We start from the raw sequence: 62,899 nt of genomic DNA, 5'->3' as shown, positions 1-62,899 counted from the left end.
GAATGTCACAAAGTTCTTTACGGATCTTCGGGCATTGTCGCTTGACTTTCCGAAAGACTGCTGAATGTTTGGGCTGCGTGCGTGCTCGGGCATGTCAGTCCAGGGGCTGGGGCAATACCAAGTGGGTAAATATTATCAGGCATTGTCTGGGTAGCTTCGTCTCTTTAATCTGTGATTAAAATGTAGAGTTACCAACATCACTAATGAAAAGTAATAAAACGTCAGCAGCTATCTGTTAAAATTTTTTTATTTATCATGCCAGTTTATAAAAACAAAAAACAAGACACTTTACTGAAACGTTCTCAAAATAATTAAGTTTGAAGACATACTGTGTTTTTTTTTTAATCCATTAGCTTTTATTGTAAATTTGTTTATTTCTAAATTTCCTTCTTTAGAACAGTTGTAAGTTTTAGAAACACGCTGTCCACCCAGCCTCACCCACATATACATATGGTCCGCTAGTGGCCACAACAAGGTGGCGATAAAAGTAACTGTCTCTTCGACTCTTGTTAATCTCTATTTCTTATTAAGGTATAATCAGAAATATTGTACAGCGGTATGTGTATCATCGCATAGACTAACCAGCCTCTAACACCCTTCACTTCAGACCCCGTGTGGTGAGAGTCACCGGTGAGTCACCGGCTTAATACCAACCCATGATGGCACAGTCCTACCAATGAGAGGAGGGGCTGATGGAAAGGGGGGGCATAAAGGCAGGGCTGGGGATTCTGGCATGGCACCGCACCCTCGCCAGGTCCAGAGCACCACCCTGGCTGGAAGGCAGGGCTGGGGATTCTGGCATGGCACCGCACCCTCGCCAGGTCCAGAGCACCACCCTGGCTGGAAGGCAGGGCTGGGGATTCTGGCATGGCACCGCACCCTCGCCAGGTCCAGAGCACCACCCTGGCTGGAAGGCAGGGCTGGGGATTCTGGCATGGCACCGCACCCTCGCCAGTCCAGAGCACCACCCTGGCTGGAAGGCAGGCTGGATGGGCACCCTCGCCAGGTCAGAGCACCACCTGGCTGGCAGGGCTGGGGATTTCTGCATGGCACCCTGTTTGGCTGGAAGCAGGGCTGGGGATTCTGGCATGCACCTCGCCAGGTCCAGAGCACCACCCTGGCGCAGGGCTGGGGATTCTGGCATGGCACCGCACCCTCGCCAGGTCCAGAGCACCACCCTGGCTGGAAGCAGGGCTGGGGATTCTGGCATGGCACCGCACCCTCGCCAGGTCCAGAGCACCACCTGGCAGGGCTGGGGATTCTGGCATGGCACCGCACCCTCGCCAGGTCCAGAGCACCACCCTGGCTGGAAGGCAGGGCTGGGATTCTGGCATGGCACCGCACCTCGCCAGGTCCAGAGCACCACCCTGCTGGAAGGCAGGGCTGGGGATTCTGGCATGGCACCGCACCCTCGCCAGGTCCAGAGCACCACCTGGCTGGAAGGCAGGGCTGGGATTCTGGCATGGCACCGCACCCTCGCCAGGTCCAGAGCACCACCCTGGCTGGAAGGCAGGGCTGGGGATTCTGGCATGGCACCGCAACCCTCGCCAGGTCCAGAGCACCACCCTGGCTGGAAGGCAGGGCTGGGGATTCTGGCATGGCACCGCACCCTCGCCAGGTCCAGAGCACCACCCTGGCTGGAAGGCAGGCTGGGGATTCTGGCATGGCACCGCACCCTCGCCAGGTCCAGAGCACCACCCTGGCTGGAAGCAGGGCTGGGGATTCTGGCATGGCACCGCACCCTCGCCAGGTCCAGAGCACCACCCTGGCTGGAAGGCAGGGCTGGGGATTCTGGCATGGCACCGCACCCTCGCCAGGTCCAGAGCACCACCCTGGCTGGAAGGCAGGGCTGGGGATTCTGGCATGGCACCGCACCCTCGCCAGGTCCAGAGCACCCTGGCTGGAAGGCAGGGCTGGGGGCATCCCCCCCTCGCCAGGTCAGAGCACCACCCTGGCTGGAAGGCAGGGCTGGGGATTCTGGCATGGCACCGCACCCTCGCCAGGTCCAGAGCACCACCCTGGCTGGAAGGCAGGGCTGGGGATTCTGGCATGCACCGCACCCTCGCCAGGTCCAGAGCACCACCCTGGCTGGAAGCAGGGCTGGGGATTCTGGCATGGCACCGCACCCTCGCCAGGTCCAGAGCACCACCCTGGCTGGAAGGCAGGGCTGGGGATTCTGGCATGGCACCGCACCCCGCAGGTCCAGAGCACCACCCTGGCTGGAAGGCAGGGCTGGGGATTCTGGCATGGCACCGCACCCTCGCCAGGTCCAGAGCACCACCCTGGCTGGAAGGCAGGGCTGGGGATTCTGGCATGGCACCGCACCCTCGCAGGTCCAGAGCACCACCCTGGCTGGAAGGCAGGGCTGGGGATTCTGCATGGCACCGCACCCTCGCCAGGTCCAGAGCACCACCCTGGCTGGAAGGCAGGGCTGGGATTCTGGCATGGCACCGACCTCGCCAGGTCCAGAGCACCACCCTGGCTGGAAGGCAGGGCTGGGGATTCTGGCATGGCACCGCACCCTCGCCAGGTCCAGAGCACCACCCTGGCTGGAAGGCAGGCTGGGATTCTGCATACCAGGTCCAGAGCACCACCCTGGCTGGAAGGCAGGGCTGGGATTCTGGCATGGCACCGCACCTCGCCAGGTCCAGAGCACCACCCTGGCTGGAAGGCAGGGCTGGGGATTCTGGCATGGCACCGCACCCTCGCCAGGTCCAGAGCACCACCTGGCTGGAAGGCAGGGCTGGGGATTCTGGCATGGCACCGCACCCTCGCCAGGTCCAGAGCACCACCCTGGCTGGAAGGCAGGGCTGGGGATTCTGGCATGGCACCGCACTCGCCAGGTCCAGAGCACCACCCTGGCTGGAAGGCAGGGCTGGGGATTCTGGCATGGCACCGCACCCTCGCCAGGTCCAGAGCACCACCCTGGCTGGAAGGCAGGGCTGGGGATTCTGGCATGGCACCCACCCTCGCCAGGTCCAGAGCACCACCTGGCTGGAAGGCAGGGCTGGGGATTCTGGCATGGCACCGCACCCTCGCCAGGTCCAGAGCACCACCCTGGCTGGAAGGCAGGGCTGGGATTCTGGCATGGCACCGCACCCCGCCAGGTCAGAGCACCACCTGGCTGGAAGGCAGGGCTGGGGATTCTGGCATGGCACCGCACCCTCGCCAGGTCCAGAGCACCACCCTGGCTGGAAGGCAGGGCTGGGGATTCTGGCATGGCACCGCACCCTCGCCAGGTCCAGAGCACCACCCTGGCTGGAAGGCAGGCTGGGGATTCTGGCATGGCACCGCACCCTCGCCAGGTCCAGAGCACCACCCTGGCTGGAAGCAGGGCTGGGGATTCTGGCAATGGCACCGCACCCTCGCCAGGTCCAGAGCACCACCCTGGCTGGAAGGCAGGGCTGGGGATTCTGGCATGGCACCGCACCCTCGCCAGGTCCAGAGCACCACCCTGGCTGGAAGGCAGGGCTGGGGATTCTGGCATGGCACCGCACCCTCGCCAGGTCCAGAGCACCACCCTGGCTGGAAGGCAGGGCTGGGGATTCTGGCATGGCACCGCACCCTCGCCAGGTCCAGAGCACCACCCTGGCTGGAAGGCAGGGCTGGGGATTCTGGCATGGCACCGCACCCTCGCCAGGTCCAGAGCACCACCCTGGCTGGAAGGCAGGGCTGGGGATTCTGGCATGGCACCGCACCCTCGCCAGGTCCAGAGCACCACCCTGGCTGGAAGGCAGGGCTGGGGATTCTGGCATGGCACCGCACCCTCGCCAGGTCCAGAGCACCACCCTGGCTGGAAGGCAGGGCTGGGGATTCTGGCATGGCACCGCACCTCGCCAGGTCCAGAGCACCACCCTGGCTGGAAGGCAGGGCTGGGGATTCTGGCATGGCACCGCACCCTCGCCAGGTCCAGAGCACCACCCTGGCTGGAAGGCAGGGCTGGGATTCTGGCATGGCACCGCACCCTCGCCAGGTCCAGAGCACCACCCTGGCTGGAAGGCAGGGCTGGGATTTCTGGCATGGCACCGCACCCTCGCCAGGTCCAGAGCACCACCCTGGCTGGAAGGCAGGGCTGGGGATTCTGGCATGGCACCGCACCCTCGCCAGGTCCAGAGCACCACCCTGGCTGGAAGGCAGGGCTGGGGATTCTGGCATGCACCGCACCCTCGCCAGGTCCAGAGCACCACCCTGGCTGGAAGGCAGGGCTGGGGATTCTGGCATGGCACCGCACCCTCGCCAGGTCCAGAGCACCACCCTGGCTGGAAGGCAGGGCTGGGGATTCTGGCATGGCACCGCACCCTCGCCAGGTCCAGAGCACCACCCTGGCTGGAAGCAGGGCTGGGATTCTGGCATGGCACCGCACCCTCGCCAGGTCCAGAGCACCACCCTGGCTGGAAGGCAGGGCTGGGGATTCTGGCATGGCACCCTCGCCAGGTCCAGAGCACCACCCTGGCTGGAAGGCAGGGCTGGGGATTCTGGCATGCACCGCACCTCCCCCTCGCCAGGTCCAGAGCACCACCCTGGCTGGAAGGCAGGGCTGGGATTCTGGCATGGCACCGCACCCTCGCCAGGTCCAGAGCACCACCCTGGCTGGAAGGCAGGGCTGGGATTCTGGCATGGCACCGCACCCTCGCCAGGTCCAGAGCACCACCCTGGCTGGAAGGCAGGGCTGGGGATTCTGGCATGGCACCGCACCCTCGCCAGGTCCAGAGCACCACCCTGGCTGGAAGGCAGGGCTGGGATTCTGGCATGGCACCGCACCCTCGCCAGGTCCAGAGCACCACCCTGGCTGGAAGGCAGGGCTGGGGATTCTGGCATGGCACCGCACCCTCGCCAGGTCCAGAGCACCACCCTGGCTGGAAGGCAGGGCTGGGGATTCTGGCATGGCACCGCACCCTCGCCAGGTCCAGAGCACCACCCTGGCTGGAAGGCAGGGCTGGGATTCTGGCATGGCACCGCACCCTCGCCAGGTCCAGAGCACCACCCTGGCTGGAAGGCAGGGCTGGGGATTCTGGCATGGCCCATGGCACCCTCGCCAGGTCCAGAGCACCACCCTGGCTGGAAGCAGGGCTGGGGATTCTGGCATGGCACCGCACCCTCGCCAGGTCCAGAGCACCACCCTGGCTGGAAGGCAGGGCTGGGGATTCTGGCATGGCACCGCACCCTCGCCAGGTCCAGAGCACCACCCTGGCTGGAAGGCAGGGCTGGGGATTCTGGCATGGCACCGCACCCTCGCCAGGTCCAGAGCACCACCCTGGCTGGAAGGCAGGGCTGGGGATTCTGGCATGGCACCCCCTCGCCAGGTCCAGAGCACACCTGGCTGGAAGGCAGGGCTGGGGATTCTGGCATGGCACCGCACCCTCGCCAGGTCCAGAGCACCACCCTGGCTGGAAGGCAGGGCTGGGATTCTGGCATGGCACCGCACCCTCGCCAGGTCCAGAGCACCACCCTGGCTGGAAGGCAGGGCTGGGGATTCTGGCATGGCACCGCACCCTCGCCAGGTCCAGAGCACCACCCTGGCTGGAAGGCAGGGCTGGGGATTCTGGCATGGCACCGCACCCTCGCCAGGTCCAGAGCACCACCCTGGCTGGAAGGCAGGGCTGGGGATTCTGGCATGGCACCGCACCCTCGCCAGGTCCAGAGCACCACCCTGGCTGGAAGGCAGGGCTGGGATTCTGGCATGGCACCGCACCCTCGCCAGGTCCAGAGCACCACCCTGGCTGGAAGGCAGGGCTGGGGATTCTGGCATGGCACCGCACCCTCGCCAGGTCCAGAGCACCACCCTGGCTGGAAGGCAGGGCTGGGGATTCTGGCATGGCACCGCCCTCGCCAGGTCCAGAGCACCACCCTGGCTGGAAGGCAGGGCTGGGGATTCTGGCATGGCACCGCACCCCTCGCCAGGTCCAGAGCACCACCCTGGCTGGAAGGCAGGGCTGGGGATTCTGGCATGGCACGCACCCTCGCCAGGTCAGAGCACCACCCTGGCTGGAAGGCAGGGCTGGGGATTCTGGCATGGCACCGCACCCTCGCCAGGTCCAGAGCACCACCCTGGCTGGAAGGCAGGGCTGGGATTCTGGCATGCACCGCACCCTCGCCAGGTCCAGAGCACCACCCTGGCTGGAAGGCAGGGCTGGGGATTCTGGCATGGCACCCCACCCTCGCCAGGTCCAGAGCACCACCCTGGCTGGAAGGCAGGGCTGGGATTCTGGCATGGCACCGACCCTCGCCAGGTCCAGAGCACCACCCTGGCTGGAAGGCAGGGCTGGGGATTCTGGCATGGCACCGCACCCTCGCCAGGTCCAGAGCACCACCCTGGCTGGAAGGCAGGGCTGGGGATTTCTGGCATGGCACCGCACCCTCGCCAGGTCCAGAGCACCACCCTGGCTGGAAGGCAGGGCTGGGGATTCTGGCATGGCACCGCACCTCGCCAGGTCCAGAGCACCACCCTGGCTGGAAGGCAGGGCTGGGGATTCTGGCATGGCACCGCACCCTCGCCAGGTCCAGAGCACCACCTGGCTGGAAGGCAGGGCTGGGGATTCTGGCATGGCACCGCACCCTCGCCAGGTCCAGAGCACCACCCTGGCTGGAAGGCAGGGCTGGGGATTCTGGCATGGCACCGCACCCTCGCCAGGTCCAGAGCACCACCCTGGCTGGAAGGCAGGGCTGGGGATTCTGGCATGGCACCGCACCCTCGCCAGGTCCAGAGCACCACCCTGGCTGGAAGGCAGGGCTGGGGATTCTGGCATGGCACCGCACCCTCGCCAGGTCCAGAGCACCACCCTGGCTGGAAGGCAGGGCTGGGGATTCTGGCATGGCACCGCACCCTCGCCAGGTCCAGAGCACCACCCTGGCTGGAAGGCAGGGCTGGGGATTCTGGCATGGCACCGCACCCTCGCCAGGTCCAGAGCACCACCCTGGCTGGAAGGCAGGGCTGGGGATTCTGGCATGGCACCGCACCCTCGCCAGGTCCAGAGCACCACCTGGCTGGAAGGCAGGGCTGGGGATTCTGGCATGGCACCTCCACCCTCGCCAGGTCCAGAGCACCACCCTGGCTGGAAGGCAGGGCTGGGGATTCTGGCATGGCACCGCACCCTCGCCAGGTCCAGAGCACCACCCTGGCTGGAAGGCAGGGCTGGGGATTCTGGCATGGCACCGCACCCTCGCCAGGTCCAGAGCACCACCCTGGCTGGAAGGCAGGGCTGGGGATTCTGGCATGGCACCGCACCCTCGCCAGGTCCAGAGCACCACCCTGGCTGGAAGGCAGGGCTGGGATTCTGGCATGGCACCGCACCCTCGCCAGGTCCAGAGCACCACCCTGGCTGGAAGGCAGGGCTGGGGATTCTGGCATGGCACCGCACCCTCGCCAGGTCCAGAGCACCACCCTGGCTGGAAGGCAGGGCTGGGGATTCTGGCATGGCACCGCACCCTCGCCAGGTCCAGAGCACCACCCTGGCTGGAAGGCAGGGCTGGGGATTCTGGCATGGCACCGCACCCTCGCCAGGTCCAGAGCACCACCCTGGCTGGAAGGCAGGGCTGGGGATTCTGGCATGGCACCGCACCCTCGCCAGGTCCAGAGCACCACCCTGGCTGGAAGGCAGGGCTGGGGATTCTGGCATGGCACCGCACCCTCGCCAGGTCCAGAGCACCACCCTGGCTGGAAGGCAGGGCTGGGGATTCTGGCATGGCACCGCACCCTCGCCAGGTCCAGAGCACCACCCTGGCTGGAAGGACAGGGCTGGGGATTCTGGCATGGCACCGCACCCTCGCCAGGTCCAGAGCACCACCCTGGCTGGAAGGCAGGGCTGGGGATTCTGGCATGGCACCGCACCCTCGCCAGGTCCAGAGCACCACCCTGGCTGGAAGGCAGGGCTGGGGATTCTGGCATGGCACCGCACCTCGCCAGGTCCAGAGCACCACCCTGGCTGGAAGGCAGGGCTGGGGATTCTGGCATGGCACCGCACCTCGCCAGGTCCAGAGCACCACCCTGGCTGGAAGGCAGGGCTGGGGATTCTGGCATGGCACCGCACCCTCGCCAGGTCCAGAGCACCACCCTGGCTGGAAGGCAGGGCTGGGATTCTGGCATGGCACCGCACCCTCGCCAGGTCCAGAGCACCACCCTGGCTGGAAGGCAGGGCTGGGGATTCTGGCATCGGCACCGCACCCTCGCCAGGTCCAGAGCACCACCCTGGCTGGAAGGCAGGGCTGGGGATTCTGGCATGGCACCGCACCCTCGCCAGGTCCAGAGCACCACCCTGGCTGGAAGGCAGGGCTGGGGATTCTGGCATGGCACCGCACCCTCGCCAGGTCCAGAGCACCACCCTGGCTGGAAGGCAGGGCTGGGGATTCTGGCATGGCACCGCACCCTCGCCAGGTCCAGAGCACCACCCTGGCTGGAAGGCAGGGCTGGGGATTCTGGCATGGCACCGCACCCTCGCCAGGTCCAGAGCACCACCCTGGCTGGAAGGCAGGGCTGGGGATTCTGGCATGGCACCGCACCCTCGCCAGGTCCAGAGCACCACCCTGGCTGGAAGGCAGGGCTGGGGATTCTGGCATGGCACCGCACCCTCGCCAGGTCCAGAGCACCACCCTGGCTGGAAGGCAGGGCTGGGGATTCTGGCATGGCACCGCACCCTCGCCAGGTCCAGAGCACCACCCTGGCTGGAAGGCAGGGCTGGGGATTCTGGCATGGCACCGCACCCTCGCCAGGTCCAGAGCACCACCCTGGCTGGAAGGCAGGGCTGGGGATTCTGGCATGGCACCGCACCCTCGCCAGGTCCAGAGCACCACCCTGGCTGGAAGGCAGGGCTGGGGATTCTGGCATGGCACCGCACCCTCGCCAGGTCCAGAGCACCACCCTGGCTGGAAGGCAGGGCTGGGGATTCTGGCATGGCACCGCACCCTCGCCAGGTCCAGAGCACCACCCTGGCTGGAAGGCAGGGCTGGGGATTCTGGCATGGCACCGCACCCTCGCCAGGTCCAGAGCACCACCCCTGGCTGGAAGGCAGGGCTGGGGATTCTGGCATGGCACCGCACCCTCGCCAGGTCCAGAGCACCACCCTGGCTGGAAGGCAGGGCTGGGGATTCTGGCATGGCACCGCACCCTCGCCAGGTCCAGAGCACCACCCTGGCTGGAAGGCAGGGCTGGGGATTCTGGCATGGCACCGCACCCTCGCCAGGTCCAGAGCACCACCCTGGCTGGAAGGCAGGGCTGGGGATTCTGGCATGGCACCGCACCCTCGCCAGGTCCAGAGCACCACCCTGGCTGGAAGGCAGGGCTGGGGATTCTGGCATGGCACCGCACCCTCGCCAGGTCCAGAGCACCACCCTGGCTGGAAGGCAGGGCTGGGGATTCTGGCATGGCACCGCACCCTCGCCAGGTCCAGAGCACCACCCTGGCTGGAAGGCAGGGCTGGGGATTCTGGCATGGCACCGCACCCTCGCCAGGTCCAGAGCACCACCCTGGCTGGAAGGCAGGGCTGGGGATTCTGGCATGGCACCGCACCCTCGCCAGGTCCAGAGCACCACCCTGGCTGGAAGGCAGGGCTGGGGATTCTGGCATGGCACCGCACCCTCGCCAGGTCCAGAGCACCACCCTGGCTGGAAGGCAGGGCTGGGGATTCTGGCATGGCACCGCACCCTCGCCAGGTCCAGAGCACCACCCTGGCTGGAAGGCAGGGCTGGGGATTCTGGCATGGCACCGCACCCTCGCCAGGTCCAGAGCACCACCCTGGCTGGAAGGCAGGGCTGGGGATTCTGGCATGGCACCGCACCCTCGCCAGGTCCAGAGCACCACCCTGGCTGGAAGGCAGGGCTGGGGATTCTGGCATGGCACCGCACCCTCGCCAGGTCCAGAGCACCACCCTGGCTGGAAGGCAGGGCTGGGGATTCTGGCATGGCACCGCACCCTCGCCAGGTCCAGAGCACCACCCTGGCTGGAAGGCAGGGCTGGGGATTCTGGCATGGCACCGCACCCTCGCCAGGTCCAGAGCACCACCCTGGCTGGAAGGCAGGGCTGGGGATTCTGGCATGGCACCGCACCCTCGCCAGGTCCAGAGCACCACCCTGGCTGGAAGGCAGGGCTGGGGATTCTGGCATGGCACCGCACCCTCGCCAGGTCCAGAGCACCACCCTGGCTGGAAGGCAGGGCTGGGGATTCTGGCATGGCACCGCACCCTCGCCAGGTCCAGAGCACCACCCTGGCTGGAAGGCAGGGCTGGGGATTCTGGCATGGCACCGCACCCTCGCCAGGTCCAGAGCACCACCCTGGCTGGAAGGCAGGGCTGGGGATTCTGGCATGGCACCGCACCCTCGCCAGGTCCAGAGCACCACCCTGGCTGGAAGGCAGGGCTGGGGATTCTGGCATGGCACCGCACCCTCGCCAGTCCAGAGCACCACCCTGGCTGGAAGGCAGGGCTGGGGATTCTGGCATGGCACCGCACCCTCGCCAGGTCCAGAGCACCACCCTGGCTGGAAGGCAGGGCTGGGGATTCTGGCATGGCACCGCACCCTCGCCAGGTCCAGAGCACCACCCTGGCTGGAAGGCAGGGCTGGGGATTCTGGCATGGCACCGCACCCTCGCCAGGTCCAGAGCCACCACCCTGGCTGGAAGGCAGGGCTGGGGATTCTGGCATGGCACCGCACCCTCGCCAGGTCCAGAGCACCACCCTGGCTGGAAGGCAGGGCTGGGGATTCTGGCATGGCACCGCACCCTCGCCAGGTCCAGAGCACCACCCTGGCTGGAAGGCAGGGCTGGGGATTCTGGCATGGCACCGCACCCTCGCCAGGTCCAGAGCACCACCCTGGCTGGAAGGCAGGGCTGGGGATTCTGGCATGGCACCGCACCCTCGCCAGGTCCAGAGCACCACCCTGGCTGGAAGGCAGGGCTGGGGATTCTGGCATGGCACCGCACCCTCGCCAGGTCCAGAGCACCACCCTGGCTGGAAGGCAGGGCTGGGGATTCTGGCATGGCACCGCACCCTCGCCAGGTCCAGAGCACCACCCTGGCTGGAAGGCAGGGCTGGGATTCTGGCATGGCACCGCACCCTCGCCAGGTCCAGAGCACCACCCTGGCTGGAAGGCAGGGCTGGGGATTCTGGCATGGCACCGCACCCTCGCCAGGTCCAGAGCACCACCCTGGCTGGAAGGCAGGGCTGGGGATTCTGGCATGGCACCGCACCCTCGCCAGGTCCAGAGCACCACCCTGGCTGGAAGGCAGGGCTGGGGATTCTGGCATGGCACCGCACCCTCGCCAGGTCCAGAGCACCACCCTGGCTGGAAGGCAGGGCTGGGGATTCTGGCATGGCACCGCACCCTCGCCAGGTCCAGAGCACCACCCTGGCTGGAAGGCAGGGCTGGGGATTCTGGCATGGCACCGCACCCTCGCCAGGTCCAGAGCACCACCCTGGCTGGAAGGCAGGGCTGGGGATTCTGGCATGGCACCGCACCCTCGCCAGGTCCAGAGCACCACCCTGGCTGGAAGGCAGGGCTGGGGATTCTGGCATGGCACCGCACCCTCGCCAGGTCCAGAGCACCACCCTGGCTGGAAGGCAGGGCTGGGGATTCTGGCATGGCACCGCACCCTCGCCAGGTCCAGAGCACCACCTGGCTGGCTGGCAGGGCTGGCTGTTCTTCTGTTGGCTGGTTGCTGTTGGCTGTTGGCTGTTGGCTGTTGTTTGGGCTGTTGGCTGTTGGCTGTTGGCTTGTTGGCTGTTGGCTGTTGTTGGCTGTTGGCTGTTGGCTGCTGTTGGCTGTGGCTGGGCTGTTGGCTGTTGGCTGTTGGCTGTTGGCTGTTGGCTGTTGGCTGTTGGCTGTTGGCTGTTGGCTGTTGGCTGTTGGCGTTGTTGGCTGTTGGCTGTTGGCTGTTGTTGGCTGTTGGCTGTTGGCTGTTGGCTGTTGGCTGTTTGTTGGCTGTTGGCTGCTGTTGGCTGTTGGCTGTTGGCTGTTGGCTGTTGGCTGTTGGCTGGTTGGCTGTTGGCTGTTGGCTGTGTTGGCTGTTGGCTGGTTGGCTGTTGGCTGTTGGCTGTTGGCTGTTGGCTGTTGGCTGTCGCTGTGGCTGTTGGCTGTTGGCTGTTGGCTGTTGGCTGTTGGCTGTTGGCTGTTGGCTGTTGGCTGTTGGCTGTTGGCTGTTGGCTGTGGCTGTTGGCTGTTGGCTGTTGGCTGTTGGCTGTTGGCTGTTGGCTGTTGGCTGTTGGCTGTTGGCTGTTGGCTGGCTGTTGGCTGTTGGCTGTTGGCTGTTGGCTGTTGGCTGTTGGCTGTTGGCTGTTGGCTGTTGGCTGTTGGCTGTTGGCTGTTGGCTGTTGGCTGTTGGCTGTTGGCTGTTGGCGCTGTTTGGCTGGTTGGCTGTTGCTGTTGGCTGTTGGCTGTTGGCTGTTGGCTTGTTGCTGTTGGCTGTTGGCTGTTGGCTGTTGGCTGTTGGCTGTTGGCTGTTGGCTGTTGGCTGTTGGCTGTTGGCTGTTGGCTGTTGCTGTTGGCTGTTGGCTGTTGGCTGTTGGCTGTTGGCTGTTGGCTGTTGGCTGTTGGCTGTTGGCTGTTGGCTGTTGGCTGTTGGCTGTTGGCTGTTGGCTGTTGGCTGTTGGCTGTTGGCTGTTGGCTGTTGGCTGTTGGCTGTTGGCTGTTGGCTGTTGGCTGTGGCTGTTGGCTGTTGGCTGTTGGCTGTTGGCTGTTGGCTGTTGGCTGTTGGCTTGGCTGTTGGCTGTTGGCTGTTGGCTGTTGGCTGTTGGCTGTTGGCTGTTGGCTGTTGGCTGTTGGCTGTTGGCTGTTGGCTGTTGGCTGTTGGCTGTTGGCTGTTGGCTGTTTGGCGTTGGCTGTTGGCTGTTGGCTGTTGGCTGTTGGCTGTTGGCTGTTGGCTGTTGGCTGTTGGCTGTTGGCTGTTGGCTGTTTGGCTGTTGGCTGTTGGCTGTTGGCTGTTGGCTGTTGGCTGTTGGCTGTTGGCTGTTGGCTGTTGGCTGTTGGCTGTTGGCTGTTGGCTGTTGGCTGTTGGCTGTTGGCTGTTGGCTGTTGGCTGTTGGCTGTTGGCTGTTGGCTGTTTGGCTGTTGGCTGTTGGCTGTTGGCTGTTGGCTGTTGGCTGTTGGCTGTTGGCTGTTGGCTGTTGGCTGTTGGCTGTTGGCTGTTGGCTGTTGGCTGTTGGCTGTTGGCTGTTGGCTGTTGGCTGTTGGCTGTTGGCTGTTGGCTGTTGCTGTTGGCTGTTGGCTGTTGGCTGTTGGCTGTTGGCTGTTGCTTGGCTGTTGGCTGTTGGCTGTTGGCTGTTGGCTGTTGGCTGTTGGCTGTTGGCTGTTGGCTGTTGGCTGTTGGCTGTTTGCTGTTGGCTGTTGGCTGTTGGCTGTTGGCTGTTGGCTGTTGGCTGTTGGCTGTTGGCTGTTGGCTGTTGGCTGTTGGCTGTTGGCTGTTGGCTGTTGGCTGTTGGCTGTTGGCTGTTGGCTGTTGGCTGTTGGCTGTTGGCTGTTGGCTGTTGGCTGTTGGCTGTTGGCTGTTGGCTGTTGGCTGTTGGCTGTTGGCTGTTGGCTGTTGGCGTTGTGCTGTTGGCTGTTGGCTGTTGGCTGTTGGCTGTTGGCTGTTGGCTGTTGGCTGTTGGCTGTTGGCTGTTGGCTGTTGCTGTTGGCTGTTGGCTGTTGGCTGTTGGCTGTTGGCTGTTTGGCTGTTGGCTGTTGGCTGTTGGCTGTTGGCTGTTGGCTGTTGGCTGTTGGCTGTTGGCTGTTGGCTGTTGGCTGTTGCTGTTGGCTGTTGGCTGTTGGCTGTTGGCTGTTGGCTGTTGGCTGTTGGCTGTTGGCTGTTGCTGTTGGCTGTTGCTGTTGGCTGTTGGCTGTTGGCTGTTGGCTGTTGGCTGTTGGCTGTTGGCTGCTTTGGCTGTTGGCTGTTGGCTGTTGGCTGTTGGCTGTTGGCTGTTGGCTGTTGGCTGTTGGCTGTTGGCTGTTGGCTGTTGGCTGTTGGCTGTTGGCTGTTGGCTGTTGGCTGTTGGCTGTTGGCTGTTGGCTGTTGGCTGTTGGCTGTTGGCTGTTGGCTGTTGGCTGTTGCTGTTGGCTGTTGGCTGTTGGCTGTTGGCTGTTGGCTGTTGGCTGTTGGCTGTTGGCTGTTGGCTGTTGGCTGTTGGCTGTTGGCTGTTGGCTGTTGGCTGTTGGCTGTTGGCTGTTGGCTGTTGGCTGTTGCTGTTGGCTGTTGGCTGTTGGCTGTTGGCTGTTGGCTGTTGGCTGTTGGCTGTTGGCTGTTGGCTGTTGGCTGTTGGCTGTTGGCTGTTGGCTGTTGGCTGTTGGCTGTTGGCTGTTGGCTGTTGGCTGTTGGCTGTTGGCTGTTGGCTGTTGGCTGTGGCTGTTGGCTGTTGGCTGCTTGGCTGTTGGCTGTTGGCTGTTGGCTGTTGGCTGTTGGCTGTTGGCTGTTGGCTGTTGGCTGTTGGCTGTTGGCTGTTGGCTGTTGGCTGTTGGCTGTTGGCTGTTGGCTGTTGGCTGTTGGCTGTTGGCTGTTGGCTGTTGGCTGTTGGCTGTTGGCTGTTGGCTGTTGGCTGTTGGCTGTTGGCTGTTGGCTGTTGGCTGTTGGCTGTTGGCTGTTGGCTGTTGGCTGTTGGCTGTTGGCTGTTGGCTGTTGGCTGTTGGCTGTTGGCTGTTGGCTGTTGGCTGTTGGCTGTTGGCTGTTGGCTGTTGGCTGTTGGCTGTTGGCTGTTGGCTGTTGGCTGTTGGCTGTTGGCTGTGCTGTTGGCTGTTGGCTGTTGGGCTGTTGGCTGTTGGCTGTTGGCTGTTGGCTGTTGGCTGTTGGCTGTTGGCTGTTGGCTGTTGGCTGTTGGCTGTTGGCTGTTGGCTGTTGGCTGTTGGCTGTTGGCTGTTGGCTGTTGGCTGTTGGCTGTTGGCTGTTGGCTGTTGGCTGTTGGCTGTTGGCTGTTGGCTGTTGGCTGTTGGCTGTTGGCTGTTGGCTGTTGGCTGTTGGCTGTTGGCTGTTGGCTGTTGGCTGTTGGCTGTTGGCTGTTGGCTGTTGGCTGTTGGCTGTTGGCTGTTGGCTGTTGGCTGTTGGCTGTTGGCTGTTGGCTGTTGGCTGTTGGCTGTGGCTGTTGTTGCTGTTGGCTGTTGGCTGTTGGCTGTTGGCTGTTGGCTGTTGGCTGTTGGCTGTTGGCTGTTGGCTGTTGGCTGTTGGCTGTTGGCTGTTGGCGCTGTTCGCTGTTCGCTGTTCGCTGTTCGCTGTTCGCTGTTGGCTGTTGGCTGTTGGCTGTGGCTGTTGTTGGCTGTTGGCTGTTGGCTGTTGGCTGTTGGCTGTTGGCTGTTGGCTGTTGGCTGTTGGCTGTTGGCTGTTGGCTGTTGGCTGTTGGCTGTTGTTCGCTGTTGGCTGTTGGCTGTTGCTGTTCGCTGTTCGCTGTTCGCTGTTCGCTGTTGGCTGTTGGCTGTTGGCTGTTGGCTGTTGGCTGTTCGCTGTTCGCTGTTCGCTGTTCGCTGTATTAACTAACTGCAGTAATAACCAATTAGAAGAACCACTAACAATATTCAATCAACAACAACCACCACTGACTATCAACAATAACCATCAACAGCAATCATCATTAATCATCAACAATCTTTTTCAATCATGAAAAACCACCAGCAATCAACATAAAGCAATCAACAACAATCATTATTAATAATCAAGAAAACCACCTTCACCGACAATCAACAACTATCAACAACAATCATGAATCATCAACAACCATCAATAAACACGAACAACAATCTTCATCAACTACCATCAACAACAACCATCAATAATCACCAACAATCTTCATCAACAACCATCAACAACCTTCATAAACAACAATCATCATCATCATCATCATCATCAATCATCATTAACCTTCATCAACACTCATCATCATCATCAATCAGCAACAAGAATCATCAATAAGAACTATAACAACTATCATCAACAACTCTCTTCGACAACAATCATCGACATCAACCATCATCAACAACAACTAACAACGATCATCAACAACTATCATTAACTATCATCAACTATCATCATCAACTATCATCAACAACTATCATCAACATTTATCAGTGTCGCGTACCACCCCTAGCGTCCCCAGAAGCACGCGTACGGCCACTCGCACAGCCGGACAAACACTCAGTCACTCAGCCGGAGGCGGGACGCAACTGACCTGTCGAACCCTTGCAAAGCGAAGACCACGACAAAGACAAAAAGAACGACACAAATACGAAGTTTAATCAAAAAAAAAAAAAGCTTCCTCCTTCTTGGCAATTCTATTAGCTTCCACTTTCTTGGCTATTTCTAAGCTGTCTGCTTGTTTCTTTGCTATACTTTCTACATTTCTATCATAACGATAGATACTCTGCATTATTTATCTAGTAAAAGCTTTCATGAGATCACATCAAATACTAGTGGGGGGTCCATGTTGCACACAAAGATAGCTCATGATAATAAAATAAAATCACCTAAAATTATCTCACAAATACAGTCGGGATAGAAATGCAATCACAGCATCAAAATGTGGCTCCACAATGATTCGCAAAATGAAATAAGAAATAAAAATCCCTAAGTCAACTACAGTTGTAAACACTTGAAGGTGTAAGCCCTAGTTCAATCAAGGCTTTTCAGGAAACTATACTTAATCATCAATCAAAGCAGTGGGTGTACACACATCTCAAATCCAAATCTCATTATACACACAATGGCAATTTCTTTCTAGAGATACAATAAACATAAGCAATCCTAACGAGCAAACAAAGAGCAATCAGATTCTTTAAATGTAATAATGTGAACACTACTAATAATCATGATTTAAAGTTCAATATATGTTTGAGGAACAGCCAAAATTTTTTTCTTAAAACAATAGAAATGAGTACCTAATGGGGAGATAATCACACGCTCAGACACTCAGACACACACGCTCAACCAAGCTTCTTCCAATAAACACCACACTAAGGGTTAAGGTGAAGGTAGCAGGGAAAGAAAGACAGAATACAGTAGCGACAGAGGCTATGCCCCTACTAGGGGTAGAACTTTACAGACCCGTAGACCTCTGGAGCTGGAGACGGGGAATAAAATGTTAAAATTAACCATAAACATCAACAGAAAGACCACTAGACTCCTCAAAGGACAATCCTTCCACACAACAACTGTTTACAAGACAGACAGCCCCGCAATCACGTCGGGGTGAGCAATTGTCACGGACAATCACAGATGATGGCAGATAGATGATGGCAGATGGCAAATGTTTTTTTAAGCTGGTTCAGGTCAGATCACAACAACACAAATCCTCTGCCCCAATACACGGTCAAACACCAAATAATTCTCGCACAGAGAAAATTCAATGTTAACTATACCATCTCGCAATTCTTAGCTCCACGCCAAAAATGTAAAGTTTCTTATATTTGTCCTCACGAATGTCTAGTTGCTGATTAGAAGAACGGGATATCGTCATGGATATCTAGTCCGATGAGTAGTGATCAAATTAAAAAATTGAAAAAACTTACAATTCCCGTCGTCTGCAGTCCCGATGTAGGATGCTTTCACGAATCTCAGCGCCAGGAATGCTCTTCTCCCATCCTATCACTGCCAGGCAGGTGAGGTGCGCTGTCACATATTTCCATGGAAACACAAATGCTGGTAGACACTTCCAGACTCTTTGGTCTGGACATTAGTGGAAACGTTGACAGGATGTTCGATTCCTCCACGACACACAAGGGAAGAAACTCCAGGGCTACCCGGATAAAATCGAGCTCGCCTGTCCTCCCTCGGTTGACAGTCACCCCTGGGTGGGTCCGGTGTAGGACGAAGGTTTTCAGGCCCTCCTGTAGCTAGGGATCCGTTTCAGCGGGTCCTCCTTAACTGCTCCTCCACATTAGTTCCTGTAACTTAATTACTAATGAGACTCTGCCATTCACTGCTACTATTAGTCTCCCTGAGTTAAACTCATCACGTGATTTCTTATTGGACGTTAAGATTTTTCTCATGAAACAATTTAGCAATACTTTTGCGTGAAATCAGAATTCAGAATTCAGGACAATATAAAAACATATTTGTTTACCTTTATTCGGCAAGGAGCTAAATGCACAGATTCCCCTGTCTGTATTCACACCTGTACAGGTAGGACCAACCGTCTCGGCGGCTGCGTTGGGAATGTCACTCACTGTTCACTGAGCGAAAAACCTGGAGGTGAGCTGTCCTTACTAGTGTCGTGTCATCAGCTGTGCTCCCGCACGGGATTTACGAATTACACATTTTTTTCTTTTATTCTCACGCGGTACTCACACTCGCGAACTGCTGCGAAATTGTTAGTCTCTCACTGTTTTAAATTGTTTATTTTAATTTATCTGAATTTTTGTTATCTTTATCAAGATGCCTCCTGAGGAAACTTTTGTTTACAAGTAAATCACACTGGAAAAGGAATCATGCACACGTTGACTTTCTCTGTTTGTTTATTCCTCCTAGTCTTTCCGTTTCCATTCTGACGCTTTTCTGTTACGTTTACACCAGATACAGCGATGTCTTTAATTATAATAATTTATATTTTTTTATATCGAGTCGGTTATTAGCAGTGATAGTGTGTGGGATAACCGTTACCGACAACCCAGGTTCTTAGTTGTAACACACACACACACAAACAAAAAGAATAAATAGACAGAAACGGGAGACAGACACACGAGTTAATTAAATAGACATCAAAAGATTTTCGTTTCGCTGAATTCTTTATGAGGATCACACAGCATAATACTTTTTTTTCAATGGAAAACAAAAGAAATTGGATTAATTCACAAGTCCTTTATTTTCCAAGACATGAACTGTAATATTGTGTCAAATAAAAATGATTTCGTCGTCAGACGTAAACTTCATAGCGACAGCCTAAAGAATGTGGACATAATCGTGTATCTTCTACTATTACTACTACCAATAATAATAATAATAGGCTGGAAATAGCAGTAATTAAATGCGACTTTTTCTACAAAATCTTTCGTAAACCTAGGCTTTTACAATCCATTTTTAATTTAGTCACGCACACAATTGTTTCACAGACACCACCACTACTACCCTACTTCATTCCAAATACATTCAAGCATCAGTTACATAAATATTTCGAGTTCCTGTCATTGATGTCTTTCAAGCTGTTGCTACATGCTGCCAATAGGTGAAGTCACTTTTCTACGCCTTGTTAGTATCTCTGCAAGATAAAAAGCGTTTTAAGCATGTTGTCATTCCAAAATACAGCCTGTCTCTGGTTTATGGTCTTGGTGGTTCTAGGCTCCAATTGTCTCATTTTTGTAAAGCTTTAAAGTTTATTTCTTGCTGTAGTCACTTATATCTGTTATAGCTGCACGGCTCCAGGGGCTTGAACTCACGATGCTGACATCGCAGCCACGTTGTAGCCATTCTCTCCCCTTCAGCAGCAGCACAATGATTTTACCTGTGCCGGGAGGTCCAGACAAGAGTCTGGGGAGGAGCTGTGTTGAGCAGCTGAACTTGTTCCGAGCAAAGAGCACCATGAGTAGCATAACACTCTCCTGTCAACGACATGGCATGATCAACTGTCTTTAAACACAGGCGTGGGGAAGAAGTGCATGGTACCGACACTGTAGTCGCCGGTCCACGGAACCTTAAAATGTAACATTCTGTATTTTGACTTTGAAATATACTACAGCGAAACTATGTTTTTAAATAAATAATATTGTAATACAAGCGATATATATATATATGTTGAGAGAGTCTAACAAATTTCTCGCTGAAATTCGTTTGTTGTAAACTTTTAAAGTGTATGCCATACTACAAAAACAAATAAACAAACAAAAAGAAAAGGGAAAAATCCATTATCAACAACAGAACATGTTTCAAAGTGTTGATTCAGAACCATTACTTAATTTCAGTTGCGTAAATTTCTGATTTTTTTAATTTGTCCCACTGCTCCAGAATATGTTTCTTTTCTTCATTCTAAGATGTTACAAGAAAATAACGAGCGATAAAGTAGGAGAGAGAGAAAGGCGATGGACGAGCGAATCGCTGGCAGCAATTTTTGTTTTTTTATCTACCCTTTACTCGACATTTTGTTCCAGACATGAGCTGTCTAAAATGCTCTGAAGTTTTGTGTAAGCTGGTGCTTTGTTACAGCCTTTTAGCTAATGCTACACATTGGCAATGGCATCGATATAACCGAGCTTGGTTAACATTCATATTATTAGTAATTATATAACCAAACCAACAAGTTAATTCTTGTTCTAGTTCGTCAAGAAAATGTGACATCGTTCATTGAGCTTCGAGTTTCAGGGACCCAGAGAAAGTACGTACTGTCAATAATAAAAGCCGCAAACTAGTTTTCAAATCCGTCCACACATTTTAACAACTCTAAATGTGTTTGTCATCATTATCTTTTCTCCTTCTCTCTTTGAAAGAGACTTGAGAGGGAGATGCGCGCGCCGAGTAGATCTAAAAATATCTTGACCTCAGCCATACCTCGATCGAGTCTTAATTTAGCCGTTTAAGTTCTTAGAGCCTATAAAGTTAGCTATAATTAATTGTTGTTTAAAAAAGTCCTTGGCTTATTGAAAAGTTTCTCCAGAGAAAGATATTTGTCAAATTTCATTCCCCAACGTCTGCGTTCTGCTGTTGACCTGCAAGCTGCGCATGCGTACTTGTCTTAAAAGTTTTTTTTTCGCAGACGACACTTCGCTGCATAGATCTGAACTGCAGTAAAAGTTTCGAAGAAAGGAAAGGCCTTCACATTTTCGATCTAGTTGGTTTCGCTCAACAACGGTCTGCTAAAGAAGTGTGGAACATGTTGATTTATAATGCCCGCAACGATCACCAAGAGCTTGAGACCACGGACGTATCGATGTCCGTGATGGGACCAGAGGTGGTCAAACTTTCTGATTTCATTTTCCCTTCAGAGGTAACACAAACATAAGTTATGTTGGAACTGAAAATGAAATGCTAACAAGTACGGACCCAGAACCAAAAGAAGCTGGCAAAATGCTGTGTGTTGACTTTGCAATGTTTGGTCATTGTTATGTTTTTATTTGATTTATATTGTTGCGTGTCTTTGGATTCTCACCTCTTTACTCCCAGTAAATGCTTCTATGGATTTATGGAAAAAGCTGCTAAAAAGAAAAATTTAAGAGCGTCTTCAAGAACTTATATAAGTATATATGTAGGAAGCCCCAATTATAATAAGTTTCTAAAGCTGTGATATTGCATTAAATCACATAATTATTATAATATTTTTATTAAGAAATATAACTGCATGTACTGTACATATATACCCAGCAAACACATAACTGGGCTAAGATTTTGCCAAGCCATTATGTAATTCAGTGGTTAGCTTGGCGTGAAATGTCTCTACTGTCTGCTATTGTTATGATATACTATAGTCATGGATAGATTTTTTCCCATTAGTACAAAAAGTAATACTACACTTAATCAACTATCAATTTTCTCTTTTGCTCAGTAATGTTCTGTACAGAATGTCATTATTCTTTACTTGAACTGCAACTGTTTTACATGTAAGTGATTTTCTTACACAGATCATGACAAATGGAAACTGCAGATTGATCAACCTCCTTCTTTTGCCATTTCACATCTCAGTCAAGTATACATTCACTACTGGGTGATGAACAGAAGAAATTTTTCAGTTGCAGGCACAGGATACATAGTCACTCCAATTTGTAAGTCCTAGGAATAATAAATATATCTCTAATTATTTTACTCATTCTTTTTTAAGTTATATTTGTTTATTCAGTATAGATATTAAAATAACTGGAAATTAAAGGTTTATACTTCTTTTCCATGTTGAGCCTTGCAGATTAAAAGGGAAATGGAGCTGTAAAAGCCAGTTTATTAGCACAAAACCACAACAGATGAATAGCCAACTTTGCACTCATGCCAATGTTGAGAAAGCAATGGAGAAACAAATCTTTTGAAAAACTAAACATCCCATGCATTATCTACATTTCTGTTGTACTATTTAGTGTATTAATTTATCCTCACATATCTTTTAAACAGTAACCCTATACTGTTGCTGATTTTTTGTGAGACAGACCTTCGCGCTCCTATCCTCTCTCTCTTCTGCATACCTCTCTCTCTTCTGCATACCTCTCTCCAAAACACACACACACTGAGAAGTACAATTGGCATCGTTGTCATTCTTGTTTATTAATTTGTGGGAAATACTAAAATATTTAAGCATGTTTATAGGAGGGAGTTTAAGTGTTATACAAATTGCAATAATGCGTTGATATAGGCAAGTCAAGGGTCTGTACTGATGTGCTGCATGATAGTGAAGGGCGGTAATTTGTACAGTTAGTTGTTTCACACGCCTCTTTACCACTTCTTCCTCCATGAAATGGTTTTGTAAGCGTATATGTACTATGTTTGATTTCTTTTTTAAATGTGTCGGATAACAGAAACTGGTCTTTGACCCTACTATTAACAGTGCTTGGACATTATGCAAGGGTTACGATTTATGAGCCGAGGTCAATAGCATCGTACATGGTGTAGTTGTATCAAATCAATAACGCTGCTAAGGACAAATGTATGGGATGAATAGTCATAAAATTGCCTTATTGGTTTTACAGTGCTACAGAGGTACTGTGTGGCCTGTCACTGTGGCTGTGAACTCAAACTAGCTAGCAAATTTAGAGTACAGCAGTATAGTAATCGTCTATTGAAAAAAAACAAACAAAGGCCAACATTTTTGGATCCACTTCTCTGCAACGTCAGGGGAGTCTCATTCCACATTTTCCTCTTCACCCTTTCCTTCTCTCTTCCCATCACAAACTTATAGCCTGCAGGCCACGGTGGTCGTAGAAGCCTTGCAGTAGCCTGGCTATGTGCCACGCTGTCTGGACATTAATTCAGACAATTCTTTGCGCCATAAATAATCGGTGCTGAGCGGCATTCTGACACTGTAGGCGCGTCCAGCATGAAGCAAATACGATAGAGCTGACTAGGCCTCTCCATTGCCAGCCCGCTTCTCTCGTGACAGCCTCCGCCGGGCTGAAAATATCACGCTGCTGTATTGAAAGGCTACCCCACGAAGTGTAATTCTTTGATGTTGTTTCCCTTAAGATTCGTAAAAAAAAAAGGAAAGCAAAACAACACCAAAAGCAAAAACAATCAAAACACTCCACACAGACTGAGCCCAGAACCCCTTTACTACCGCCAGGAACTTGTATTACTGGACTGCTGGCAGACGATTTTTTTTTCTCAGTTAACTACTAAAACGAGGCAAGAGACTACAAAACGGTTTAGTCACATTCTTTGTTTAAGCTAACAGCGGAGAACTTCACAAGAGGCTAAGCGTTGGTCTTGGCAGACAGACAGCAATCCACCTATATACGTCCATGCTACCGCGGGCTCCAGGTACAGCAACGTCCTAGACTCGGTGGCGCAACGGCTAGGTCCTATCACCAAGAGAGCGAGGGTTGGTTGTCCTGGGTTCAAGTCTCGTCTCGGGCATGCTGTTCTTTTTTTGTGCATATGGCATCTGTTTACAGGGCTGGCTGCCTTGCCGTAATATAGTTTTAGTTGCTGACTTGGCGTAAAACACCAATTCTCCCTTTCCTCTCCCATCTCGACAGGCCTTATGACTCCGTAGATTATTGGGAAAGAAAAAGCAGCAAGGGCAAAGGAATATACACCGTCATTACAAACGCTGGCTCTGAGATAAGCAAGTACCTCACTCGCTTACGACCGTAGGGTCACGGGACTAACTATTTAGCTTGAAACAATTACAGATTGTTAAGAAACCTTATTCCCATTTCAAATATGTGTATATCGATCAATTTATATTCTTTTTAAATGGGCGCCTAGTTTTATTTTAATTTATTTTTTGCTGCCTATCAGGACAAGGTTCGAAAAAGATATATTTCAGTCTCGGATGTTAGTTATTTACCATACAAGAAAAACATACCTAGATATCTCTGGCCTAGAAGATCGGGTCAAACGCATGACCAGAGAACAAACGGTAGTATACATTTAACCATGGCACCCGCAATAGTGTTCCATGTACTCATATAGCTGTTTAAGCTGACGACAGAAGTCCGTATTTTTTAAAACCGTTTATTTGGCGCTGTTCCACACAGTTTCTTTTCAAATATGTACCATGTGTACAGCCTGCCCAAGAGGGCTTGGCACCTCATCATTTGGCACGAGACCCTAACTGTTGTCTCCCTCAGAGACACCACGTAGTATTTTGAATAAGTGTAGATAGGGTGGAGTCTGGAAGTCAGCGAACTAATGTTTCCTTTATCCTGCAGAAGCCCATACCGGAGTCAAACTCCTCCTGTTTATGTCTGAAGGTCTTCTCAACAGAGAAACATCACACAGTCCCCTCTACAAGTAAACACATGTTTCTTATTGTAATAACACAAACGAATTTCTCGAATGCATTTCAGGCCTTGGAACAGTACCACAATACAACGCAACACACAACTTTATTAGTCTGTTGTCAGTTATAAATTAAATTACCTGAAATGTTTCATCCCGCACACAAAACATGTTTTAAGCTGCCATAACAGCAAAAAGGATTTTCCTTAACTGTTGTGGTTTCTGTGCCACAAATACACGTGTAGCAAGTTAGTGGCGGTGGTGGATATATATTTCTGGATAATGACCTACTCTGGCGCATTGTCTAGGAGTTGTATGTACGCGAGTGGATGCCAAAGCTAGCGCAACGTACAGGCTCAGTGTCTTGCTCCAGCATCGTTCCCCTGCGACCATGAGGCACTTTCGTGTCGGTCTGCTATAGTTTCTCTTTCTTTTTTTTCACGTCGCGCCTCTATTCATCTTCTTGTCGAATCTCTGGGGGAAGGAAGATAGGGGGCTACGAGATAAAATTTTGATGTCCAGCGATCCGCAGTGGCAATGCAAGTTTGAAACACACACACACAAAGAAACACATCCATGCAACCATACATACGAACGCGCACCACCATCCCACTGCTCTCCCCACCACCACTCCCGACACACACGCCTCTACACGTAGATAACGTATACAGACATCAAACGGAGGGACGACTTTAAAATTCTGGTTTGTTGGCAAATGATGCAGGCCGTGCCACTCAAACGTCAGTCACTAATCTCGAATGATTTCAATAATTTACGAAGTTCTGTGACTTCACGAATCTCCTGACGTGCGCTCGCGGTCTCAAGCTCCACGTAATGCACCTGCTGCAGCAAGGCCATTCTTCTCGCCGCTTCGGTATGGACGCCGGATATCAATGATCACGATTTTGGAGTGCAGCTATTGTCAAATGAAGCAGTCCGAAATAACATACAATTTTAACTTTTCGTTTTAACTTTAAAAACAGCAGCAGCCTGTGGTGTACCACACCACGAATGTGATGCGGCAAGTTAGAACTTCATGGTGTGTTAGGATGCCATTGCTCATTTAATGTTGCATCACAGCACTGCTTCAGTCTTTCTGTATTCACAACCTTTGTATGTAACATTACCTTCTTTCTCTGCAATATAGCCTTAGTTGCTGTCAGGGCGTAAAATACATATGGGAAAAAAGTGAAAAAAAGAAGAAAAGAACAAAAACTGTTTAATAGACTAAATGAACGCTAACTCAAATTAAGAGCATTAGTTGTATAATATTAAAGTCATACAGCTCTTTTTTTAAAAAAAAAAAGAGTGGGTCAAAAAACTAGGTACAAAGATGCAGCACGACTCGATCAGTCCGGCATACTTACTTTGGGCTCACCAAACTATTTTGCTGTTTGTTTGGCTACAGTGCATCTCGATTTTACCAGTAACTATAGAGCTTTATGTTGTGACCTGGAAGTGGTCCAAAGATATATGTACCCACTGGACTGCATCTGAGAACAACTTCCGAAATGAAGTATTCCAGATGGCGCGTGTCTCGGTCTTTCTCATTTGCCGAGATGGATTGCTTGCCCAGGTAATCGATAGGGGGCGTCGCAGACGAAACGCTTATTGCTTTTGCTCCTTCTCTCGTTCCTCACCTCCTTCACTCACTTTGAAGTGTTCAGAAGTAACAACCAGGAAAGACTGGTTTGGTGACATGTCCGTCCTTTTATGTGTTGGTCCATCCGTAAAACTCGAGTTACTGGTCCGAGTATCTATTCATCTTCTTATTTCTTATTTCATTGTGCTTGTCTGTCTGATTCTGCTAGTGTCGTTTATTATACTTTCTTGTTTAGGAAGATACTCATTTTTGGCCTTTGTCTCATGTTCCACCTCCAGACATTCGCAAATCAAGACCCTCAGTTAAAGAATGCTAGATTCCATTTGCTCAGCTCAAAACCACACGAAAAATATTTCAGTTCATGGTCAGAAACATCACATGACAAAAGTTTTTTCTTTGTTTGCTTGTATTTATATGACTTGATTTATTTCATACCTTTACATACATTAAAGGACTAGAAGAAGAAACGAATGATCGCGTGAGTGAAGCAGAAAATTAGCTTTTAGTATACTAGCTGTTATAAACCGACCAGTGATATATATATATAAATGAGATATATTTATGTGAAATATATATATATATTGTATATAAAAGTAGGAATGTGTGTAAATATGTCTTTAAAAAAATCTTTAGAGGGTGACAGAGTAATACAGAATCTTGAATCTTGAAAAGTTGAAGACCATGGAAATCTAGCGCGGAAGGTTTTTTATGATTTAGATGTCTGTTGAGTGTTGCATAAGTTTCCTTCAAGTTGAAAAGTCTGGAGTGTACAGAAACATAAGCGCGCGCGCATACACACACACACAACACCCCCCTTTACTTTAAAAACTAGCGAATACACTCACAGTCTTTTCTTTTTCTTGGATATTGTGTTCTTTACATGGAGCTGTAACAATATCCTATAACACCTGTGTAGAAAACTTTCTTCTCCCTTACTCCTCTCTGCGTGTGCGTTTGTAGATGATCGCTGGTATGTGTTTATACACGTGCTTGTTTCTCTCGTTCTCTTGGTATTTCTCGTTCAAATCCTCTTTGATGGTCTCTCTGTATTATTTTTGGGGGTTTTATTCCTTTTTTTGTTGAACTAAAATTGATAGGCCCCAGTCATCTTTCTGTTCTCGGAGTAGGTAAAGTCTTTTGCTGACTTGAAGAGGGAAGAGTGCGTGGGTTTTGAAGACGGAGCATATTTAGTACGGAATTTTTGCCAAAGCCTGAGAATTAACCCCAGGTCTACGCAATAAAACGCCACTTGGTGGTCGTGTTCGCCTCACATCACATTTTTCAGCCACGTAACCATGCATCAGTGCGCATACTAGTCGTCTCTAGGCACAGCTCGCGTGGGCTTTGAGCTCTCCGTCGCGAAAATCTTCTCACAAGGGGCACAACCTGGCGAGACAGGATCTTCTGGAGAAACGGGTCTCTTAGGCGGCGCAGGTGGTGTTTCTGGATTCTCAAAGCTTTGTTTTTTGGAAGGATAAAGAGAAAACGTACGTGGGCGTATGTACGTAGTGAAACACTTATTGTACGATCACCGACAGGAAATGATTCATTGACAGAGCAGCTGGAGCTCTGCCACTCCCACATACCCTTCCTGACTCCCAAATCAACAGAAGACAGCTCATAGAATTAATTGACGTTGGTCGGATTAATAGATTAACATAAAACTAATTCTTTGATGCTAGTTCTATATTTATTTTACATCTGTGGGTATATCCCTCTTTGTGTCTTCTATCTTTGTCTTTTATTACTTGCCTGCACGGTTGTTTCTCCTTTCGTCCTTCGTATGCTATCCATGTCTTTTTGTCTCAAACGCTGAGGGCATGCTCCTTCGTGAGCGTCATTATACGCGATATAAATCACATGTTTATTATTATTTTTTTTACACAGAATATATATATATAGAGGAACCTTAATCATCCGGTTTAATGACCGGCGCCCGTCATCCGGATAATCAAAAATCACGAATAATCAAAAATAATTCTAAAAATTATCAAATGCTAGAATAGGTGCTGTACAGTGAAATTCTTGCCTTTCTTCTGTTGTTTATGAAGTTTTCTTCAAAAAATCAAACAGGAGAAGCTACTTTGTGTTCTGACAGCGCTTCGATTTTATTGACTTGCGGAGTTTGTGACGTGTTAGAATGTCACAATAATTTGAATCCGCTTCCTGGCCAGGAAGAAAAAAAACTTAAGCTGTGACACACGTAGTGTACATTCATGCAGTCCGAATTCTTGGTGGCGAAACCTCATCGATGTCTAGCATTTTTTTAAGGCGATCCCGGATAACCGAATTAATGCACATTTAATTGAAGACTGAATAATCGAGGTTCCACTACACACTTTTATTACCCAGAGCTATACATTTTCTTCTAACCATGTTGATTCTATGCCGAATCTCAAAATTTTCATTTTAAATATATTAACTGCTGAATTTTCTTCCACAGTTGTACTTTAAAATATTGCAGAACTTTCTGAGCAAGCTGGCTTGCTAAAGTTTGCTGACGCGACGTGTTGTACTGAGACATGTTTGAACAACTGCCTTTGTTTAATGACCTTTTCGGTGTTTGGTTTTTAGCTAGCAATCAAGTAATGGCGTCTAGCTTCTGTTAGTAAAGTTTTTTTTGTCTTAACCATTGTGATCACAGACTGTGACTGCTAACAAAGTGCTTTGTGCACTCAGTTGACCAGTTAGATTACTTTCACACATAATTTTATTCTCTTTTATGTCTTAAAAAAGATCTGGCTATCTCTATATCTAATTATATTCGTGATTGATTTCTTTTAAATGTTTCTTTTTACTTTCTCTCTCTTCCTGTCATGCGCTTAGCGCCCCCCCCCCCCTCCACACACACACACACATATCTAAACGGATGTATGCACGTACACACGCACGTGCACGCACTGGCAGAAGGATACTACTTAATGATAAGATCAAGCCGTTCCATAAGTCTGGCCCTAGTTCTCAAACGGCATTTAGTTACCTTCAAGCTGTAGAAATGACTTCAGGTCACGTCGCCCTCAGGTGTCACATGACGTGTGCTGCGGATGAACCTGCTGCTGTACCTGTTGCCTGTTCTCTCGTGTTGTAGGCGGTTACTTCAAAGGTCACATTCCTTAGACGTTGTCGACCCTACCGCCTGGCCTGGTTGCTCAGGTGGAAGACTTGAAGGGCTGGACAAACCTGGACAAAAAAAAAAAAAAACCCAAAGCGAAAAGAAGAGAAAAGAAAACGTTCCCCACCATCCCGCTTTCCACATAACGGCATCTGCTTTTAAATGCTGACTAGTATACGTGGGTTGCAATAATCTATCAATGCTGCTTTTCAATCTGCGAGCCCTAGTTCTTGTAAGCAAAACTTGAAAGCAAGAGAACTTACTGGGTCCACCTTCTCCCTCTCCACCATTCTTTTTTCTTCCTGGCAGTCAAGAGAAGTAAAACAATGGTAATTCGAAAATAATGTAGGAGCTAGTCGCATTATACGATGTGATCTTTCTGGCTTGAAGCTACGACCACCAATCTCGTGGTTCAGGTTGAGTCATATTCACGAGCTGATGAAGTAGGCGGTTCTTGAGTTCTCCATCTTACACTGCGTGCAGGTTCGAAAGATGTCTGCGAATTAGACTTTAAAATAGGGTGTTAGTCGATCTAGAATAAAATAGAAGGGGAAGAGGGAAAAGTCGATTGTTTATGCCTTCTTATGGTACAACTCTCGATTTCAAAGGGTATCTAGTGTTTTCAGACAAAAAATATTGTACAGAAAATGAGGATGGAATAAAAAGACTTAATGGTCTGTAGCGGGGCTTGTTCTAGACAACACAGTATGCTTTGTAGTGTGGAATGTCGAGGGCTTATTTCCTTCTTGTCTCTACGCAACGTCCACATACGTGCATGCATTGTCATAACCTGTTCACCCAAAGGTCCTGACACATTGTGGACTGAAGTGTCACCAGGAGGAAATTCTCCATCTCGCAGTGTGGACAACGACGCCTTGATTGACTTCTCCTTTTCCGCATTTTCCTTGTGGAAGAACCTTGAACCATAAGCAACTGCTGCAACTTGTGCGGAGGCTGGCAAACTTATCCTTTAAGAAGCGAGCGCTACCTCCTCGACAATGGCAGCAGTCGTCGCGACACTTTCCTCACACGTCCCACCACGCGCTTCTTAGAAGAAAGCGTGTTTACTTGCGCATTTACCTTTGACCGTTCACGTTACCGGCGAAAGAATGTTTGACACTTGGTGTTGTCGGCATTGTTAAAACCACCGCTAGGTGGCGACGACCTGATAATCTAGTTTAAACTGTTACTTCATGATTGCTTTCTGGATTCGAGAGAAATGTATACGAGATAAAATTTTAAGTCAATATTTAAAAAACAGAATACATGAAATAATCACGGCATCTCTGAGACTGAAAAGTTGACATTTTAAACCACCTTTTGTTCTAGGCTTCATGTGTACATGCTGGCTCTTAAATCGGCTTATTTTTGGTCACTTTACTTTATTTTGTGTTTGCCATCATTAACTCGTTGAGAAATATATTGCAGGGCCATAAAGCCGCGGTCCAGCAATCCGCGACCCAGATAGCATTTAAACATTTTATAACCGTTTACAATGGATTATCGACCATTTGTAAACTTTTATAAATGCTTAAATGCTATCTGGAGAATTCGCTTAAGCCTTGCAAAATGCTTGGATCCCAATTTTTTGACAAATATGGATCGTACGGACCTCTCAAACAATTGAGACAGGTATTGACAGCCGTCATTTTGGCAAATGTCCGTGATTGACATGCTATGTTTTGTTATCGTTAAATAATAATTTATTATTAATTTCAAGACTATTAATCACGATTTAATGTGCAGCACGCAATTTCGTGATCGTGAGATGACGGCGCTTCTTTTAAAATGGCGAGTCGCGGGTCAACACTTGAGAAAGGACTTTGATTAAAAAACATTAAATTTTTTCATTATATATTGTAATTTGTGCATTATCAAAAAATATTAAAGCCGCGGTTAAGCAGTTTGGATCCCAATCACCGTGGCTTAATGGCCCTACCCTGTATTTATACGATAAGGGGGAAAAAGACGGTTAGAAATACAGCTATAAGAGTTTAATTTAGTATGAGAGCTGCATATTGTCCTAATTTAGATGTCTGGAAACTGCCGTGTCATTAAGTCAAATGCTTGACATTATGTTTGTAGGCATTTAGCGATAAACTAAAACACACACACACAGAAGGATGGATCCTGGATATATTTTCCAGACATCTACCTGTTAACTCACAGGAAACTGTCTGAAACCGTTCCGTCACTGAGGACTGGTGTTGTTCTAGTACTCGGAGGTTTGCAAGTTGTCCTAGCATGTAGTGAGAATTACTGTGAGGCACAGTTCGATGGCCAGATGTTCGGCGTTGGGAGCACAATATGTCTTGTTCTGTGCGCGATAAATGTTCCGCGTGTCTATGAAAGCCTTAGCCCTTGTTTCCATAGCTCGAGGGTGGAAACTGCACACTGGCCCATTGATAACCACGCTTCCATTGGTATCCAAAGCATCTGAAGCTATGTGAGGCCTTAGAGTACATTGCAATGTAGTCGGAAATGCCTTTTTTCACCGTCACTGACATTTTTAAAAGACATTCATTGCTCAGTTTATCAGTTTTGTGTGTGTCTACTCTTGCCTTCATTAGATTTTTCTTTTTTCTGTTCTATCACGAACTTGTATTATTGGACTGCTGGCAGACGATTTTTTTTCAGTTAACTACTAAAACGAGGCAGGTGTGTACAAAGCCTCCTGTTTATTCATATTTTAGATTAACGACTAAAATGAGTTAGGTTTTTACAAAGCTTCCGGTTTAGTCACAGTCATTGTTAAGGCTCGCAGCATAGAACTTTGTTACAGGCTAAGCGTTGGTCTCGGCAGACAGACATCCCTTCTACTACACGGCGCTCGCAAATAATCTTCACGTAAAACTTTCTGCTCACCCTTTCCACGTAGCCTTATGTGGACGGTGTACAGACTTACTTGCATCACCTTGATAGACTGACCTTCTTGTCAATTTTCAAGGTCGTTCTGATGGGCGTCCTTAATTGCATTATTGCATTGCAGGAAATGGCATCTATCTGTCCTCTGAATTCGTCACTGAAAGCATCCCTTTCGATCGATGCACAGTGCCTTGCAGATGCCAAACAGAATCGCCATTCAAGCTACACAGGTAGCCTCGTACAATGTTATGTGCAACCCTGTGCAACCGCAGGCTACATTCTGCACACTACAGACGATTGCCACTGCTACACAAGCTGTGTGCTACGCAACTCAGTTCCACAGGATTAAAATCACCCTGAAGTAAAATTCTGATTTTCGCTATTTTAAATTTGATGTGTCTCATATTATTTTCGATGTTTTCTCTGTCAACTATAATTTTCAGCCTTCGGGCTATCTTAGAATCAAAATTTGAAATCACTCAGAAGCAGGATTCTACCAATATCTTTAAAAGAGCGAGTTGATCTTTTTGTTAAGTCCGCGCAAAACGCAAGGCACAGCTATGTAGTCGGTTTCTTCCTCGTTTTCCTCAATAACAATACTAACAGTGACATGATAGTGAAAAGACGAAGGCGGAATCTGAGTCGGACACACAGGCACACGGGCTAATAAATAGACAACCACGAAAGGCAGACATGTTCCAGGCATAACAGTGTCTTGAAGTTTTAACAAATGATTCTTAGAAGTTTTTTTGTCTCCAGACATTTGTTTGATCTCATCGCTTCTCGCAAATATACATGCAAAAGCACGCACTGCCTCCTTACCTCCTCTACCATCCTTCTCCCTCTCCTCCGACCCATTCCCCCCACACTGTATAAGTGGTTACTGCCGCTCTTGGCAACCGGTTTTCCGCTGGGACCGGTCACGTCGAAGAGACGAGGACAAACAATGTCGCTAACGGCTATAACTGATGTTACTAGGAGGAGGAGGAGGTAAGGTTGTTCAGGGGAGGTGATGGAGGAATTGTCAGTTGCCGGTACTACAACATGCATCTGCAAGGTCACGCCGTTCAACATGGCGTCTCCTCCTTACCCTGTTGTCACTATTTTCCTCATAGTTTCTATCAGTCAGCATCTTTTCCTCACCACCTCTTTACCTTCTTCATACATGTGCTTTCATCTTTGTGGCCAGACATTCTTAATCCTTTTTTTGCGTTTTGATGATGCATACTTAACAGAAGTTGGCCAAAGAGGAACTAGTAAAAGTTTTCAGAAAAAAAGTTTGCCAGACCTATCGATTGGCTGCTGCAGTAAAAGCTGACACAGATAATGGTTGGCAAGTGCAACCCTAGCGCAGGATCTTCAGTGAACCGAGTCATCCACAGGCATGCCAGTAAATGCCAGCATGCAGGTTTCCAAACACGTACATACCCATGCACCTTCTAGATTAACATCAAAGACAGGGTCTTTAATAATTAACTTGATGCTCAGTTACTGCATCTCCAGAATTCGATAATAAATAATTATTATGGACTTTAGCATCCTGACAGGAAGTCTTCTGGAAAATTTGTGTGTGTGTGTGTGTTTTGAGTGTGTGTGAGGGGAGGGACAAAAGAAAAGAAAAGACAACTAAGAAAACTAAGTTGTCTTGGCATTCAGAATTGAGCTCTGGATCAAGATGATGATCATTTTACATGACCGATAGACACACGAGGCAGATCACCAACGCCTTTGTTGAAAATCAATGAAGGAAAGCCTTTATTTTGTCTAAAAAGACAGAGCCTAGTAGACTGACTGACAAAGAGACTGACATTAATCAGACATCTCTCGTTACGGTTTTGATACATACTCCCACAACTCGTCTTGAAGTAGCCAGAGAAGCCCGGGACGGAGCAATAAACAGGTTATGTCACCCTTGCACCGGCCTGGCAAGACTAGGTTCATTCACGCGGCGTGGGCCCGCAGCGCCGCTGGTGACATCCAATCGGCAGGCCCCAGCCCTCGAATATTTTATGCGTTGCGGCGCCTGCCCAGGAACCGGAATCCTTGAAAGGCCAGCGGCGGCCCGGCTCTCCATCAGTCCATGGTCTGAGTGTCTTGTGTGCGTGGTGGCTGTTGCTTTAGTGAGACACTTTAGTTTTTCAGTTTTGTTTTTGGGTTCTCGTAGGACATAGTCGTCTCCACGTCGTCAGTGTTCTTCCAGAGCGAGGCCACTTGAGTTTTGAGTCAGCATCCCAGATCGTGCCTACCTACTTAGGTCGAATCAATCGCCCGTCCTTCTTTCTTGCGTGAACGCGGCTAACATCACTAGAGAGAAAGAAAAAGACAAAACGAATCGAACAATTTGTACAACGAAACTTTCAGCTGCGTGAAATCCCTTTCCGCTACACAAAGATACACAAAGCTGCCGACATTCTCTCGCTCAGCTTCGGTCCCTGTGACGTACCATCTAAGTCACCGGGCAAGCCAGCCTTCAGCGTGAAAACCACCCGCAGTTGCGAAGCTCGAATCAGTGTCCTGCCAGACGCCGAGGTCGAATCGGATCTTCAGGTGCAGCTGCCCGACAGGCCAGAGCTCACCGTCCGCCGCAGCAAAACCCTCCACCAACTGTCGCTAGCATCTTCATCTGCACAGCGCCAGAACACCCAACTACCTAGGTCCCCCAGAGCTAGGTCGCATACTCTTCCCGAGCCCTGGTCTCCTTTGTCATCTCCAAACACGTCGTCACTCGACATCACCTCATCCTCGCCATCCGCCGAGATGACGTCCCAAAGCACTATCAAGGAAAGCAGAACCATCATCACCCAGTCCTCTTCCTCGTCTTCAGGCGGACGCATTGAAGGCGGCAGCAGCGGAAGCGGCAGTGGCAGTGGCTCCATCAGCATTAGTGGCGGTGGCATGAGCATGAGTGGAGGTGGCATGAGCATTGGCGGCAGCGGCGGGATGACCGACTCAGACTTCTATTACAAGTCCAACATTTCCCCTCGAAACCTAAGCGTCCAGCGGGCCTCGGCAGTCATGGGGTCCGGTCATGGGCTGGTTAGCGGCGGTAGCGGTGGGTCGAGCTACAAACGGACCGTCGAGATCTCCTCGGGTCACATCCCGGCCTACTCGCAGATGTCCTCCGGAAGGGTCAGCGATGTAAAGACAAGCCGCGAGCGCGAGAAGCGGGACATGCAGGACCTGAACGAACGCTTCGCCAACTACATCGAGAAGGTCCGCTTCTTGGAGGCGCAGAACCGAAAGCTGGGCTCAGAGCTGGAAGACCTGAAAGGCAAGTGGGGCAAGGAGACTAGCGCCATCAAGCAGATGTTCGAGACCGAGCTGAACGAAGCCCGCGGTGTCATCGACGAGACCAACAAGGAGAAGAGCAAGCTAGAGGTGCGCGTGCAGTCCCTGCAAGACCAGGTCAACGACCTCTTCAGACAGTGAGTAGCGGCAGTCTTTCTTTCTATCGCATTCTCTCTCTCTCTCCATCTTTTTGAATTTGTACCTGTCGATCTATGCATCTGTTCCGACATCCAGCGCATTTCCCTCTTCTATCGGTCTTTCTGTAAGTTTTGCTTTCTTCACCCGTCTATTCAGCGCGGTCGAAATTAGCTTCTATTTAGCATAAGCATTTATCAGTAAGCATTTGTTAATAATGAAGAGAGGAGAGGGCGTTTTTTAGTTAAGACCTAGTCTTGAGTCTCCTGGCTAAGCATGTGGCAGTTTTTACGGGTGATTTGTCGAGATATGGCAACCTTTGGGCTTAAAGTGCTCATTGTACCCACTCCCTCCCACAATCCTTCATCATCTATTCTAACTCTGCTTCCTTCTTTTGCTACTATTTATTTCTATCTCGCCTTAGTAAACATACCCGATAATATTTTGATATGTAAAAAAATTCTTTGTGGACGAAGAGAAAAGTCTTGACATTTTGTTTTAGCAGTGTTCATTGTCCACTAATTAGTCCAAATATGAATAGTCCAAAAATACTCAACACACAGTCAATGCCACTGTGTGACTACACATTTTATTCTTAAAATGAAACGTGCTGTGCATAGGTACGCATACGTTTTCGAATGGCTTCCAGTCCATTTCCACACAGGGCCATTCGAAGACATCTTACACAATCGTGTCTTCTCAAATGTCAGACGTCCGCAGTGTGTTCGTCTCAGCGGTGGATCGACACCTTTAAAGTCTCAGCAGATCCTCTTTTCCTGCTTCTGCCGAAAATGCTCAAACGGATGAAGAAGAAGGGAAAAAAGAAGGAGGGTTAAAAAAGAAAACAACAAATAAAAATAGGTAGGCTGGGGGAAAACGAGTGCGATAGAGAAAGAGAGACTTAGATGGCGAGACATTAAACGTGACTTGGCTACCCAGACCCCATACACGGCCTAGCTAGCTGAGCCGATTTATATGTTTTTCTTTCCGTGTTCAAAGAACACCCGCACACTCGTGGTCACGTCCTTTGAATTATTTTTCACGCTAAGTCTGTTTGCGGGGGATAACTTCATATGTCCTCCACAACAGTCAAAAAAGGTCCATTCGAAAAATCTTAATGATGACCCAGTTGCACTTTAGCTCTGTGTGCATGAAATGCTGAGAGGAGTAGATGTGTGTGTGTGTGGTATATTAATATAACGTGTAATACTGCTATAAGAAGCGTCGATTGTCCCTTTGACTATTCGGTGTCCACATGAGTGGAGTTTGCTTGTCCTAACAGAAGTGTGTGTGTGTGAGAGAGAGTGTGCGCACTAGTACGGGCTGCTGGTGGAAAATTTGAACGGACGGACGAATGGACGAGTGGATGGATGCAGGCAGGGGTATAGCCAGTTTCTTCAGTCTAAAGATAACAGCACTTCACCTGAGTCACACACAGGGTGTTCAGAGAGACACTAATCCAAAACACTTCTACCAATGACATTAAAGAAGCAAGAGCTTGTGAAAAGACCCCCCCCCCCCAAAAAAAAAAAAAACAAAACAAAACAACTGACATATGGCTGAAAGAAACTAGTTTTCTAACGTTCTTCATTCAGCTTGCATCTCAAAGAAACCATTTCAATTAAGTAATCGTCTTTTATGATTTTTAATTGTAGAATCTCATTATATAATCTTACGTTTTTATTTTCTTGCTTTATTAGAAGTTTATTTAATAACTAAATAGGATGCGGCTACAATGTTTGCAATGCATCATGAGAATAAGATCTGATATGGACTATGATTTTTCTGAATTTGACCTCTGGTGGTTTGTTCTTTTAACATATTTAGGAACAATTTTATAATTTATTGGTATAGGGTGGTGTAGGTTATATCCAAAAACTCCAAGAGAAAAGCTTGAGACGAGCAACTGGTTGCAGAAAGAGCGATGCAGGTCTATTCCAGAGACAGACGTGGTTTGGAGCACAATACAATTAGATTTTCCCCCAAGGGTGTTAAACATCGCTGCTTCCAACGATCCAAACCCCTATCAGATCGATTGCTGGATAGTTTTACATCGCTGTTCGTCTGTGACACTTTTGCGGAAAGTCAAACTTGTTCCTCGTTCATCACCCCACTCCCACCGCCAACTCCCCGAACCTTTAGGCCCGCCAGACCCAATCATTTTCTCTTGCCAATTTTTTTTAATAGCTCTTCCAAGTTCCTGCTGGCCACATTCCAAATACATTCCACTCATCCCCTCCTTATTTGTGTGAAGAGTACTTACACAGCCGCAAGCGTTCAATAATTCTCGCTGCAGCGGCTCGTCCTAATCAATCTGCGGAAACAAGACCATTTTGTTACCCTTACATGAAAGGCGACGACGACGACGACGACGGTGATGACGATGACGATGATGATGATGATGATTGTCATCATGAAATTGCTCATTTTCGTGTAGCTTCAACAAATTGTATTGCACTTTTTAAAAAAAATCCCTGTTCCTTTTTGGTTGCGTGTGAGGTGGGAGGTCGGGTACGCGTTGATTTGCTCTTTCGTGTAAACTTTCTTGCGTTGCTGCACGCCTTTTGAGCTTTTGGGAAATTGTAATAAAAAAAAAAAAGTGGGAACAAATATTGCTGCGCCCTACCAGGGGCAACAACTCTTACAGCCTTACCTGTCGTGAATGTGGTCAATAGCTTCCCGGCAGATTCTTCTTCAGCCAGTCCTCTTATATACAAATAAAGAACTTTGAAATATACGCTGGAAGTTTAGTTCAGATTTAAAAAAAGTACTTTTACTTTCTAAGCTCGTTGTTATAAATATTAACAAATGTGCTTCATTAAATCGGTAGAAATGTTGAATGCTTAGCTGACCTTTTTTCACAAAGCGAAATAAGAGAGTATCATGCGCTGCCATAATATAGTAGACTAACTATTATTGACTTGTTTTGCGCGATGCAACGGATGCTGCTGCTTTAAATGACACAAAAAAAAAAATTGAAAGTTTCCAGCCTTCCTGTGACTCAAACCTGACCAAGACAGACCTGTTGCGTGCTGCACACCGCGAGAGTCATTGCAAGTAGGCACCCGCGCAACTAGATTATCTGCTGCAAAGATGATTTGACCGTTTGCCCACCGAGACAAGACATTCTGCAGGATTCCACCCACACGCACGGGCACCACGACCGGACAAGTGACCCAGGGTAGCTGCAGCGATCGATGATTGGGTGTCGTCACCACGCGGCTTCCGCTAAAAGTGCTGGGTCAGCCGTCTGTATCGATTCTCGGCCTGGCTTTGCGTTGAACCCTTTCGTGGTTTTGCCTTGGCTCGCTCGAGAGTTCCGCGCTTTTTGCTTGCGAGTGGTTCGTCAATACGTCATTAGCATCAATCTACTGCATGTTTGTCGACGGTTTGCTGCATGTCCCTTACTCTATTCCCACATCCCCCAAACCGACCAGCACTGCGCGAGAAACTTGGCCGCAAGTCAAAAGCTGAAGTTTTCCTGATTATCGGTTATTTCTTTGGCCTTTTTCCAAAAATCGACTTGGCTTAAAAAAAAAACCAAAAAACAGACCACTTTAATCTACAGCTTACTTCATGAAATAATCCTTTCCTTTTTTTTCAGTGGATGCATTTTTTTTCCTCATTCAGGTATAGAGTATATAACAAGCAAATGCTACTGGTATGTAAAGTGTTTCTATTCTCAGCACTTCTTGTTTCGAACGAGATTCTTATGTCGTTAAAAGGACGCAGGCGTTGTCATATAACTGACACTTCGATTTAGCTGCGCTATATGAATTGAAGCAGAAGGTGGCAACGGGGGTCAACAATACGTTATGTCAAACTGACGGTGTATGACGTCTTCTCTATTTCATCAGTGGATCAATCAACAGGACACAGTTTGCCCCGGGTAGGGACAACCAAGCAGGTATGCAGGTTCCCCGTGTGTTCAGCTTGTCTGGAGAAGCTATACACAGCGTGAAACTGGTACAGCAAGTCTGATAGCTGGCGTAGGTATGCCCTTATAAAGTTGGAAAACTCGAATCTCGCAGTATACAAGAATACAAAATGGACGCTATTTCTAGGTCATGTCAGCCAGTGGAGCTATTATTAACAGCCATTAAGATCACGTGATCAGAACCCGACCAGTGGCGACGTCTGTTTAGGTGAGAAAGCCAAGCTTGGCGAGGTGAGAACTTGCATACACCTGTGGCCAAAAATAAGAAATGCAAAATTATTTTCTCAAAGAATATTTTCGGTATCAGCTGGATACGACTTTGATGTTTGACAACGGTAACCAAAGCAAGAGATTAGAAAATAAAGCAAGAAAATACGATTGAAGAAAGTAAGATTGTCACAAGAGTCTATAGAGTAGACGAATAGTCTATACCTCCCCCACAATTTGTTTGAGCACAGGCAATGGAGACAATTTATGGGAGACAATTTAGAGAGTTTACAGTCTACCGCAGTTTTATCTACACACAGACACACACGTTAGAACAAGCTCGACTCGCACTCCTGTGAACATACACCACTGGCTGCGCTGCGTGGACAGGCACTGACGCACGGCCAAGTCTCGCGCTGTTTATGCAGGCAGCTGTGTGCCTGGTGGGGGCGCCGCGAGACGCGTGCTGTCTCATTTGCGCCATCACTCCTGTCCCGCAAGATAAACACGTCAACCGCCAGCGAGGAGCGAAGGGCTAGGCTGTGTGCGGCCTGAGTCGAGTCCCTTCCTGAGTCACTGCTGCCTTTCTTTTCGATCCGTCTAGCAGCCAGTCCTTTAGTTCTACTCGATACCTGGTCGGTAATTCTGCACATTTCTGCCGTGTTCCACTCGAGAGACGCTTCGCTCGCCTCCCATTTTGTGGGTCGATGTGTCTGCTTTCGGTGACGGATGTGCTGACCCGAGGGGAAGAAAAAAAAAAACAGCAGTCGTGTTGCAAGCTGGAGGTATACGCTTCTCCACGCATACGGATCTCAGGCTTGCTTTCGTGTGACCTGTATTCGATTTATTCCCCTCAATGAACAACTTTCTGCATCGTCTGCATAGTTTAGTGTGTATAGAATCGATCCCCTGCTGCGACGCACGGTACTACCCGTGTTGAGACAACCCGACGTTTCGATTTCGCTCTGCAGAAGAGAACCAGTCCATCCACAGCGACTCCAAAATGTCTTCCTCGCAGACCATTCGAACATCGCTTTCAAGCGTGCCCATCGGCTCCTCTGTGACGGAGAAGAGGACAGTCATAACGACGTCGACTTCGTCCAACAACGATGACCCAGGCTCAGACTTCTACTACCGGTCCAGCATCGCACCCAGGTCCAGTTCCGTGTATCGCTCCAGCACGGTGGGCGCGGGACCCATCTCACCAGGCGCCACCCGCATCTCCAGGACCGTCGAGTACTCCAGCGGCTTCTTGCCTAGCCTAGGCAGCATCACCAACCTATCCAACACCGGCGTCTCGAGCTTCAAGACGAACCGCGAGCGTGAGAAGAAGGACATGCAGGACTTGAATGAGCGCTTCGCCAACTACATCGAGAAGGTCCGCTTCCTGGAGGCGCAGAACCGCAAGCTAGCTACGGAGTTGGACGACCTGCGGAGCAAGTGGGGCAAGGAGACGTCTGCCGTGAAGCAGATGTATGGCACAGAACTAGAAGAGGCCCGCAAGGTGATTGAGGAGACCAACAACGAGAAGGCCCGCCTGCAGGTGCGCGTCGGGCAGCTAGAGGAACAGGTGGAGGACCTGCTGAGACAGTGAGTGTGGGAAGTTTGGTTTTCTGACACGTTCTGCGACCTGCTGAGCCTTTGATATTCATATGCTTCTTTCTTTCTCTCCCTCCTTTTCTCAATCCCTCTTACCCACCCTCCCATTTCTGCTGCTGATGCACGTGCCCTTGTCTTACTGTAGTCAGCTTATGTTAGACTGAGAATTTTGCCTCTTACCTTTGCGAAAAAGAGCTGTGTGTCAAGGTCTACAAAATCAGTTTCTGTCAGCAGGAATAAACTGCAAACATACTTTGGCGCTTACGTGCCGTTATGGACCTGTACACACTGACCTTTTACTCGCTCGTTGGCACGCTCCATTTTACATATGCGAGAGCGCACACACTTTTTTCCCAGAATTTTAACTGTATTTCTTTAGACTACTTGCTGAGGACAGAAGGCCAAGGCCACTTTTTTCTTATCTCGCATTTCGCTGCGGTCTTCCGTGTGTCACCTGTCCGCATTCACAACTTTGGTGTGGCACTAAGGTTTCATCTGTGCAAGTATTTCGCTTAATGGGTGTGGCGTGGAGTAATCAGTTAGCTGTACTGAGGGACCTGATAATCACATCTGTGATTCGGCTGGCGTAGTAATCTACAGACTGTATTTTCCCATGCAGTAAGCTGCGTGAGGTGGTCATTAAACGTGCACAATCGATCAGAAAATCTCTTAACATCTCCAGCATGCTGGCTGATAAGGTCTTTCCACCACGCTGGCCGGGAGGCGACGGTATGAATGATACAAGGTGAAGGCCGTCTCCATCGCGGGTTTGTGTCTGGTCAGGGACTTGAGCCTGATCACTGTCAGTGCAAGACTACTTCATCAGTCCTTACAGACGCAAATGCAACAGAACACATAATTATATACTTAATATTTTTTCCACATAAGGCAAAAATCCAGGGCTTATATTGGTTGGCTCTAGTCGCCGTATGTCTTGGGAAAAGTGGAAACGAGGGCTAGATAGAAGATTATTCTGCATATTATACTAGCTATGCCGAGAATTTAGACAAATAAAGATTTGTACTCTCGAACGAGGCAGAAGATGGATCGGTAAAATATAAATATAACAAAACCCCAACAGTGTCACGCGTGATCACACTTGATCAAAGAGCATCGGATATTTACCGTTATATTGATGCATTGACAACAGCTATTCACTCGCGGATGCGCGCACACATGCCAACGTTGATCGGTTCCTCGTCTGACATCATACCGTGGGTCATCCATCACTTTTTATGTAAACTGCATTCACCTGCGAGGACTGAGCTGTAATTAAAGGACATAAAAAAAAATAACGTTAACATCAACTGCACCTCTTCCTTTACATTCTCACACTGCTCCCTTTCCCCCACAAGAGGGTCTTTGGACTTCGACAACACTTTTTTGCTCCCACTCTTGCCACTAAAAACTCGACACTGTTTACACCTTGCAGTAATAGAATGATGGACTAAAGGTAGCTCAGCATGCGATGCGATGAAAGGCTATCTCGTTGTGAGTGTTTGTAGAGAAAGAAAAGGAGGAAGGGGGGAGGGAGTTTTCGTGTTTTATGCTGAGCCAGCAACGAAGGCTGTATCGCGGAGAGAAGGAGAAGAGCCGAGACTTAGAGTATCCCTGTACGATAGACACAGTTGCACTAAGAAGGAGAACTGTGTTGTTGAGTGAAGACAAATCATTTGTCGCTCGCTAAAGGACCCCCGCCAGTTTCTGACAATGTCGTTTGTCGTTGTGCATTCCTAGGGCAGTGTGTGAAACATTTTTCTCGAATCAAGGTGTAAGGCCACCCCTTTGTAGTGCTTACTTCCGACTTGTTTTGCCGTAGATAGGAGGATATCGGGTATCGCGTGCCAGGTGTGGGCAGGAAGGGTGTGTGCGACTTTTATTCTCCACAATCACTGCTCCTCGAAAAGTGCACCTGTGTGTGTGTGTGCTTGAGTGTTCGTGCATGCGCATGCGTGCACACTTGAGAGAGGAAGGGTGGAGAGAGTGAGTGACAATGATAATTCTTTATCCACAAGGGTGGGATGATAAACAGAATATGGTTTTTTTCACATCTAACCTTTGCCTTAAAGAGGAAGGGTATTTTAAACTGCTAGACTTCTACAATGACAAAAGGCATGACTTGAAAAGCGAACAACAGGGAAGGAGGGAAGGAGAGAGAGAAAGACAGGTCAGCAGAAATGTATTTCATTCAAATAGAAGAAGTGATTTCTCTGAAATTTTTTAAAATTTATTTTTCAGTGTTTATTGAGTTTTAATATCTTCATGGGAGACTGAACTTTCAGAAATTGAAGTTCTTTTCTCTTTATTATTTGACCTGGTGACTTACTTTTTTGTTGCCAGTGAAGGAGCGAAGACACCACTGCCAAAGTCTCTTGTATATTTTGTAGCTCAGCTGTCCCTCGACGCGATCAATAAGCTCCAGACGGAAAACAGCGAATAAATAATTTCCCTCTACTTACTTACCTCGGGCGTGACTGGGCAATAAAATCAGACTGCGGGGGCTGGTTCCTCTTTAGAAATCCACTACCGTATCAGTCTACGTACTTCACGTCCCTTTGAAGCTAAGAGGCAACATTTCATTCCTGCTAGTCTCATGCTTGCCGTGAGAAAATAACATGGCCGTATTGTGCAAAGGCAATGTGTAATGTGTAACGACTGCGTCACACGAGATACAAAGACATGCCATTCGCGCTTTCTGTCATTCGGCACAAACACACCAACTTCCGCTTTGATTTATGCTTTAAATAATTTAAACATAGCCATGCATCAAACCGCAGCACCGTTTCTGGTAAGGCTGAAATATATGGCTCCTGGTTGTGAGCACTCTTTCTGACATTTAAACAGCGGTGCTCAAGTCCCGCTGCTGTCAGAGCATGATTACTTTAATTCCTTCCTGTAGCCTTTGCTGGTAGAGGGAACATCGCGAAACAGTCACAGGTGATCTGTACCTTTTGAATCAGGAGAGGAGTTATATAATACGCAGAAGGCTCCGGGATATCCAATGAATCACCATAGAAGTCCTGGAAGTCTGCCATGGCGAGCTGAGGGAGCGTATTATTGACCCTATTCGGACTATTTAGCAAATGTTTTATATTTCAAAATTTGGAGGTTTTAAGCACAGTTCACAGTCGTATGTCCTGGTTGCATCTTTGTCTTCTACTTTCTAAAGTTAATAAGTGGTAGAAGCAAACAAACAAACAAACAAACAAAATCCTTCATCTGAGAAAAAGTACAACTATAAAAGTATGCTGCCCATGGCGTTATTTGTCTAGACTGTCCTGTGGCCTAGCTGAAGGGCTATACCTTTGAGGGTTCTATATTTATGTGTCAGTATGTTACCCACGTGAGTCAATTTCTTTAAACTCTACTAATAAATATGTCATAATTAGTTGACCCCTTTCTTTAGTGTCGAAAGCACTGAAACATTACAAGCATTTTTGGAATGCAGTATTCGGTGATGTGTGGTTAACATTCAGTCGAAATTTCCTACATTTTAGCCATTTTGTCTGACACTGAAAGCAACTGGTGTCCAGATTTTAATCAAGGCAGGCATACGACGGTGACTGATAAGTCAAAGTCCTCAAAGTTAACCGGCCTTTGGAGCAAGGAAAATCAATGCCACATTTTGAGAATGTCATCTCTATGGCAGCGATCACCATACTCCATCCCCCTCCCTGACACCGATGTCTCACTTTCGTCTCCTGGGGGATGTCTGGGGCACAGTGACACCAATCAGAGGATCCATTCTTAGCAATAGTTCTTTTCGCTAAGGTCAAGGGAACGACATATACTTCACGTTTCTCCGGTATGGAAAGAAAACATGTTGTCAAATATGCCATTATGTTTGGCGTATTTTTACATAGTGGTTATAAAGAAATACATAATGGTCATATACAAATGCCAGTTATTTACACATTGGTCATAAAAGTTTATACACATAGTCATACAGTTAAGAATATGTGTACGTTTGCAGCTGCTAACGGCAAAATGGACTCCTCCACACGTTCCCATGCTGATTAGGGTTTTATTTTTTCCCTCGTACATAACTAATTAATGACGTATGTAGGTTTTTTATGTTAATTCAATACAAAGGTTTTGCCTTATTATGCATAACCACTTCTAGATAAGTAAGTGAAAACTTGGGTTGGGATAGGAAGATAAAAGTTTGGGCTTGCTTATTTTTTTTAAGAACATAGAAAAAAAATTGTTTAGGCTGAAGCCTTTGTTCGCACATATCAAAGTCGGTTGTGAGGTTTTGTGATAGTGAGTCATGACTAGCAGCTGGCGTCTTACTTGTAAAGGTCTTTCTACTCAACCACTCGCGCCGTTCGAATGAGCACAGGTCGTGCAGCATTCAGGCGTCGCAACAGATGAGGTCCTTACAGCACAGTAAGATGTAGGGATTGAGGAGGAGTTAACTTATGGGGGTCGATAGCAAAATGTCTTAATTATAGAACCATGTTCTTGAGTAGGTTATTGTATGTCCGTAACGAACGCATACATGTATTCATAAAACCTTAGCTGATTGGAGTAGATAAGGCAGTGAGGGAGAGATGGACATTGAACCTCACGAAAAGCAGTCCCTAGTGTGAGGGCTTTAACACATCGCCCTCAGTGACCTAAAGACTGTGGGACTATATCTGTTCTCTTGCATTCATTTTTTTCATAGAGAATAAGGTATGCTGCATCGACATATCTTGGAAGACAAGGAGGAATATCTTGGTCACCAGTGTCTTGGGAAACGTATAAGATTTGGAGAAACCCTCGCTGGTGATAGTAGCATGCAAAATCCATCTTCAAAAGCACGACCCAGGCACGTTCGGACTCCTACACAGCCGAGATACGATATTCAGCATGATCTGGATTGTATAAAATCGCACACACCATACACAGGGGATTTCGCTTCTCTTTGGGACAAATCGGCCTGTATACCTAGATTGAGCAGGTCTTTTCTATAAACGGTTTGTCGAAGTGGGCACTTCGTTTTAGCGGAAGTGGATAGGTCTGCACTTTTAAAATGTCATTAAGCTATATCGGATTTCTTCATAGGAATGGTTATAACACGATCGGTTCATGTTTACACTACTGTTCACATATACAAGTGTCTCAGTCAGCTTCTGAAACGTTGCCATTCCCCCTCCCTGTGTTGCACTTTCATCTGTATCGGTCTTACATTTCCTGTGTTTATTGCTTTCCATCTCCATCATCAACCAGTAGCTCAACCACAGGCTTTGTCAGATGAGCTGTCACAATTGCCGACGACAACAGCACCTCCTCCTTTATCCTCCTCCTCCTCAAAAAATGAAGAAAAAGATACTGTAGTTTAGCAAATAAAGGATGTAGAAAGACGCACAGTTTTAGGATGATTTATTCTCTTTTAAAACCATTCTTTTTTTCCATGTCGACAAGCAGTGCAACAGGGCGTATCGATTGTTAGTTGTTGCATGGCTGACTCCGAAGAAGGAACGGCAAACCAGTCGGCCAGCTTGTCAGAACGACATTTTGTACAATATATTTTTAATCTCTATGTAGGGCGGAAAAAGCATTTACAAAAGAAGTATGGCCTTTTCACAGGCAGTCAAGGGTAAATGCTGTAGGGACTATTATACGCACTACCGGCACAGCTACCCGTGCACACTCGCCCCTCAGACTGAGAGCCCTTCTCGCGGGTTATGAATAAAGAGATAAGTGAATGGAATCTGCTGACGCAGTATTTTTGTATTCTATTACTGTACATGCGTTTGTACTCTGGGGGGGGGGGGAATTTTAGGCAAGGACTGTGGAGAAGTGATGACGGATTCTCTTTTTCTCGCTCTCGGTCTTACACACACACGCGCGCGCACAAACAACAACGAACATACACATTTTGACACGTGCTAACGTCATTATATTAGCATGTATGCACTCCTAATTATGTTTGCTTTTAAATTATAGCATAAGCAGATTGAATAACCATATTGCAAAGAATCATTATTGCGGTTCATTACTTTGATGTAATATTCCCACATCCATTTTTTTATCACTGACACGTTTCACGTAGATTAATAATTTACTATTGTCACATATTCGACATCGTGTCTATGTGACTGACAAATGTTTGCATTATTGTCATAATTAGTCCATTGAACGGACCACAGTACGTGTGAGGCCCACACTATTTTACTGTGAACCCACGACATGTCGGAACCTTCTAGCGGAGGTGAGTGTCTGCGGCTGGCAAGATGAAGGCTCAGTAGGAGATTTCACTTGTCCTTGCAAGCTGTGACGCCCACTCACATTTTCTGACACACACCCGAAAAGTAAACTGATTGTTGGGGTGGCACACACAGGTAAACGCGTTTCTGTGATAACGGTAACTCGAGATGATTTTTTTAACCTCATAAATTCAATGGAACAGGCTTAGCGCTTCTTAACGACACAAGGGGTCTTTATTATTTTAATTTTTCGAATATTCAGTGTTGTAAAACTATTCCGAACTTAGTTGAATAATGTTCAATAAAGCAGTGTTCGAATCCTCAACAATAATTTACGATTTTGAGAAATATCTTCTCAGTCGCTGTTGAACACATACCACCTGCTTCAAAAGGTCGTTCTTAACTGACAAAATATATATATGACCCTTTGACAAAGGTTGGCAATGCATTTCTTTAATCATCATGGAAATAACTTAAGCAAACTTTGTCAAACGTTTGTTAATATTTGTCCGGTTAAGAACTGCCGTAATTCACAAAGAGGAATGCAGCAAATCAAGCAAATCCTCTTTCTCAGCTTAAAGGCAGCCATTGTTACAAGGTTGGTTACGGGCAGGTCACAGTCGTCTACACTCTGATGACCAATTTTCTCTCTCCGTGTTGGCACAGGCTGCCGTGAAATTGACTTGTCACGTGGCTGCACTTGCAATCTTGCTATGGATGTTCTGATACAAACGACTGCAGTACATACTATATTACGATGCACTGTGACAAAAGCCCCATAGGTTATTGATTCACACACACAGTCACAGGTGCTCGCACTATTTACACTGAAATGAAATTCGGGAGATTAGTGTAAGGCTGATTAAACTGTTAAAAGAATGATAAGAGAAACAGCAACGACACACACACCAAACTATGCAACTCTCTGGTTGGTAGGAATATCTTACTTCACCGGAAATATTTGGCAGTGACACTGCCAGTGACAGCTAGCGCCGTTTGCGTGAAATCCAAAGGTCAGAAGGAGTGAGGACGAGAGAAAGTGTGTGTGCCTGTGATGGACAGAGGATTCGGTGTGTAACAGCTGCACGCTGCATTTCACTAGTCTGGAACAGATGTCAATTTTATTTTATTGTGTGTGTGTGTCATTCAGTCTCTCGCTATGGTGCAGTGAAGCGTTTCAGACTGACTGGTGCAGCACGTTGATGTTCAAAAGAAAATAGTAAGCCTAACACCAGGGTTTCTTTCATGAATGTTTGCAAATGAGAATTGTCGGAGGACGTTGTTATAGTTTTACTAAGAGCTCCCTTCCCGCTGCATGTCGACCCAGCAGTGTGTCCTTAATGAAAAACATTCTTTCCGAGATGTACGTAGTATGTACTCTGCCTGCGGGCCTCTCCTTACTGACCACGATCGAGCGTGTGCATACTTGCATTCCTGTGCTGTGTTGTCCTCACCAGTGCTGTGAAAAGGTGTGTGGGAGGGTACTGCGGCCTTCACAAAGGGTCGTTATTTACTGCTGCCTACACAGTCCTGTAAATGCGATCTCAGGTCGCAGTCGCGTGAGAACGTCGCGCCACGGGTGATCTGAACGTGGCTAAGGACACCCGTCTCGACCTGCATGTGTGAGAGAGAGATTGTGTGTGTTCATGAATATACAGGTGCTTGTGTGGGTGTGTTGTAAGCATGCGCAGTGACAAGAATGTGTGCATAAAAGTAAGTGAATAACATACGTTTGACGTACACATAGTTACAGATGTATCCAGACGCAGATGTACCTGTACACTCAAACTCACGCACACACACAATAACAACAAATTACACTATCCTAAAACACCAGCAAAGCTCACTTCACAAACCACTTTAGTGGCTAAACCTTCTGCCAACAAAATCTCTCGTTTCCCGCTGAAACGTGGAAGTCAACGATATGCCTCAATAGCTCAGAACATGTTTTTATCTGCCACATGAGGAAACATCACACTCAAGTAGAAATGCGAGCTAATTCAGATACCGACCTGCTAGAGTACGTGCTGACATTTACATTATATGCTGGGACTTCTGAAGGATAAAGTATAACTATAAATTTATGTATTTTTTTGTTAATGAAAAGGCGACACAATTTCACAGCTTCGGCAGTCGGCACGCGCTGCTAGCTGAAATCGTTGGCTTCCATGTTCCTGCTGTCCAATACTTTGATGCATGTGCAAACAGAAGACAGACAATCTCAGACATTCCTTCCATTTGCAGACCATTTCTGGATTACACAGTGGGAGAGAAAAAAGCTAGGGTCGTTGGGGGGGGGGGGGGTAGGGGGGGGGCGGAAGGCTATAGAGAGGAATGGAGGGAGCGTTTCAGTAATCCTTATGGGCTGATGGTGACAACTGCAGAGCAGCTTCACTACTTGTACAAACACAGACGGGGAAAATAACCTTTGAAAGTTTCGGGTCGATAAGTCATCAGCTAAAGTGCGCTTGAGGCTGGATGATGGAGGCTGCTGAAAAAGCAGTGAAAAGTTTATCAAAGTTCACGCTGACCTCAGAACTTGTAGATGGAGAAGAATGTTGCAGGAAATATTGGGGTTTTATTCCAGAGAGCATGTTAATGCTAAGAAGCGAAACGGACTTGGAACTTTACGAACGACTCCAATTTATGATAAACAATTCTGGAGAACAAAAAAAAAAAAAAAGGAAAAGAAAAGAAAAACTGCGTTTTCTTGACTAAGATCTGTTTTCGTCACCGTCCATTTAAACTGTCATCAGACGCATCTTCGACCAAATCGGAGTACAGTAATAACATTTCCCGTTTTACCCGATTCAAACAAACCGAAATGAAATAATTCGGTTAATTAAAGGTAATTCATTAACGGCATTCAGTTCCACGCCCCACTGCCTGATCTTCAGTCTCCTCATCTGCACACTCCAGGACACTATAGTAACCTCTACTTGCGACAGTCAAGCGACTTCTTTGGTCTTCTTTGGGATTTGACCCGGCACTCCCTGTCGAAGACTATCCTTCAGTGTAACTTTGAGGGCAGTCGACGCCTTGGTGGCCAGAAGAAGAACTTGCTTACAAACATCAAAGACTGGACTGGTCGTCATGTACAGGACCTGCCCACAATAGGCCAGAGTGGTGGCCATGTCAGCTGCCACGTTTATCCATGTGCTTCCCCCCCCACACACACACACAACTACAGGTACCGGTCCATAGACGAATGACTCCGGTGTAGTGGAATATCACCCCCGATATCTCTGTTTAACCTCTTTATCATTACTGAGAAATTCATGTTCCCTTCTACTCTCTTTAGGTTCCTTAGCTACCGTCCAGTACGGAACTCAGACTACTCAGTAATATACATAGTAGCAGTTGAACAGTTTACACGGCAACATTTTAATGTGGCTCTTTTAACAGGTTTCACGCATCCTCACTATTGTGCTAACTGGGTGAGCATCTACCACTGTCGATCAGAAACAACTTACAAAACCTGTTTGTGCACATATTTGAAGACATTTGCAAAAACACTGCTTTGCCTCATAACAAATCTTTCTCCGAGCGCCCGGTCTGGCAACATCCCTCTCCTGTTAAGAAAGAATAACATGCAGCACTGAGTTTGGTATAAAGAGAAAATACATTTAGAGACGGAAGGAATTTGCATAAAGTCAAGAGATGTTCGGTTAAACTTTAGCAAGGGCTTATTTTCCTTCCCCTCGCCCCCTCTCCCAACCACCACCACCACCACGGAAATAACCGATGCTTCAGAGAGCAAGCACGTTTTTCAGCTTTTCATGGTCATTAGTAAAAATCCAGACACGAAGAATGGAAAGAAGAAAAACAACAAAACCTGACGGACAAGTTTAAGCGGTGGGATATATTTGCAAGCCGAACAAACACGGCTTTTTAATACATTCCTCCCAGTGTAGGAAGTTCGCTGCAATCCTGCCTAGGAGTGTCGCCCTGTGTGTATGAGGGAGGGAAGGTGAAGCGGTAGGTTGGCGAACGAGTGCAAATTGACCGATAGGATTCATTGTTCTTTAATTCCATCTAGAGATGGTTGTGCACTTTTTTTTTAAGGACCGCTGGGCTGATCGAAGACGGAGAGAAAATGAGATATATTCTGATTTTAATAGTAGCAATTTCTTTAATTTATTTGGGAGGTATATTTTCCTGTCTTATTAGATGCGATTAAAAAAACAACATTTTTTAGGTGAATTGGTGCTCGATTACGCTGGAAAACCGATTTTACAAAAATATCAAGTAATAGATACAGCTCTTGCGAAAGGTAGTTTAGATAATAGTATACATTTTGTACAATCATAGAAAGACAATTTCAAAGCAATATCCAGCTTTGTCTGATGTAGGATACACTTATGTCGTCTCTGCGATAAGCGTTTTATTTCCTCCTGTCATGAAACAAGGGAGTTAACTACAGCTGCGTTTTACTGACGTGCAACTTTATCGGCAAATCCTGCTTTTTCCCTGAGGGAACATTGTCTGCGGTTATCTCTGAAATGGTAATTGGTATTGCTGAAGTAGAATGTTGGGTGTGGGGAGATGAAGTAGCATGCAATTCAATTTTCTGGCTTTCAGTTATAGACTGCCTCGAAGCCAAGAGCAGGGCCCCCCACATAAACGCGCTTTCTGGCATAATTTAACTGAAATTAACAACAGAAAAACTTTTTTCCACAGAAATGTGTCAATCTGTAACCAATTTCCGCTTCACTAGGTTTTGTGGCCGGAGGCTGAGAGAAATATCAATAGAACTATATCGACGTATTTCGTCAAAGCCTTTAACACCTAGTGATTACACTTAATCGATCTGAATAATTTAGATAGGGCCACCTGCAGATATGTACTTTGTGTGTCTGTCTTTATCCATAGCCTGAACCAAAAAGATAAACTAAACAGCAGCTTAATAAAAGAAAAAAGAGTGGGGGACTAAAGGACATGCAGTTTCATATCCAACCTGATTTAGATATGATGAATCCTCAAACAACCGACGGACAGACTCATCAGTTTTGTCTCTTTTGTTTATGCTAGGGTCTGGCTCAGTATTCACACTCGTTCATATGGTTAGTGTTAATGATGTGGTATCGGGCCATTTCATGAATCTCTAGTCATGATGGGAATTTCCTTAAATGTCGTTCGTTTTTCTTTTCGTACCCAACCAAGCTATCAACCCTTCTCTCTCTTTCTCTCTTTTTTTCTCTCGATCTTTCGCTTGATGCCTTGTTCATGTACCGATTGATCAGATGTGCTCTCCCACCAAGCAGACAATTTCCTCTTCTTCTTCTGCACACTTTTCACATTCCTTCTCGCTAATTCCCGTGTGTATATGACGCCATGCTTCAATCCGTCTCATGTGTTATGAGAACCTCTAATAACATACAACACTTGCCAGACCACAAAAGCTGAAATAAAGCACTCTGGAAAACACATTTTAGTAATAAAACAAATATAAAGTTAAGCGTTGCTCTGCCGATGTACTAAAGCGCTGCGTTTTTGTTTCCAGATTGGACGAGGCCAAAAAATGGCGTGCTCAGGACCGGGACACAATCAACAAGCTGAATCAGCAGCTCTCAGAGCTGGAGGCCGAGATCCGCATGCTGCGCCGCTCCAACGACTCACTGGACACCGAGCGGCAGCGCGACAAACAGACCATCGCCCGCCTCAACGAGGAGCTGGATAAATTGCGCATCGTGAGTAGTGCTTACCTCGCTTTACGGTCTTTTCATTTTTTTGGGGTGCTTTCACCTTCCCAGCTTGTTAGTCACAACGAGATACCTGGCAAGCGTAGTTTACATTCCAAGAAGCTTCAATTAAAGAAAATTATTAATAAAAATAATTAATAAATACTTGGTCATATGTGAGTAATAGATGATAGATTATAATCCTGCCTTTAAAAGTTTGTTAATAGACAATAAAACAAACCAAAAAGCCTGGTGGGTTGAGAAGTAGTTAATTAAAGAGAAACTATTTTAGACAGCTAAGCTGATGTCCAAGTTTGAAGTAACTGAATTGTAATTGAATATCACATTTAATTATTCTATCGTCAGTAAGCAAATACCTGTCTAGGGGATGGATTAAGGAGCAGGACGTAAGTTCTATGATGATCTGGGGTATTTTATCTCACACCTTTGGACAGAAAACCGGATCGACTTACGTGGGCAAGATCCTACAGAAAAGCTAGTCAGTACTAGTACTGTGACCTTCTTGAGCAGCGGGCAGATGAGCAGAGTACATAGAGAACTATTGAAAAGTAGCCTAGCGTGGCGTGACTGCGTTTGGGGGTGGAAAACGATCTGGTATTTTGCGATGGGTCTAGTGGAATATATTTCAGATTGTAGCTGTCTTTAGTCTAAATTAATTTTCTTGTAGTCTTTGATGCTTGATAAAAGTAGGTTTGTGAATGATATAATGATAGTTGTTTCACTTAGTATGACTCAAATCCTTGGCCTGGACTTAAAGATTATGACCTTAAATACTAGAATGTTATACACTCCCCGACATTGCTTAAAAATGAACTGAAACCTGACGAGCAGAAAGAAGACAACTTTGATGAGAATCAAATATTTCTTCTTAATTTACTGATTCCAAAGAGAGATCGATTTTCTGCAAACTCAGTGCCGTAAATGCCAACGCTTGACTAAACAACTAAAGGTGAAACATTTTTTTTAACTGTTTTTTTAAAATTGAAACAAATTAATCGCAGATTGAAAATGATTCCTAGTATTAGTGTCGCGACACAAAAGAGCATGTTTGCATATATATAGTCTTTTTTTGCAAACTTTCAAGTCATCCAGCAAAGTCGTTGATTGTCCGTTTTTTGTTGGTTCCAGGACCTAAGCAACGAGACAATCCTGAGACTGGACGCCGAGAACCGCGCCCAGACCTTGGCAGAGGAGTTGGAGTTCCTCAAGAGCGTTCACGAGCAGGTAGGGATAAGTCACAGTGCCGAGACAAGGATCCACAGGGAAAGAGAACATAGAATCAGTAGACGTATTGTGAAGAAGAACAGGATAACGTAATTGATGCAGCCAATTTATTTTTTTATTGTATTTTTGGTGGGAAGGGTGGGCTACGAAAACATCTATTTGATATTTTTGTCATTTTTCCGTTAACCAGGAACTAAAGGAACTGGCAGCACTGGCGTACCGCGACACAACGGCCGAGAACCGCGAATTCTGGAAGAACGAGTTGTCCCAAGCCATCCGCGACATCCAAAGCGAGTACGACTCCAAGATCGACACCATCCGCGGCGAGATGGAGACCTTCTACAACCTCAAGGTAAATTTTTTTAGCTTTCTTCTCGTTTTCTTTATTTGTTTCTGAGCTGGAGAATGCAAATATTTTACACTTATATTACTTTTTATTCCGACTTTATAGTTACAATCAAAGAAAAAAAAGGCGAAAGAGGAGAAAAAAAAGCAAACAGATAAGTAAATAAATAACTTATGTAAGGGGTCTAAGTTTACTTTGACGTGAAGAAAGGGAGATAAGCAGAGTATGGGGACGAGCCCTGTATTTGAGGCGATCGTGGTAGGTGTGTCAGTGTTATCACCGATTTTCTTACCTATGCTGTGCAGGTGCAAGAGTTCCGCACTGGAGCCACCAAACAGAACATGGAAGTGACTCATGCACGCGAGGAGACCAAGAAGTTCCAGAAGATTTTGAACGACGCAAAGATCAGAGTGGCGGACTTAGAGGCCAGGGTAAGTAACACGGCTTAATACAATCTGTCTCTTGAAAAACACTCTCCTATTATCTGAAAAAGCTGCGGACATCAATTCCACTAATTGATGAGAACATTCCTTGATGGCTGGTTACATGGCTCACATCTTTGTGAAAGTTCAAGGATGGCGTAGCTTAGAACCATGTTGGCATGTACTTGTGTCGGTCTGTGCAGAACGCCCAACTAGAGAAGCAGTACCAAGACCTGCTGCGCGAACTGGATCAGAAGGAACAGGAACACACGCTGGAAGTCAACCAACTCAAGGACGAGATGAACAAGCTTCGCGCGGAGATGGAAGCCATGTTGGTGGAACTGCAGGTCAGTTTTTTGTCCTTTCACCCTTTGTAAGTTATTACTTAAGGGTGTGTGTGCGCTAGCGAATGCGTGTACACGAGATAGTTTGGATGTTTGCTTGTTTCTTGTCACTACATTGAAGGAAAACTGTTCTTGTCCATTATTTAATATTCAGATACAAGACCTGTTAAGCTGACGGAAGATTTAATTAACCGTTTTGTTCATTTTCAAATAATAACAAAATGTTTGCGCCATTATATTTAAACCCAGTCATTAAAGAGGACGTGCATTTCATCATTTCTCTTTTCTTCAGACCTTGATGGATGCCAAGCTGTCCCTGGAGCTGGAGATTGCCGCTTACCGCAAGCTGCTGGAATGCGAGGAAAGCAGGTCAGGAAACGCAACTCCTACCGGCTTGAGAGCTTATCTAGCTGGCACTGGTCGCGACAAGTAGTTTCCCCTTTTGCATAATTTTGCATAATACCGAGCTCCTTCGAGCTCTGGTTTAGCCGGTGATGTCGATATTTGCAGATAAGTGCAGACATCTTTGGTCTTTGCTGTCTTTTCTACTGTATACTGTTCCCTCCATCCCCACCTAGATGCTTGTTGCATATTAATGTGTATCTCTTAATGACGGTTTCTTACTTTTTATATTTAATACTACTTTACATTCCATGACTTTGCATTCGTTTTTACCTTACGTGACTGTTCTATAAGTTTTTGTGCTTGACAACACGTTAGCCGAATCTGTTCAGCGGCAGAATACAGTATTATTGTTTACATCTGATTGAAGTCTAGCCGCATGGAACATTATTTGAAGTATTCATTTCACGGGACTTTTCTTTCAGAGTAACCACATTTACAGAACTTTCCCTACAACGATGTGCATTTCTCTTTGTAGAAAAGAGTGGTCTGTGCGTAGTACAGTTTTATCGCTCGAGACCCAGTCGATATCTTTAAGAAACGATTGTCAGCTGGTCTTTATATTTGGACCAACAGCTGTACTGATCAGATCTGCCGCTAACATTTTAGTGTGTTGGTCGATAAGGAACGCCTTATCTCGATCACCAATCTTCTGATACCTTAGTGATGCATATTCTTAGGCTAAACTCAAACTTTCTTAACTGTAAGACGTAGAAGCAGCATTTGTAGTTCTTTTACTTTAAACTGGATTTTCGTAAAAGTTTTTGAAGATTACTGGGGGAATTGAGTTCTAAGCCATGAGGTTTTCTGTGTGTTTTCTTGAGTACAGCGCACAATTATGGATCAGCTCGGTCAACAGCTGTAGTTAGTAGGAATGATGAAATTAACTGGAATATTTGAGATGCATTCTGTTACTAAGAGGTAGTCTAGATTCTAGTCAATATTTGCAATCCAGATGTCCAGAGATATATTTTTTAGCTAGTTCTATGGCAAATTTCCACGTTATTGGCCATTAACATTAGAATTGCTGTTTGCAAACATTCTTTCTAGAGGTGCTTTTCCCCTTGTGTCATAGGTCATGAACTTTTTTTTTGTTTTGTTTTTTTTTGAGCGTAGACTGAAGCAGAATTAAAGAATCCAAACACATCTTAGTGTGTGTAAAACTTGTACGGTGACCCATAAGACAGCGATTTCTTAACTATCTATTCATCTGCCTCCAAGATTCTTGCATTGTCAAAAATTTGTAAAACATTGTTCTTAAAAGTTAATGACGATCAGATAATTTTGTCGGTTCTCCGGAATCCCATTGTGTGTTTTCTTGGTATTGTTATCACTGAAAATCCTGCCCTGCTTTCCAGGTAGGAGTACTGTAGAAGCCTTTAACTTGTTATACGGCTAATCAAGCAGTCACCAAGCGCATTTTACTCTCTTAATAAAATTTTGCTTTCAGAGCAAGAAATACTTCCTGTTATGATATCCTGAATGGTACATGTGACTGTTTATTGTAAAATTTGGGGAACACGCGTTGACCAAAGGACGCACAAGTGCGCTAGCAGGAAAAAAACTCATTAAATTCATTTTATTATGTTGAGTTTATTTTATTTTTCAGCGAACAGAGAAACAAATTCACCAAAAGATGTTTGATTCATCTGCCTAAAACACCAATGGAGGCGAATGTTTATTTCTTTTTTTGTGTTTGTTTTTTTCTGTTTGTAACTTCTGAAGGGGAGTGTTCTGTCACGATTTTTATTTTTATTTTTATTTCAGCGTGATTTGTCTCAATGTCTTGTCAGTGAATATGGTCCCTACAGGTTAAAGGTTATCCACTGATCGGAACAATATGGCGGCTTCTTCTCTACAGAACTGGTACAGGTCGGCGCAGACTGGCTCCTGCCATCGCTCCAGATGCTGTCGCCAAACCGGGAGAAGCTAACCAGACTCCCGTTGCCAAAGTAACCATTCCAGACTCTAAAACACCATCTGAGAAACAAGCGAGTGTTAGTCTTCGCGAAGCGAAAGACGAAAGTTTGAGCGGCGTTAGAGACAGCACAGAGAAGCTAGAAGAAAGAGTGAGCCGTTCTGGAAATGGAAAGAAAGAGAAGGAAAGAAAAGCAATGGATGGATCAGAAGTTGAAACTGAAGTTAGTGAGAGTGAAATGAAAAAAGAGAAACAATCCGTTGTGAAATCGCAAGGTGGAGTGTGTAACATAGAGCATCAGTCAGCCGAGACAGAAACAACAGACAAACCCGAAGAAAATGACAAACCTGATGTAGATGTGGTAGACAAAGTGATCGAGGAGTGTTTAGAAGATGAAGTGTTAGAAAACGAAGAAATTATTGAAGAGGAATGTAAGCGAGAGAAAGCTAGTGAAGTGACATGCGGGACGGTCATAGTTCTAAATGATGAGCCAGTAGTCGAAGACCTCGAGGCTAGTCAGGTGACAGAAGGCCTAGAAGGGGGGTCAGAGGGGCAGGAGCCGGAGGTCAAAAGTGAAGAGGTTACAGAGGGAGATGCAGAAGACGGGGAACGAGAAGTAGAGGTAGTTGATGCAGAAGAGACAGTTAAGGTAGAGGAGGAAGAGGCAGGGGTTCACGAGGCATCAGAGATAATTGAAGACGACGTAAAAGATGAGGTGGAAGACGCAGAAGATAAACAGGAACAAGAAGTAAATGGGGATGACGATGAAGATAAAAAGGCAGAGGGGCAAATAGAACAAGAGGAAGAGGAAAAGGGAAAGGAAGAAGTCGAAGCTGAAATAGCTGTTGACGTTGCAGAAGCTGCATCTAAAGATCCGGAGACACAAGACCCTGAAGGTCAAGTGCTTGGCGATGAAGAAGACGAAGCTTTGGAAGAAGTTAAGGAGGAACCAATGATAACGGAAGAAGTGTCACAGGTGGAGGCAGAGGTCACCACACAACAGAAGCAGTTTAGGGAAGTAATCGAACAACATCCAAATGCTGAAGAAACGCAGAAAGAGACAGAAACAGACAAAGCGGAAGAAGAAGAAACGCCACAAGATGAACAGGATGTTCTAGCCAAAAATGACAATAAGGAGGGAGAAATAAACGATGGTAGGGAAGATACTGTTGTGGCAGACGCAGGCAAAGAAGTCGCGACAGATAGTAACATTGGCGACAGTGTTTTGGAGACAACCGAAGAGCAAGAGAACCAGGAGACTCCGGACAAGGTTGAGTCGTCAGATGTGACACATACCGCGACGGATGAGCCGTCAGACTTGGCGCAAGATGCACCTGAGGCCACGCAAGAGGAGGCTCCGGATGCGGATCCAGACGCTCTGAACGTATTGCAAGATGCTGAAACATCAGAAGACGTGGTCGAGTCGGAAAATGCTGACGATGCATTGGAAATTGGCAAAGAAGAAACACCAGAAGCTGGAATCGAAGAAGAGACGAAAGATGGTGAGGTGCTGACTGAAGATACAACGGTGCCGGTAAATACTGCAGAGATACCAGAAGATGACTCGAAGGTACCCGTAAATGAAACAGAGTTAAAGGCAGATGAGACGATGGTACAACAGGATACGACAGCAGATGAGACAGAGGTACCGTCAGAAGCACCAGAAGAAGAACAATTAGTACAGAAAGAAAAAGAAGAGGCAGACAATGAAGAAAAAGAGGTGGAGGAAGATGCGGCTAAAGAACAAAAGCTTGCGGAAGAAGATGAAGACGAACCCCAAGAAGAACAGGGCGTTCCTGCAGAAGATGTACCGGAAGGAGGTGAAGTACTACCTGAAGAAGAAACCAAGGAGGTTGAAGAGGAACAAGTGAGTGAAAGCAAAATTTTAGCTGAAGAAGCTCTAGAATCCGACAAAAAGGAAGAAGAAGCGTTCGAGCAAGAACAGAACGAAGCTGTTGAATTGCCAGAGGAAGAAGACAGACAAGAAGTAACAGCGGAGGAAGAGACAAATGAAGCTCAGGTCGTAGCGGCCGTTGCTGAAGAACTAGATGCAGTGGAGAATCACTTAGTCCAAGAGGGAGACGACTCTTGTGAAAAAGGAAATGACCAGCAAGAAGAAGAATACAAAGAGCCTAGTTCGGAAAGAGGAGAGCAAATCTTTGAAGAAGCCGCAGATAAAGAGGAGCAGGCTGAAACGGAAATAACGTCAGAACTTGAAAAAGATGACGAAGCCCAAGTAGCCGAAGCTGAGGATAAACCCGAACAGATCGGTGAAGAGGATGGAATAGCAGAAGAAATTCTTGATAAAGTGGAAGAATCTGAAACTTCAGCCGCCACCCAGGAAGATGCCGAGGACACAGAGGTCGCTGGGGACCAAACCGCGGCAGATGCAACAGAAGAACTCGCCGACACCTTACCTTCGCCTGAAATCAAAGAAACAGAAATCGCGGAAGGAGAGGCGTCCGCCTTGCAGGAAGGAGAACAAGAGGCGGAAGAAAAAGAAGATGAAATGGCGACAACTGCAGCTACAGAGTCAGAGGAACTATTAGATCTGACGATAGAACAAAAAGAGGAAACGTCGGACGACAAGGAAGAGAAAGAGATGGAAGAAACGATGGAGAAAGATCAGACCAAACAGGAAGACGAAGAGAAAATGTCCGAGATGAAAGAAGGCGCTGACGATGCTGAAACAGAAGAAAAGAACGACGACGCATCGACAGAAAAAGAAATCACAGTGCAAATGGACAGAGCGGATGAACCGCAAAAAGAAATTGTCGAAGATACGGAAGAAGGAATGGAGGAAGTGAAAGAGCATCAGACAGATAAAATAGCTGAGGACGAAGCACAAGAAACCGCAAAAGGAGAATTATTACTGACGGAGAGCAGCGTTCCAGAAGAAGTTGCAACAGAGGCAGAGCTGGAGGAAAAGGCACCCGAAGAAACTACCTTCAGATTGTTTCCACAAGAAGAAAACAGAGAAAACCAGAAGGAAGATCAGGAAATAGTTGCGAGCCTGGAGAACTTGAGGGACGATGAGCAGGAGAAGAAAGACGAGTCGCACGAGAAAGACAAGGTCGTAGAGGTCGACGAGGACAACGACGGAGATGAAGGAACCGTGACAGAACAGGACATCACAGACGACGAGAACGAGGACGCCAGCAAGGGGGCTATCCGAGAGGAAGAGGTCGGAGGAGGAAGTAGAGGAGATGACGTGGCGGATTCCTTAGAGATACCCGGCGTAGACGAAAAATCGAAAGCAGGGGATGAAGAGCAAGAACAAGACGAAGCAGAGGACGCGGTAGAAGGTTTGCACATTGAGACAAGTGACGATCTCCTGGAATCGGACTCTGGAGTGGCCATCGAGGAAAAACCGGAAGAAGAAACAGAAGGGCCTGAAGACACAGATGGACCACGTGAAACAGATGACAAAGAAGAACTAGAAAATCCTGATGGGCGAGAAGACGATGAAACAAAGGAAACAGAACTAGAAACGACAGAAAAACAGGAAGATACGAGAGAGCCTGAAAATGAGGAAGTTTTTGCAGAAAAGGATGAACCGAAGAAGGAAGAAGACAAAGCTGAAGATGAATCTGTTACAATTGACATTCAAAAGGAAGAACAGATAGCCGCAGATGGTATCGATGGCGAGAAAGATTCTGAAGAACAAAAACACGAGGAAGCAGGCGAAGCCGATCTGGACAAAGAAGAGTGTGAGGTAGAAACTGATGAAGACACCAAAGACTACAAAGGAGGTATAATACAGAAGGAAACGGAAGAGCAAGAGAAGATAGAGGGCGAATTAAAAGAAGAAGCTGAGGAAGATCATGTTTCCGAAGGTACAGGAGAAGAGGAAGTGGCAGACAATATTCCCGATAAGGTAGACGATAGTACAGAACAGGGGAAAGAGGCATACGAAGATAGCAACGTAGATGCTGTCAGGACAGTAGAGTTAGTCTTGGGTAGTGGGGAAGACGAGTCCTTAGTCACCGAACTTGAAAAACAGGACGAAGATCCTGAGAATGTTTCAAAAGACGCTTCCGAGGACGGTAAAGGTACTGCTGACGACGGTTGTGAAGAAAAAGACGTCGAGTTGCGCAAAGACAGCGAGACGGACAGCAACCTAGAGTCCGACACGCAGTCTAGAGTTGTTGACGAGTGCGCAGAGAAAGAAATAGACAGACTGGTGAGCGTGGACGAAACCGACGACGCAAAGTTAGATGATGTTGAAAACGCGAAAGAACAGATGATAGCCGTGAACTGTGAGGATGCAGACGACGAAAAGTTCGTTCAGGGAGAGCAGCGACCCCTCGCCAAAGACACAACTTTAGAAAACGACGAATCAGACGGAGAGGACAGGAGGAAATCAGTGGCGTGATGGAACTAAAAGACGATGCAGTCGACAGAGTGGCTGAATATGAGGACAAAGGCATTTTGGAGTGAAGTGGTTTAATGTGTGTAAAATTAGACACTTGTTTCCACCGCCCATCGATGTTTTCACTCATCCCAACTCTCCCCAGGACATGGTAATGAGGTCACAGAGTTTAGTTGCTTTTTGTAGAAGTCCGCCGACTTCCTGAGCATGTTTACAGTTCTTTGTTTTTGTGCACCTGCCCACGCAGTGGCTTTAAATGGTTTTCCCCTTAGCAGCGTGGCGTTTGATCTGTATGTGATGACTGAAGTGATATATTAACCGTCAGATTCATTTTCTGTTCTTTCCAGTTCTCACGCCAGCATGCCAGAATAAGCCTAATGAGCTGCGCCTTGTGTACATTGCCTTTTTATGCATGATGTTTTGGCTTCTATATTGTCGCTGTTTTTTTTAAAACTTTGTCCCACGTGATTTTGGCCTGTTTATGACCTCGCTTGCATACGTACAGAGACAGAGAGGAATAGTCCACTCTCACTTCACGTGTGTATGAAGTAAAAGGGGAGGAGCTTGATGACGCTGAGGGTATGTCGTTGTCATTGCCATCATCATCACCATCATCGTCACCACCACTATCGCCACCATCCTCACTAGCTGCAGCGTGCGGGTTTCCTGCCTTCGACCTTCATTTCATAAGTTATCAGTTTGCAACCCTATTCCATAGTTTAAGAGCCTGCCTTTTACCCTCACCCTTAGAATAGCATGACCCAAGGAGCTTGGTTTCATCTTCACTTTGACCATTTGCTGTTTGAAGAAGTGGGGCATTTTCTGCTTCTTTTAATTTGTATTTTATGATTATTATTTCTTGTTTGTCGAATATGGTTTTGCTTGCAGTACGTATGCCGCGAGAGGACTCTTCCTGGGATAATTAAGAAAGAAAATGTCACCTGAC

The 62,899-nt window shown here is 47.9% G+C and overlaps 1 protein-coding gene across 2 annotated transcripts; it reads left to right on the top strand.

Annotated features, from left to right (window-relative positions):
- Window positions 1-33,884: 33,884 nt before the first annotated feature.
- LOC112574744 (FK506-binding protein 5-like) lies at window positions 33,885-62,452 on the top strand. 2 transcript variants are annotated; one of them, XM_025255978.1, is made up of 8 exons: window positions 33,885-35,288; window positions 52,727-52,913; window positions 54,054-54,149; window positions 54,340-54,501; window positions 54,801-54,926; window positions 55,121-55,264; window positions 55,554-55,630; window positions 57,525-62,452. In XM_025255978.1, exons 1-8 carry the CDS (start codon window positions 34,621-34,623, stop codon window positions 61,954-61,956), a joined length of 5,892 nt encoding a protein of 1,963 aa, XP_025111763.1. In that variant the 5' UTR covers window positions 33,885-34,620; the 3' UTR covers window positions 61,957-62,452. The 2 variants fall into 2 exon arrangements, with proteins under 2 accessions (XP_025111763.1, XP_025111764.1); XM_025255979.1 differs by lacking the exon at window positions 33,885-35,288 and adding an exon at window positions 39,265-41,020.
- The last annotated feature ends 447 nt before the right edge of the window (window positions 62,453-62,899 follow it).

Source organism: Pomacea canaliculata, linkage group LG11, assembly GCF_003073045.1.
Source record: "Pomacea canaliculata isolate SZHN2017 linkage group LG11, ASM307304v1, whole genome shotgun sequence".
Classification (NCBI taxonomy): Eukaryota; Metazoa; Mollusca; class Gastropoda; order Architaenioglossa; family Ampullariidae; genus Pomacea; species Pomacea canaliculata.
This window is presented reverse-complemented; position numbering and strand designations above follow the sequence as displayed.

Excerpts from the sequence above, each read along its gene's own strand:
- LOC112574744 (XM_025255978.1), top strand. The coding sequence starts at position 34,621 with ATGACGTCCCAAAGCACTATCAAGGAAAGCAGAACCATCATCACCCAG. Across the intron at positions 54,150-54,339 it reads TCAAGAGCGTTCACGAGCAG|GAACTAAAGGAACTGGCAGC; the intron begins GTAGGGATAAGT and ends TCCGTTAACCAG. Across the intron at positions 54,502-54,800 it reads AGACCTTCTACAACCTCAAG|GTGCAAGAGTTCCGCACTGG; the intron begins GTAAATTTTTTT and ends TATGCTGTGCAG.